General features: G+C 43.5%; 1 protein-coding gene across 2 annotated transcripts; it reads right to left on the bottom strand.

Annotated features, from left to right (window-relative positions):
* Nucleotides 1-14329: 14329 nt before the first annotated feature.
* Nucleotides 14330-44877, bottom strand: tango2 (transport and golgi organization 2 homolog). 2 transcript variants are annotated; one of them, XM_083783797.1, is made up of 9 exons: nucleotides 44758-44877; nucleotides 44041-44167; nucleotides 35841-35929; nucleotides 32465-32584; nucleotides 30787-30904; nucleotides 19843-19910; nucleotides 19260-19413; nucleotides 16003-16110; nucleotides 14330-15786 (listed from the first exon to the last, which is right to left on the bottom strand). In XM_083783797.1, exons 2-9 carry the CDS (start codon nucleotides 44094-44096, stop codon nucleotides 15666-15668), a joined length of 834 nt encoding a protein of 277 aa, XP_083639923.1. In that variant the 5' UTR covers nucleotides 44097-44167; nucleotides 44758-44877; the 3' UTR covers nucleotides 14330-15665. The 2 variants fall into 2 exon arrangements, with proteins under 2 accessions (XP_083639923.1, XP_083639924.1); XM_083783798.1 differs by having other exon boundaries at nucleotides 19260-19410.
* Between the last annotated feature and the right edge of the window lie 24246 nt (nucleotides 44878-69123).

Genomic DNA, 69123 nt, shown 5'->3' with positions numbered 1-69123 from the left:
CAATCAGCCAGCCCTCAAACCAAACCCTTCGACTTAGAAGAACGTGAAACTGCAATGGGAAAGTTGAAACCCGGAAAAGCAGCAGGGATTGATGGCATACTTGCAGAAATGATACAGCACCTGGGACCTATCGCAAGGACCTGGCTTGTGGGGATGCTGAACACATGCATAGCACAGAAAACCATCCCTTCTGTTTGGAAAAAGGCTGGAGTAGTTGCAATCCCTAAACCTGGCAAAGACCCATTATCCCCGAAGAGCTACCGACCCATTTCCCTCCTCTGCATCACGTCTTTCTTATACCTGTGGTGTGCGGGCTCCATCCAATACCTACACCAGTTGTGATGCAACAGAGTTTGCTGTAACCGTTGTGAATTATGGGTGGTGTGGTCTTTGCCAAGACGGTGGATTGTGGCCCATGCCTTCCTGCTGTTATTTGTCATTATGGTGTTCTCTATATCTTTTCGTCCTGGGCATGACGTTAAACTGTTCCGTTCGAGAGGACCGGCGACCCTCGAATGTAAACGGCCACGAAAGGAAACTGTGTGTGAGGTGTTCTCTATCATTTCATTCCAGGCTTCACTGTCTATCTCCTGTGTTTTCCATTCATCTTGAGCGTTACACAGTCGTCTGATGTGCGGGGGGAGGTGCCGGCTAGCGCATAAAGGCACGGACGGGACAGGTGTTGTCTTGACCCATCCCGTGATGATGCGACAGGTGTCATTTAGGGCTGTGTCGACCAATTTGGTGTGACGTGATCGGCTCCAGCTTGAGCAGGCATACTCTGCTGTAGAGAAAGACAGGGCCATGGCAGTTGCACGGATTGTTTGTGGGTCTGCGCCCCACTTGGGAGTTCACTAGTTTTCACAGGATGTTATTGTGGGTGTTGACCGTGGCTTTTGTGTTCTCCAGGTGTTTTTGAGTGGTGCAAACCACTCCTACAACCAGCTTGCAATGTCCTTGTACTTGTTTGTTTGTTTGTGTGTGTGTCTGTCTGTCTGTGTGAGCATGAGTATGTGACTTAATAATAGCAGTAGGGGGCGCCAGAAACAGTGAGAGGGGTAGTGACTCTAATGAGAGAGAGTGAGAGAGAGAGAGAGAGAGAGAGGGGGGGGGGGGGGGGAATTGCACCACTCAGTTCACACGTGTGTGATTTTTGAGTGGTGCAAACCACTCCTACAACCAGCTTGCAATGTCCTTGTACTTGTTTGTTTGTTTGTGTGTGTGTGTGTGTGTCTGTCTGTCTGTGTGAGCATGAGTATGTGACTTAATAATAGCAGTAGGGGGCGCCAGAAACAGTGAGAGGGGTAGTGACTCTAATGAGAGAGAGTGAGAGAGAGAGAGAGAGAGAGAGAGAGGGGGGGGGGGGGGAATTGCACCACTCAGTTCACACGTGTGTGATTTTTTTGAAGAAGAGTGTCCTGTCCAGTGTAACTCCAAGATACATGGGGTGGGTATGGTTGGAGAGTTTGTGACCATCCCAAGTGACGCTCAGTTCTTTTCTCGCGTCTCGGTTCCTCAGGTGGAAGCTGCATAGTTGGGTTTGTGTGTCTTTCTTTTTCTGTCTTTCTTTCTTAGGACGGAGATCAAGGTAGACGCCATAGGAAGGCTCAACACTAGCCGATGCCCCTAGAGATCCATCCCAAAGCTTCCCTCAGGGAGCACAGCAAGCCAGCTAGCCAGCAAGCCTGCCCAGTCAGCCAACGCAGCCAGTCAGCTCCGCCAGTCAGCCAGTGTAGAAAGTCAGGCTGCCAAGCCAGAGCATATCAGCCCTTGCAGTCAGCCATTGCAGCCATACCAGCCTTGCTCAGTCAGCTCAGCCAGGCCTCTCTTGAGGCCTGGCTCTCTGTCTGCCTGGCCCGGTCTGCCCTGCCCTGCCTTGCAGCAACAGAACCAGCCTTTCTGGAAAGCCAGCCAGCTCAGAATGCGAGCTGAGCAAGCCAGTGCAGCAGCAAGCCCAGACTAGGTTACCGCAGCCTTACTGTGCAGCCACAGCCACTCAGTCTAGACCAGCAGGAGCTGGCCAGGCTCCAACCCTTGCAGCGCAGCCTTAGGCCGGACAGTCCCCCTGCCTGCACTTTGTTGCCTTCCTGGCCTGTCTGCCTGCCTAGGCGCCTCGGTCTTCCTGTCTGTCTGCCTTGGCCTGCCAGTCTGAAACTGGTTTAGACTAACTGCGTGCTTGCCAGCTGTGCTGGCTTGCTGAGCTCGTATTCTGAGCTGGCTGGCTTGCCAGCGAGGCTGGTTCTGTTGCTGCAAGGCAGGGCGGGGCAGACCGGGCCAGGCAGACAGAGAGCCAGGCCTCGAGAGAGGCCTGGCTGAGCTGACTGAGCAAGGCTGGTATGGCTACAATGGTTGACTGCAAGGGCTGATGTGCGCTGGCTTGGCAGCCTGACTTTCTACACTGGCTGACTGGCGGAGCTGGCTGGCTGCGTTGGCTGACTGGGCGGGCTTGCTGGCTAGCTGGCTTGCTGGACTCCCTGAGGGAAGCTTTGGGATGGATCTCTAGGGGCATCGGCTTGTGTTGAGCCTTCCAACGGCGTCTACCTTGATCTTCGTCCTAAGAAAGAAAGACAGAAAAAGAAACACACACACAAACTCAACTATGCAGCTTCCACATGAGGAAGGCAGGCAGGCACGCAGGCAGGCACAAGCTGCCTGCGTGCTTGCTTCGCCCTCCAGTTGCTGCTCCAGTTATTTGTTTTCCCTCAAACCCATCCTCAATGTGTTGGGTGAGGTTGAGCTCTGTCCAGCACAGGACGGGACGGAAACCAGCTTGGTCTTTAGTCAGCTTGGTGTCTATGAGTGGTATGAGGCGTTGGAGTAGCAGCCTCTCTTGTAGGTGATGCAGAGGAGGGAAATGGGTCGGTAGCTCTTTGAGGATGATGGGTCTTTGCCAGGTTTGGGGATTGCAACCACTTTGGCTTTTCTCCAGACAGAAGGGATGGTTTTCTGTGCCATGCATGTGTTCAGCATCCCCACGAGCCAGGTCTTTGCGTTAGGTTCCAGGTGCTGTATAATTTCTGCCAGTATGTCATCAATCCCTGCTGCTTTTCCGGGTTTCAACTTTCCCATTGCAGTTTTGAGTTCTTCTAGGTCGAAGGGTTTGGTTTGAGGGCTGGCTGATTGTGGTTGGTCTGATACCACTGTGCGATGGTATTCTCCTGTGGGTCGTGGCGGTGTTGGTTACGACTGTTGGCCACCAGTTGTGATGCAACAGAGTTCGCTGTGACCGTTGTGAATTATGGGTGGCTCCCTGAGGTCCTTGATCGCCATTGGGTCCAACAGTGGTCATTGAAGCGTGCACACACATGCACACATGCACCTACACACACAGGGGCACATGCGTATGCACACCTGGACCTTTAAATGAACAACAACACAAAAACTAAGGCACTGGTGTCGGACTTCTGGTTTACCGGAACGGGGTTCAACTCCCTGCAGTGCCCTGCTCAATGTGTTGTATTTCATTCATTGGTCCATGGTCTCAGGTCATTGAGCGGCGCGCTATAGTGTGCGATTCTTCATCATTGTTGAGGATTTTTTAAAGGTGAAAATCAAGGAAAAGCAAAAGGCTATAGTCCATGGTCACGGACCGCATACTGGTCAAGGTCATTTATACTGGTGAAGATCATTTACTAGTCTTCTAAAGGTCATTTATACTGGTGAAGATCATTTACTAGTCTTCTAAAGGTCATTTATACTGGTCAAGGTCAATTACTAGTCTCATGAAGGTAATTTATACTGGTCACAGTCATATACTGGTCACGGTCATTTCTACTGGTGAAGGTCATTTATACTGGTCAAGGTCATTTGTACTTGTCAAGGTCATTTATACTGGTCAAGGTCATTTACTAGTCTTATTGAAGGTAATTTATACTGCTCAAGGTCATTGATATTGGTCAAGGTCATTAAGTGGCACGCTATAGTGCGCGATTCTTCATCATTGTTGAGGATTTGAAAAAAGGTTAAATTGCAGAAAAGCGAAAGGCTAAAGTCCATGGTCACGGAGGGCATACTATAGTATGTTGTTTTTCTTTTTTTTGGTGGTGTGCGGGCTCCATCCAATAACTACACCAGTTGTGATGCAATAGAGTTTGCTGTGACCGTTGTGAATTATGGGTGGTGTGGTCTTTGCCAAGACGGTGGATTGTGGCCCATGCCTTCCTGCTGTTATTTGTCATGTTGGTGTTCTCTATATCTATTCGTCCTGGGCATGACGTTAAACTGTTCCGTTCGAGAGGACCGGCGACCCTCGAATGTAAACAGGTGTTGGGACAGGGTCAGGTGTTGTCTTGATGCATCCTATGATGATGCCACAGGTGTCATTTAGGGCTGTGTCGACCAATTTGGTGTGGCGGGATAGGCTTGTAGGTGATGCAGAGGAGGGAAATGGGTCGGTAGCTCTTTGGGGATAATGGGTCTTTGCCAGGTTTAGGGATTGCAACCACTTTGGCCTTTTTCCAGACAGAAGGGATGGTTTTCTGTGCTATGCATGTGTTCAGCATCCCCACAAGCCAGGTCTTTCCGTTAGGTCCCAGGTGCTGTATCATTTCTGCTAGTAGGTCATCAATCCCTGCTGCTTTTCCGGGTTTCAACTTTCCCATTGCAGTTTCACGTTCTTCTAGGTCGAAGGGTTTGGTTTGAAGGCTGGCTGATTGTGGTTGGTCTGATACCACTGTGCGATGGTATTCTCCTGTGGGTTGGTGGCGGTCTTGGTCACAACTGGTGGCCAACAGTTGTAACCAACACCGCCACCGACCCACATAGTGTGAATTATGGGTGGTGTGGTCTTTGCCAAGACGGTGGATTGTGGCCCATGCCTTCCTGCTGTTATTTGTCATTTGTCATTATGGTGTTCTCTATATCTTTTCGTCCTGGGCATGACGTTAAACTGTTCCGTTTGAGAGGACCGGCGACCCTCGAATGTAAACAGCCACGAAAGGAAACTGTGTGTGTGAGGTGTTCTCTATCATTTCATTCCAGACTTCACTGTCTATCTCCTGTGTTTTCCATTCATCTTGAGCATTACACAGTCGTCTGATGTGCGGGGGGAGGTGCCGGCTAGCGCATAAAGGCACGGACGGGACAGGTGTTTTCTTGACCCATCCCGTGATGATGCGACAGGTGTCATTTAGGGCTGTGTCGACCAATTTGGTGTGACGTGATCGGCTCCAGCTTGAGCAGGAATACTCTGCTGTAGAGAAAGACAGGGCCATGGCAGTTGCACGGATTGTTTGTGGGTCTGCGCCCCACTTGGGAGTTCACTAGTTTTCACAGGATGTTATTGTGGGTGTTGACCGTGGCTTTTGTGTTCTCCTGGTGTTTTTTTGAAGAAGAGTGTCCTGTCCAGTGTAACTCCAAGATACATGGGATGGGTATGGTTGGAGAGTTTGTGACCATCCCAAGTGACGCTCAGTTCTTTTCTCGCGTCTCGGTTCCTCAGGTGGAAGCTGCATAGTTGGGTTTGTGTGTCTTTCTTTTTCTGTCTTTCTTTCTTAGGACGGAGATCAAGGTAGACGCCATAGGAAGGCTCAACACTAGCCGATGCCCCTAGAGATCCATCCCAAAGCTTCCCTCAGGGATCACAGCAAGCCAGCTAGCCAGCAAGCCTGCCCAGTCAGCCAACGCAGCCAGTCAGCTCCGCCAGTCAGCCAGTGTAGAAAGTCAGGCTGCCAAGCCAGAGCATATCAGCCCTTGCAGTCAGCCATTGCAGCCATACCAGCCTTGCTCAGTCAGCTCAGCCAGGCCTCTCTTGAGGCCTGGCTCTCTGTCTGCCTGGCCCGGTCTGCCCTGCCCTGCCTTGCAGCAACAGAACCAGCCTTTCTGGAAAGCCAGCCAGCTCAGAATGCGAGCTGAGCAAGCCAGTGCAGCAGCAAGCCCAGACTAGGTTACCGCAGCCTTACTGTGCAGCCACAGCCACTCAGTCTAGACCAGCAGGAGCTGGCCAGGCTCCAACCCTTGCAGCGCAGCCTTAGGCCGGACAGTCCCCCTGCCTGCACTTTGTTGCCTTCCTGGCCTGTCTGCCTGCCTAGGCGCCTCGGTCTTCCTGTCTGTCTGCCTTGGCCTGCCAGTCTGAAACTGGTTTAGACTAACTGCGTGCTTGCCAGCTGCGCTGGCTTGCTGAGCTCGTATTCTGAGCTGGCTGGCTTGCCAGCAAGGCTGGTTCTGTTGCTGCAAGGCAGGGCGGGGCAGACCGGGCCAGGCAGACAGAGAGCCAGGCCTCGAGAGAGGCCTGGCTGAGCTGACTGAGCAAGGCTGGTATGGCTACAATGGTTGACTGCAAGGGCTGATGTGCGCTGGCTTGGCAGCCTGACTTTCTACACTGGCTGACTGGCGGAGCTGGCTGGCTGCGTTGGCTGACTGGGCGGGCTTGCTGGCTAGCTGGCTTGCTGGACTCCCTGAGGGAAGCTTTGGGATGGATCTCTAGGGGCATCGGCTTGTGTTGAGCCTTCCAACGGCGTCTACCTTGATCTTCGTCCTAAGAAAGAAAGACAGAAAAAGAAACACACACACAAACTCAACTATGCAGCTTCCACATGAGGAAAGCAGGCAGGCACGCAGACAGGCACAAGCTGCCTGCGTGCTTGCTTCGCCCTCCAGTTGCTGCTCCAGTTATTTGTTTTCCCTCAAACCCATCCTCAATGTGTTGGGTGAGGTTGAGCTCTGTCCAGCACAGGACGGGACGGAAACCAGCTTGGTCTTTAGTCAGCTTGGTGTCTATGAGTGGTATGAGGCGTTGGAGTAGCAGCCTCTCTTGTAGGTGATGCAGAGGAGGGAAATGGGTCGGTAGCTCTTTGAGGATGATGGGTCTTTGGGGATTGCAACCACTTTGGCTTTTCTCCAGACAGAAGGGATGGTTTTCTGTGACATGCATGTGTTCAGCATCCCCACGAGCCAGGTCTTTGCGTTAGGTTCCAGGTGCTGTATAATTTCTGCCAGTATGTCATCAATCCCTGCTGCTTTTCCGGGTTTCAACTTTCCCATTGCAGTTTTGAGTTCTTCTAGGTCGAAGGGTTTGGTTTGAGGGCTGGCTGATTGTGGTTGGTCTGATACCACTGTGCGATGGTATTCTCCTGTGGGTCGTGGCGGTGTTGGTTACGACTGTTGGCCACCAGTTGTGATGCAACAGAGTTCGCTGTGACCATTGTGAATTATGGGTGGCTCCCTGAGGTCCTTGATCGCCATTGGGTCCAACAGTGGTCATTGAAGCGTGCACACACATGCACACATGCACCTACACACACAGGGGCACATGCGTATGCACACCTGGACCTTTAAATGAACAACAACACAAAAACTAAGGCACTGGTGTCGGACTTCTGGTTTACCGGAACGGGGTTCAACTCCCTGCAGTGCCCTGCTCAATGTGTTGTATTTCATTCATTGGTCCATGGTCTCAGGTCATTGAGCGGCACGCTATAGTGTGCGATTCTTCATCATTGTTGAGGATTTTTTAAAGGTGAAAATCAAGGAAAAGCAAAAGGCTATAGTCCATGGTCACGGACCGCATACTGGTCAAGGTCATTTATACTGGTGAAGATCATTTACTAGTCTTCTAAAGGTCATTTATACTGGTGAAGATCATTTACTAGTCTTCTAAAGGTCATTTATACTGGTCAAGGTCATTTACTAGTCTCATGAAGGTAATTTATACTGGTCAGTCATATACTGGTCACGGTCATTTATACTGGTCAAGGTCATTTGTACTTGTCAAGGTCATTTATACTGGTCAAGGTCATTTACTAGTCTTATTGAAGGTCATTTATACTGCTCAAGGTTATTGATCAATATCAATGACCTTGATGACCCCAAGGTCATTAAGTGGCATGCTATAGTGCGCGATTCTTCATCATTGTTCACGATTTGAAAAAAGGTTAAATCGCGGAAAAGCGAAAGGCTATAGTCCATAGTCTCGGAGGGCATACAAAAATGTGTGGTGCTATACAGGCCGTTCTGGAAAATTTGGGACAGAGGTTCATCGTTGGCATCCAGGGAGTGTGTGTGCAAAATTTGGCATCGACCGGGTTAATGGTGCTGGAGATTAGCTGTTAACAAACTGACGGACACACACACACACACACTCACTCAGAGTGCAAAACATACTCTATCCCCATGGCTTTGGCCTGGTGCCATACCGTTATTAATTATTGCCTACAATGTCAATTGTGAAATTACTTTACCGTTGCAATGCAAAATTTACATTTCAACGAATGGACCTCGTAAAACAAAACAAAAACCAAGGCACTGGTTGTGGTACTTCTGGTTTACCGGAATGGGGTTCAACTCCCTGCAGTGCTCTGCTCAATTTGTTGTATTTACATGGTTCATTTTTATTTTCTGCTCATTGTGTTGCCTTTTCATAGATGATAACCCCCAGGTTCTTTAATGTGTTTGCACTCCCTACAGTTAGGTTACCAAGTCTATTTATTTATTATTTCTGTTCACTAGAACTAGAACCAATTACCAAAGTAGGCTTTCTAATGACACAACTCGCCTTTGTTTTTATGTGTAGCAAAAACGTTCTTTTTATTTACGCCAAAGAGTAGAGGCTGGTCTGCATTCATGCGAGCGGGGAAGTTTAGAGTAACATAGCTCTAAATGAAACGCATTAGAGCTATGGACCAGAGCTAGTAGTCATAGCACTTCATGGTATATGCATAGTTTATATAGTTTCATTATAGATATATTAAACAGAGAGGACTGGAGTCAATTGGGTTATATTATGTTTAACACTAATTTGAAGCTGTCAAAATCTGACAGACTTCTGGCGGCCATGGCCACGCCCACCTTTTGGTAACGCCCACTTTCGGCCAAGCCCACAAAAAGGACCCCCCATGTCATTTGCCAGGCAGGCTCCACTCTCAGACAGATATTTGGCTCCGTCTTATGAGCTAATTTAGAACTTCCTGTCTGAGAGCTAGCTAATTTAAGACATCCGGTTGCCTTCAGAATAAAATAAGGTTATTTAATTCGTTAATTAAATAATTGTCAATGCCCCAAGGCACAGCACTTTTTTGAGCGTTGACCTCAGTAGAAGGTCTGCTGCCGTGAATTTTACACCTCTCCCACTTAGCGGAGAGTGGGGTGTGGTACAGGACATCTCCCCGAACGCGTGGGTATACTGCATCTACAAGTAGTACAAGATAAATTGAAACCATTGACACCTACTTCGATGGTTCAGTTGTCATCTATGCCGGGGAATTTAGCAGCTCTCATTCAAGCGTTTTTTCAAAATCCAGGTCACACATTTGATTGCAAAACAATCTGTGGTGTCACTCAACAACTAGTGAATAGCATCTTACTTGGCCTTAGGAATGCACAATGACCCATTAGATTTTATACACAAACTAGTAGTTTGGTTGAGTATGTGTGGTGTCCACACAGTTGTTCAAGCAAAACATACAGACATCTGTACATTCTGTGCCTGGACAGTTGAAAGCAATTAACAGAACAATAACGGAGGACAATTTGGAAGATGATGATGATGATGTGGTTTTATGCAATGAAAGTCTAAATGACAATATGTGTGAAGCTATACCATTACCAATTCTAACATTTCTACAACAGACATCTGCTATCAAAAAATGTCACACACGGCTTGAAGAAGCAGCAGCGCAGGACTCAACATTTAGACGGAAACTTGAGAAATTCAATCTAGCCAACACATCAGTGTCATTAGTGTCTCAGAAATGTTCTAGGACAGAAGTATGCACCATATTAAATAGATTTGTAGAATACACACTTCGGTCTCCTTTCCTTGGAGATGACCTGCTTTGCCTGAAAAGTCTTAGTCTGTATAGTTGTACTCAATGTGGTGACAAGGCCTTACCATCTACAAAGAACATGTCACAATTCATAGTGCAGCCACTTGACGTGTCACAAAAAGGCATCTTAGACACTATTGCACAAATATTACCTGCTCAATCTGAACAATGTGAAACATGTCAGCAGGAAAAGAGCTTATCAACATATGAAGTAATTAACAGCCCACAGACCTTACTTCTCCTGTTAAGAGCTGGCACAAAAATTCCAAAAACGTTCAATTTATCCTGTCTGTACCACCAAAATGAGTATGCTTTGACCAGTATGTGTGTATTTTTCGACAGGCCACCATATGCGTCATTGTACATCCTTAAAGATCATAAATGGCATATCTGGACAAATGAATCGAATGACACAGCAGGCTATACCTTTGAGCTGATGCAAAGAACATCCGCTCGACAGCACACAAAGACAGTAGTCACAAGTAGTTTCTATGTCGTGTCATACGAGAAAATAAACAGTCGAGAAATAATCAAGTTTCGTCAGGACAAACAAATGCATAAATGCACAGACAGATGCAATCAACGCACACAAGTGACACCCATTCCAAAGCTAGAGGTAACTCCTTGACCTGACTTAGCTTGCGTAGAGAAAGTGATTTCATGTCAATGCCCCAAGGCACAGCACTTTTTTGAGCGTTGACCCCAGTAGAAGGTCTGCTGCTGTGAATTTTACACCTCTCTCTCTTAGCGGAGAGTGGGGTGTGGTAGACTAGAGGACATCTCCCCGAACACGTGGGTATGTCCAGATAGTTGCCTCGCGGAGGCCTCTTTGTCCAGTGTCCATTCTGGGTCCGGAAACGGTACTTTTTGTCAGCATTGACCCCAGTAGAAGGTCTGCTGCTGTGAATTTTACACCTCTCCTGCTTAGCGGAGAGTGTGGTGTGGTAGAGGACATCTCCCCGAACGCGTGGGTATGTCCAGATAGTTGCCTCGCGGAGGCCTCTTTGTCCAGTGTCCATTCTGGGTCCGGAAACGGTACTTTTTTCAGCGTTGACCACAGTAGAAGGTCTGCTGCTGTGAATTTTACACCTCTCCCGCTTAGCGGAGAGTGGGGTGTGGTACAGGACATCTCCCCGAACGCGTGGGTATGTCCAGATAGTTGCCTCGCGGAGCCGTCTTTTGTCCAGTGTCCATTCTGGGTCCGGAAACGGTACTTTTTGTCAGCCTTGACCCCAGTAGAAGGTCTGCTGCTGTGAATTTTACACCTCTCCCGCTTAGCGGAGAGTGTGGTGTGGTAGAGGACATCTCCCCGAACGTGTGGGTATGTCCAGATAGTTGCCTCGCGGAGGCCTCTTTGTCCAGTGTCCATTCTGGGTCCGGAAACGGTACTTTTTGTCAGCATTGACCCCAGTAGAAGGTCTGCTGCTGTGAATTTTACACCTCTCCCGCTTAGCGGAGAGTGGGGTGTGGTACAGGACATCTCCCCGAACGCGTGGGTATGTCCAGATAGTTGCCTCGCGGAGCCGTCTTTTGTCCAGTGTCCATTCTGGGTCCGGAAACGGTACTTTTTGTCAGCCTTGACCCCAGTAGAAGGTCTGCTGCTGTGAATTTTACACCTCTCCCGCTTAGCGGAGAGTGTGGTGTGGTAGAGGACATCTCCCCGAACGTGTGGGTATGTCCAGATAGTTGCCTCGCGGAGGCCTCTTTGTCCAGTGTCCATTCTGGGTCCGGAAACGGTACTTTTTGTCAGCATTGACCCCAGTAGAAGGTCTGCTGCTGTGAATTTTACACCTCTCCCGCTTAGCGGAGAGTGTGGTGTGGTAGAGGACATCTCCCCGAACGTGTGGGTATGTCCAGATAGTTGCCTCGCGGAGGCCTCTTTGTCCAGTGTCCATTCTGGGTCCGGAAACGGTACTTTTTTCAGCGTTGACCACAGTAGAAGGTCTGCTGCTGTGAATTTTACACCTCTCCCGCTTAGCGGAGAGTGGGGTGTGGTACAGGACATCTCCCCGAACGCGTGGGTATGTCCAGATAGTTGCCTCGCGGAGCCGTCTTTTGTCCAGTGTCCATTCTGGGTCCGGAAACGGTACTTTTTGTCAGCCTTGACCCCAGTAGAAGGTCTGCTACTGTGAATTTTACACCTCTCCCGCTTAGCGGAGAGTGGGGTGTGGTATAGGACATCTCCCCGAACGCGTGGGTATGTCCAGATAGTTGCCTTGCGGAGCCGTCTTTTGTCCAGTGTCCACTTTATAAAGTCCATGCACTCCAGTGAATAGCATTTATCCATTTAGATAACTTTATTATTATTATTATAAGGATTTAATTACTTATTCTTACACAGAAACATAATGTGTGTCTTATAGCATCATATAGCATCATTTAAATGCTTAATTTGTAGTTTTAATGTGCAAATTAAACTTTTTTTCAATACTCTAGAGGGTACTCTTATTTTGAAGAGATCGTCCACCGGAAGTCTTAAATTAGCTCACTAGATTAGCTCACTAGACGCTGCCATCCACCCTCGCCATACTAGGAAAAGATATCGCACTGGCAAAATATTTTGTTTACAGAATAAATAAAGTCAAGAACTCAAGATGTGATGGCTGGCTTACTGCTTTACAGATAGATATGATTCAAGTCTACCAACTGACAAAGAACGTGCATGTATTTATTAACCATCAATGTTCTAGCTGAGCACTATATAATAATTTTTACAATCAATATGCCTCGATATAGACAGTTTCACTTTTCACTTTGTCCAGTGTCCATTCTGGGTCCGGAAACGGTACTTTTTGTCAGCCTTGACCCCAGTAGAAGGTCTGCTGCTGTGAATTTTACACCTCTCCCGCTTAGCGGAGAGTGTGGTGTGGTAGAGGACATCTCCCCGAACGTGTGGGTATGTCCAGATAGTTGCCTCGCGGAGGCCTCTTTGTCCAGTGTCCATTCTGGGTCCGGAAACGGTACTTTTTGTCAGCATTGACCCCAGTAGAAGGTCTGCTGCTGTGAATTTTACACCTCTCCCGCTTAGCGGAGAGTGGGGTGTGGTACAGGACATCTCCCCGAACGCGTGGGTATGTCCAGATAGTTGCCTCGCGGAGCCGTCTTTTGTCCAGTGTCCATTCTGGGTCCGGAAACGGTACTTTTTGTCAGCCTTGACCCCAGTAGAAGGTCTGCTGCTGTGAATTTTACACCTCTCCCGCTTAGCGGAGAGTGTGGTGTGGTAGAGGACATCTCCCCGAACGTGTGGGTATGTCCAGATAGTTGCCTCGCGGAGGCCTCTTTGTCCAGTGTCCATTCTGGGTCCGGAAACGGTACTTTTTGTCAGCATTGACCCCAGTAGAAGGTCTGCTGCTGTGAATTTTACACCTCTCCCGCTTAGCGGAGAGTGTGGTGTGGTAGAGGACATCTCCCCGAATGTGTGGGTATGTCCAGATAGTTGCCTCGCGGAGGCCTCTTTGTCCAGTGTCCATTCTGGGTCCAGAAACGGTACTTTTTTCAGCGTTGACCACAGTAGAAGGTCTGCTGCTGTGAATTTTACACCTCTCCCGCTTAGCGGAGAGTGGGGTGTGGTACAGGACATCTCCCCGAACGCGTGGGTATGTCCAGATAGTTGCCTCGCGGAGCCGTCTTTTGTCCAGTGTCCATTCTGGGTCCGGAAACGGTACTTTTTGTCAGCCTTGACCCCAGTAGAAGGTCTGCTACTGTGAATTTTACACCTCTCCCGCTTAGCGGAGAGTGGGGTGTGGTATAGGACATCTCCCCGAACGCGTGGGTATGTCCAGATAGTTGCCTTGCGGAGCCGTCTTTTGTCCAGTGTCCACTTTATAAAGTCCATGCACTCCAGTGAATAGCATTTATCCATTTAGATAACTTTATTATTATTATTATAAGGATTTAATTACTTATTCTTACACAGAAACATAATGTGTGTCTTATAGCATCATATAGCATCATTTAAATGCTTAATTTGTAGTTTTAATGTGCAAATTAAACTTTTTTTCAATACTCTAGAGGGTACTCTTATTTTGAAGAGATCGTCCACTGGAAGTCTTAAATTAGCTCACTAGATTAGCTCACTAGACGCTGCCATCCACCCTCGCCATACTAGGAAAAGATATCGCACTGGCAAAATATTTTGTTTACAGAATAAATAAAGTCAAGAACTCAAGATGTGATGGCTGGCTTACTGCTTTACAGATAGATATGATTCAAGTCTACCAACTGACAAAGAACGTGCATGTATTTATTAACCATCAATGTTCTAGCTGAGCACTATATAATTATTTTTACAATCAATATGCCTCGATATAGACAGTTTCTAGTAGTGGATAAGGTCACATTTTCTAATATCCACAGCCTGTTAAAGCTGCTATAAGCAATAATATGTCAAAAGTTTAATTACCTTTTTTTGGTTTTTCCTAGAAGCTTTGTCGATATGCCCGTCTACTTCCTGATTGGTTAGTCATTGCGACCAACCAACGACAAAGCTTCTAGGAACATCTTTGAATGCAGATTGCGGCCCCTAGATGTGTCACAGAGACTTAACATTTTTTGGGAGGTTCTACCCATTGCTGGCAGTTTGAATACCAAAAAAAGAAGAAGAAAGTAATTAAAAATGTGACATTATTGCTTATAGCAGCTTTAAGAAGAGAAACAACGTAGTGGTAAAATCAATTTCTTCAGTTAGGCTTATTTAATACTTTATTTATTTATTAATAAAACGGCACAGAGGCTAAGCAAAAACACTTCAACAGGAAGTTGGCGGTCATGGACATTTCTCTCCTCCAGGTGATTTACTCTAATAAAGAGATTTGATGCAAGACATTAGCTGCCACCCAACCAAATCCCAGTGCAGCGATACAATCTTTTCATAAGTGAACAGTGATGAAAATTCTATCTTGAGAAGAGGTCAGAGATATAGTGCCAGAAACAACTTGAGTCCAACACTTGAGTGCTCTGTTGTCTTCTTCAGCAAACCAGCGCTGAGAGATTACTACTGTGCAGTGTGTAGGGCTAGGGAGTGATTGATTGCAATCCAAGAGAATTAAATACAAAAAGGAACTGTAAAACATTACAGCTGATGTTAACACAGTAGTCATATTGCAATTTATTTTCTTCTTCTTTTTTTCTTAGATCAAATACAATCATTGGTTATTGGATTACTTCCAAAAAAGTTCAAACGTAAAATAGTACTTTGAGATTGTAGACAAATCTAGGAAAACCAGAAGATAATGGTCGTTTATTATAATAGCAAAGAAATAATGTAACTGCATACATAACATAACAGTGTTAATATTTGCATTGGATTACATTACCAATTTCAACTTGAAGCGGGTATTCTGTAATGCAACATTACATTTTGAAAGTAATCTTGAGGAAGATTACTTTCAAAATATAATCTGTACCTGATTTCATGCCACATTTTCTGTCTTTTCTCTGTTAGATCAGTTGTTCTTTGGCAATCTTTTTAATTAGCACAATACAAAGTTTCCTCCTTCCAAATCAAGAATAGTCAATCTATTCACTCACTTCTTATTAGCTTAGCTAAAATAAATCAAGATAAATAATTTGATCATGTCAAAAATGGCCATACGTATACGTACCCGCTATATGTCTATGTACCCCTCCCCCAACCACCACAAACAGCCAGTCACTAGAAAAAGTGCAATTAATCCATTCCCTTCCCTTCATTTCATGGTCTCACGCCTCCCACGGTTCCAATGTGGGATGAGTCTCTTTTATTTATGTGGCTATGATGCCGTGTGCTCATTTGAGGGATCAGATTGAGGAATGGGAGGCCAGGAGCGATCGCAAAAAGGCACGTGGAGAGAATGGGTGTTCTCCTCAATAAGACACATGCTCCCAAAGGAGCAGCAGGAGAAGGAAAGGGGGGGCGTCTCGTTGTCACTCCTGTAGTTGGAACTGGAAGGAGTTGGAACTCCACTGGGTGGTGTCACAGTTAAGCATGGTACGCTCTGTGAAGGTCACATTCCCTGCCGCATCAATCAAGATGATGGTGTTGGTCCTTCAAGAAGGCAGGGAGACACAAAAAAATTATAAATATTTATGGGATTGGTGAATACCCGGATTGCAGCAATCAGATTACAACATAAACCCTAGCATCCCTATTTTGGGCTATTTGTTTTCCAAAGGGAATAAAATAAAATAATTCTCCCCAAACTAGCGAACACTCATAATGTGAGCTTGTAGAAACTTGCTTGTATAGGTGGAGGACACTGACCTTGTGCCATAATGAGGAGAACGAACACACACAGCTGAAAGGGCCTGGAGCATGGACTTGCTATAGCCTCCTTGACCCTGGCTTTCCTGAACAGGGTCTGGGGTGTTCCTGTTTACACACACACACACACACACACACACACACACACACACACACACACACACACACACACACAAAAGGTTTGCCCTGAACAAGCCGGTTCAATCCCTGCCTGCCTGGCATCATAATCATGTGTCCTTAAACAAGACACAGAACCCCAAGAGTATGCAGGGCACCAACCTGCACAGTTGCCAATAATAAGCTATAAGTCACTGGTCCTCAACATGGGGTCCAAAGATATCCAGGGATCCTTGAGGGACTAGTCCGTGGTCTAGTCAACTCTAGTGCACTGGTTCCCAAACACTGGGTCGGAGACACATTTTTATGGGTACCTTAAACTTAAAGGACCACTTCACCACTGAACCGATGTTCATATAATTGGTCCTCACCAATTGGTCCTCAGTGACATCATCGATGGGGAATCCAAGCTAATAGAAACAGCAGGCTTTCTATTCCTGAAAAGTGGCAGGCTTTCTATTCCTGAAAAGTTGAAATGTAAAAATGGAAGCCATCGTTCTCACGATATAAAAAAATAATATATATATATATATATATATATATATATATATATATATATATATATATATACCGTAGTTGTTTTCTACCTTGTTGATGTCACTGGTGGACGGGTTTCTGAACTGCCCACAGCCCTCCTATGAGACGACACGGACTGAGTAGAACAAAAATGGTGGTATTTTATCATGAACATTAGTGAGGAACAATTATATGAAGATAGGTTGAAAAGTGGTGAAGTGGTCCTTTAATTATCTATTCGATCGATCTACAAGCTCACAGCGCGATGCGCTGTGAGCTTGTAGATCTGCTATTTCCACTAGTTTGGGTCCCGGAGAGACAACACATTTCTCTTTTGGGTCACAGGCTAAAAAGTCTGAACCACTGGTCCAGTGCAGGGATTCTCAACCAGGGGGGTCTGTGAACCACTGGTCCAGTGAACCACTGCTCTGTGAACCACTGGTCCAGTGCAGAGGTTCTCAACCTGGGGGTCTGTGAATCACTGGTCCAGTGAACCACTGCTCTGTGAACCACTGGTCCAGTGCAGAGGTTCTCAACCTGGGGGGTCTGTGAACCACTGGTCCAGTGCAGGGGTTCTCAACCTGGGGGGTCTGTGAACCACTGGTCCAGTGCAGGGGTTCTCAACCTGGGGGGTCTGTGAACCACTGGTCCAGTGCAGGGGTTCTCAACCTGGGGGGTCTGTGAACCACTGGTCCAGTGCAGGGGTTCTCAACCTGGGGGGTCTGTGAACCACTGGTCCAGTGCAGAGGTTCTCAACCTGGGGGGTCTGTGAACCACTGGTCCAGTGAACCACTGCTCTGTGAACCACTGGTCCAGTGCAGAGGTTCTCAACCTGGGGGGTCTGTGAACCACTGATCCAGTGCAGGGGTTCTCAACCTGGGGGGTCTGTGAACCACTGGTCCAGTGCAGGGGTTCTCAACCTGGGGGGTCTGTGAACCACTGGTCCAGTGCAGGGGTTCTCAACCTGGGGGGTCTGTGAACCACTGGTCCAGTGCAGGGGTTCTCAACCTGGGGGGTCTGTTAACCACTGGTCCAGTGCAGGGGTTCTCAACCTGGGGGGTCTGTTAACCACTGGTCTAGTGCAGGGGGTCTGTGAACCACTGGTCCAGTGCAGGGGTTCTCAACCGGGGGGGGGGGGGGGGGGGGTCTGTGAACCACTGGCCCAGTGCAGAGGTTTTCAACCTGGGGGGTCTGTGAACACAGGCGGAAATATCGACGGCCCAGCCCCCCAAGGGGCCCATGAAGGAAAAAAGAAGAGAAAAGTCAAGACGATGGTGAAAAGAAAGGCTCCGTCGCAGGCAGAATAACACCAAGGATTCGTCAGTGATGTCACTGACTGACTGGTCTATAGAGCACCGAAGTCTGACGTCACTTTCAGTAGAGGGCGTCAGTCCCCAGGTTCATGTATTTTTTTACTTGCATTGAAATCGCCATAGGAGGATTTTTAGATTGCTTCATATAACAACTGTGTTTGAAAAATGAACATGTCATCCCGGCCGCTTCACTCATATGGATATGAAGAATCAACTGACTGAGAGAAAACGCTAATGTTACTGCTACTGAATTAGTTACATTTCCGCTAGAAGCAGACTGTATCATATATGAGTGACTGACTGTTGCAAACGATACAGAGACACCTCCCTGACAATAACGCCGAGACAGCTTGTTTATTTTTGGACCACAACGCTTATAGTAGACGATATTAAGATCACCCCATGTTATTCTCCATAGAGAAATTATTTCCGCGAACCAGGGGAATCGAAGGGATGAGCGAGTTACGTCAGGACTTCGGTGCTCTATAAACAGCTTCAAATCTGTAGTACTACTTCCGTGCTAGAATGAATAAGGATAGTGCACGGAGGCGCGGCCTAGGCTCCTGCGGGAGGTTTGCACATGCTCAGTGTAAACAGGAACTGCGATGATGGAGTGTTCCAGCAGAGGTGCTAGATATAATCCTTCTTATTCATTCTAGCTTCCGTGTTGCATAACAGTGACATCACTGTCCACTCCTTGGTATCTCTACCACAGCCTTGTTTCAATGAGTGTTCATGCAGCTGCCTGTCAGCAGCACAACATAGCTCAGCTGTAGCCTATTTTGTCACGTTCTGTCGCGCTAATGAAACACTAGATGAGATTATTATGTCATCCATGTCAACATTCAAGTACAACTATCAGAAGATGTAACCCAGGTAAAGTAAGTCACTCTGCAAGTTTAACTAAAGTTTTTTCCATCTGTCCAAAGTCATTTCTGAAAGCCTGCAGGCTGCAGCCCTGCACTTATATACAGACATTACAGATGCATACAAATTGATTTAAACATACATACAGATTGATTTAAACATACATACAGATTGATTGAAAGTGAAACATACAAATTAATTTAAACATACATACAGATTGATTGATTGAAAAAAAAAACGCTTGGGTACAGTTCAAGGAAGGTACAGTCAACTGTGTTTGGTACAATGAACCAAGACGCACCGTGTACAACTTGCAAAACTTTGAGAACCTCTTGTCTAGTGCATATCAAACTGGGTGTCCTTGGAATGGGAACATTTGACAATCACTGATATTACAACTAGCAGGACACGAGGCTGAAAAGAAGTCATTGCTGCGTCACTCACTGCTGCTCGTCGTTGAGAACGGAGAGCAGCTCATGTACAAGGCCGTCGCAGGACAGTGACTGGTTACCCACCACGCTGGTAAACAGACGCTTGCCACGCTGGAGCTTCCTCCATGGCGTCTCGAGCAGAGAGTTGCTTAAACCATAGATTCCTGCTGGAAAGGACACAATCAAAACAATGATAGCACACACACACACACACACACACACACACACACACACACACACACACACGATAGTACGATACACATTCATGTGTGAGATTTAATGCACCATTTCTCAACATGGAGGTTGAGTAGTCCAAATGGACACTTACGAGTCTGTAACTCAGAGAGTGTACACTCAGTTAAATAAGCACTGAGGATTTTACAGTGTATAGTAGACTGGGGTCCCAGAGATTAAAAAAAACGGTATCAAAGGGGTGTCTGGGGGGCGTTGCGTACGGTGAGTCAGATATGTTATACACTGTATCTGCTAAAGGCTACAACAGCACGGTAACAATCGGATAACATCAGTAGACCTAGAAGGAGAGACACAGCGTGAAATGATCAGTTTCTACGGTAACCATATTATAAAATACAGACCTGGTTTTAGATGAAGGGGTTTGGGGCTGCCTCTGTTGCCATAGTAACACATAATGTCTTCTTTGGCTCTGCATGGGAGACAGTGAGATGGAATACTATTTTAGAGACCAATTAAACAGCACATGTCTAATCACCAAGACCCTTCTAAGGCTCATCAAGTTTTTATAATGTTAAAAGGAAAATAAATTACCCAAATTACAGCAGCAACAAATCTTCAAGGGCAGTTTTTCTTCCAGGCATTATGCCAAATAGGGGCCATTGTCATTAGCAGTAACATTTAATTTCAAAAGCCCAGCACATACTGTACTTTTTTTCTTTAACAACTGATCAATTCTACTGGAAGACTCCAGTAAGCAGTCATGAATAAAACCGTTACACTTGTTACAAGTGTGAAAGAAAAATGTTGATGGCCAAAAAGTGTAATGACCAATTACAGCATGTTGTGAATCTCACAATGCAGAGTTCAATTTACAAAGGAAGAGTATTACAAACACCTTGCAATGCCTGAGACCATATACTTGCTTTGTTGAGTCTCAGAGTGCAGAGGAAATGTAGGCTCTCTGACATCAAGGGCAACCACTGCTGTTGTGGACTGAATAATACTACATCCTAAGATAAATCTTTGTACTGGGTCTCGAATTAAATGTGATAATTAATTTCACAACAGTCAATCCAGTATTGTCGGGATTACCGTAAATCAGAGACATTTGCCTGTCCGGGCTTCCACATTTATGCCTTTCGTGTGCGGAGTTTTGTGGGTTCAGGTACCAGTGTATTGAAATGGAGGTGAAGCAATCCCCCACCCCCCCTCACCCCAACAAACACCGGTTTAGCCTGGGCACCCCATTGGGTGTTGCCTGCCCTACACAATGTTTGTGCATTTGTTGCCATCCCTGATCTGAGTATTATCTCTGTTCTGTTTGCTCTGCTGCCCAGTTGTCAGTAGACTGGTGTGTACTATAACAATACACAACTATTCACTTCACTGCATAAGACCACTTGCATCATGTCCGTCGTCAGACACAGTACAAACACAGTAGAATAATGGATGAGCTACCAAAAAATACCTTTTCCAAAGCCAAGTTCTTATTAGGGCAGATTCTATGGTCCCGGACCGGATCACCCAACCGTTCCCGGGACAACATGGAGGTAATCTCGGGACCGATTGAAGTGTACTCGGACACGGGTCGCTGCCCTTAGTTTTACGGTGATACGTCTGGGTCATCTGTGTGTTTGCATGATTGTTCGGCTTATCTAGTGAAAATGTGTTTCCTGCAGCTAAACTAATGTTCCCATGTTGACATAGGAGCATTCTTAATTCTTTCATACAACAAACCCTAGTGACCCTCGTGTTTTTCCAGGCTCTTAGCCAAACTAATATTTTCTTCTATTCTTATAAGCGTGAACACAGCAGCGTATGCCAACACCACTTCACCCCCCCAGTCCGCACGTGCTGCATGGAAACCAGATGGAACTTAACTAAAGCCAAATAGTTTGTCAAGACTCTTTATCTGGGCGGTGGATTGTGCCATTGCTGCCAATTCTTTTTATGAAAATACGATTTAGATCTCAGAACGCACAACCTCAACTCCCCAAACCATCCGAGCCGCATTTACAGAGGGACAGGCCCAGCAAGGACATCTCATTTCTACACAGGTGTTCTACAGGTTAATTTGGAGGCCGAGATGATACAACAGTGGGAGGCAGAGAGCCCACTGGGCAGAAGGAGACTGAGGAAGGAAGAGTTGGAACAGGGTATGTTTCTATAGCACGTCAGTATGGCTGGAATATGTCGTACTGAACTGTGGTCTGTGCTGACGCTGCAATAATCTAGTTTCATGGACATCAGTTGTGCCAACGCTTCCATTGTGGTCAATTAAACATACAACAATCAAACATCTGGACAAAACAACAGAAACTACACAAAAATATAGAAAATCTAAATATATAGACTACAGTAGATATTCACGATATTAACAGAAAAGGAGGTGGGAGCCTCCTGGAGGATGTCCCTCACAAGGAGTGAGCCGTTATAGAGTGTCGCAGTCCCGCCCCCTTTCATAAACGACGCCAGGCCCAGGAAATAATTCCCAATGCATTTTTCCCATAGACATTTCAAAAAGTAATTATTTAAAGACCTTTTAAGCATCGTACAAGCCCCGTAAGGGAGTGGTTGCACCACTCAAAAACAAGAAAATAAGTGTTGTAACCCGCCGTTTTCTTCTTCTTTCTAATCATTTGTTCGGCCCGAAGAATTTTGTTTGTTGTCATGATTTCTCACAACTCGAGTTGGCTTTGTACGAGGCTTAAAAGGTCTTTAAATAAATGCTTTTTGAAATGAACGGGTTTCATTTCCTGGGCCCTGGTAGGGGGCGGGAGTGCGACGCTCTATAACACTGGGGAAAGGCTATCAACGGTAGAAATTAAGCCAAGTTTAATTTGAATATTCGATGTGGAGCCATGATTTTGGAATGGGATGAGCTGCTTTTCCACTATAAGGACTCCGTCCTTATAGTTCGTCTCTCCTGATTTTGATGTCCCTGTTGCTTTCATTTGCCTACAGATCAATACAATGTTTATTAAAAGTATTCTCTGTGACAAACATAAAGACAGGCTTCCTAATTGCCACATGTCTCCATCTTATCACACACGCTCCATGTTTAATTATGCATTATCCGAGCGCTGCTTGCTGTTTTGCATTTGCATGATGTGTCCATACATACGTATGCAATGTAGCAGAGCATTTAAATTCCATCATGTGGTACAAAAACAACCTGTGTAAGTGATCGGTAAGCAGCGATAAAATGGGACCAAGCAAGTCACCCAGTGGTATTGCAGCTGTTCGTACCACAAACGCTGTTATCGCTGCATGCAGCTATATTAAATCTGAGGGGTGGAGCTTAATGGTCAAAGTGACAGATGTGCTCCCCGTGAGTCAAGGAACATGTGGAAACAATTGTCATGGCTTTTGGTGTAAGACTGGTTTCAGCGCTATTTGGCATGAATGTATTAGCGGCAGAAGAAGAATTATTGTCTCATAAAAGCTTAACGTTTTCACTTAAAAACAAAAACGAGACAACAGTTTTGGAGTGGTGCAACCACTCCCTTACGGAGCCATGCGTGTGGCTGGCTGGGTCTGAGCACTGTGCATGGTTGTTTTTCACCACCTGTGCGCAACCTACAGTACAGTACAGTACAGTACAGGGTACCCCCACATGGTAACTGTCATTTCTCTACAGTTTCGGACGCAGGGCGGCTCACCGGAACCGGAACCGGCCCGGTACCCTGGGTGTGTTCCTGTGTGTCTGGAACGCACCCCTCCTGGGGACCCGCACACGTTGTTGCACCACTCACTTCACACAGGTGTGATTTTAGATATTGGTCTAAAGTTCACATGTCGCAAGTTTCGTGAATTTTGATCAAAGATCGCGGGAGGAGATCGATTTGAACCGTTTTTCATATAATTCTAAATGGTGGGAGAACTAAAAGGTCAGAGCAGGTCTAGAAAGTTGTTCGGCATGAGTAGACGCATTATGTGCATCGAAGTTTTATTGCCGACAGTCAAACGGTTCATGAGCTATGCGTGTTCAAAGTTTGCATTTTCAATTGAGTGCTATAGCGCCACCCTTTAGCCAATTGTCGCGGCCTCACCGTTTGGCATAGTCCTCTAACATATTACCAAGTTTTGTGAAAACCGACTGCACGGTTCAGCCATAACTTCAATAAAAAGAAAAAAAGAAAATACAATAGGAAGTCCCTTCAGGCTTGGTCCCTTAAATATAGTCCCACAGCAATGATTGTGAAGCCAAAATCAATCAGGTACATACTGTATTTTAAGACATCTGGATTTACTCACAGGCACACTGAAATGTTATTGTATGTACTAGTTGACTGTAGGAGTCCAATTTACAGAACTTTATCAACACATAAATCATACATAATGTTTTGATTACAGCCAGAGTAACACAGACATTAGGAAACAACACATATTCAAAGCCATTCCTCATGAAACCCTTAAGAGATCATTCAGTCATGATACCAGCCCTGGAATGTGCAAATCTGAGCCACCACTATTTTCCCCATTTCCTACAAAAAACAAGCTTCTGCCAAGAGCTCCAATTCACAGTTACAGGCCACAAACCATTTGAAATTGTTTTTAGGGCCCAGGCCGTAGCGTAACGGTCTGGGCACCGGACTGGTGATCCAGTCGCGGTGTGCCGCGGGTTCGACTCCCGGACCCGACACGGCCTTTACCGCATGTCATCCCCCCATCTCTCTCCCGTTTCCTGTCAGCCTACTTTCTGTCCCTTAAAAAAATCAATAAAAGGCGTAAGCCGCAAAAAAATATCTTAAAAAAAAAAAAAAAAATGTTTTTAGAAAACACATGTACATACTGCTTGACTCAAAGAAATGTGCTGCATGGGACTTTTGTCAGCCAAATACATCAGATGAGCTGTTCACTAACGATACACACTGAGCAGTTCTTTTTCTTTTATGATCATGCTGTTCTTACGTTCCTACCGGCCTAGGAAACTAGTATGTATAAACCAAAGGAGAAACACTTGATTGGAGCTTCTGATTAATAGTAGTAATAGTAAGTAGGACTTTTTCTTTGCAATTATTCTATCATTACCTTTTTGATTGAAAAAAAATAACACAAAAATGTTTTAAGATTTTTCATAATTGACTAAATATGTTAGTCACTGTATTACAGTAGCATTGTATACTTTGTCGTACAATTTTGTCACACAAAAATAGCTTATTTACAACATGTCGAATACATAATTGTATTGTGTATTGGCTATTTGTCATTTTAGATGTTTGATGATACAGTATATAGATTAAATCAGTTAGTTCGATTAACTGTTGCACCCCTAGAGATAAGTAGTTTTACTAGGAGCTTCCAGGCGTGTACATCTACAGTCATTATGTGTTTAACTATATATAACATATTTTTTTACTGAAATAGGCATTCATGCATAAATGCAATCTTGAATAGATCAAGCTGATAATATCTGAGATAAAGTTCAAATGGCTTTAGCTGCACCAAGGCAAGGCTGTATGAATAAAGCAAATGACTGCATTGCTCATACTGTATGTAAAGACTCAAACATGCTTATACATTATTAATCAAGGCAATATTACTCTAATAAGCAGCAACATTCAGACAGAGCATTGCATAAATTACAGCAGAGCAGACTCTTATGGCTTTCCATTCTCTGCATTCCAATGAAGTAGACTGTACACATTAAACTAGTTAAATGAAGTAGACTGTACACATTAAACTAGGGATGCACCCAAAAAGGGAAATTCTTGGCAGAAACCGAATACCGAATATAGGAAAAAGTTGGCCGAAAACTGAATAGCCGAATATGATTAATATTATATATTTTTTTTCATACCATTTCATAGCTACCCGATTATGGCAAAAGACATAAATTATGGCAAAACTTAACTTAAATAATAATCACTATTATGGGTCCATAAAACATTTATTCAGCCCCTTTGAATGCATTAATTGCATACACGATTCGGTGATATATTTTTAGCCTATTCAGGGCTGAATCCGAATAGGCCGAAAATGCATTTTTAGCCATTTTCGGACGAATATTCTCTGCGGCCGAATATTGGTGCATCACTACACCCTTAGGCGATCAATCACTCCAAAATACGTTAAGTAATTGGATTCTGGGCGAGGGCATTAACGCCGAGGAAGGAAGAGAAGCTGCAGAGGAAAGTTTTGGAGTTCCGCGCTCTAAGGTCCCGCGGCGCAGCAAAAAAAAAATATATATATATATTTGAGTAAAACATGAGTTTTAGTGAGTAGCGAGTATTAGTAATGATCCATCCGTGTCCATCCGTTATGGATTTCCAATCAAACGAGACCATAAGCGAGACCATTTTCACCCAGATCGTACAGCTTAAGTATAGAGTATTAGTATTAGTATTAGTATAGAGCACATTCATACGAAGAATAAGCACATACATTATGTGTGCATCTAGATCTTATAATTACCCTCGAGTCATTTGGGCAGTGGGTTTTCCTAGAGGTAGAGACATTTCACTAGAGGTTTGAAGGTTTGACCCTCCATGTGGAGTCAGAGTCCACTCTCCCAGGAGTGTTCCTGCAGAGTGCGGTCAGTAATGGGTGGCTGGTATTACAAGTAGTATGCGGAACATGACCTCTGCAAAAAAGGCCCATAAGCAATGAAGTGGATCTCAAAACTATGTGTGCTGCACTCGAGGTGACCCTGCACTCTGAATAACCTTTCTGATTAAATACATGTGTAGGAGGCTGTGTGTGCATGTGTATGAGAGCTATAGATAAAATGATTACATTCCTTTTGCAATAAGTTAGTAATCATCATTAAGGTTATGTTCTATTTTCAGTAACTTGTCATAGATAGTAGATACTGATATAGAAACGGCTCATAATGCCAAAACTCCAATAGTAAACTATGTATACTCTGTAGTATAGACTATAGAGTATACTGTGCATACTGCCTTCTTGCATATTCCCATTTGCTAAAGATACCATACCTGCCTTAAAGGGATATTTTACATTAAAAGAAATACCCACGCAGTTTTTAAGTTGCTCAATTCGGTATTTAGATATTTCATATAAATTTTATCAGACACGCTCCCATCCATCCATCCATCCATCTTCAACCGTTTATTCGTAGTCGGGTCGCAGTTGCAACAGCTCTACCAGAGAGCTCCAGACTTCGCTCTCCGGGGCAACATTAGTGACTTCCTCCTGGGGGATCCCGAGGCGTTCCAAGGCCAGTGAGTCGATGCAATCCCTCCATCTGTGCCGTGGTCTGCCCCGGGGTCTCGTTCTAGTGGGACGTGCATCGAGGGATCCCGAGAGGCATCCTAACCAGATGCCCGAACCACATAAGCTGGCTCCTTTCCATGCGAATAAGCAGCGACTCTACTCAGAGTCCCTCTCGTGTAACTGAACTTCACTCGTGTGACCGAACTTCTCACACGCCACGCCCACTTCCTATCCAAATGGGGTGCACACGCTTATCCGACACACCAAAAGTCTGATGTGCGAAAATCACCCGTTGCTCCCGACATGCATTGGTCCGACATGCGTTGCATCCCGTGTGTGGTTAGGGTTAGGTTAGGGTGTCGGACTAATGACTGTCGGACTGTTAGTATGTCAGAACTTATGCCTGTACCCATACAAATCCATTGTAACTTAAAACTCAAATTTTAACCATGATAAACTCAGCAACAAAAGTTCATGAACTTAACTTTGGTCCATTATGTCTCCACTTTAATAATACCAATTGGTATTGTATTTTATATCATTTTAATCGTTGATCTTTACAACAAGGTATTGTAAGGATCGGGCGTTCGTGGAATGAGTTTGTGTGGGTAGTGCCTCCAAAACATTTGCCAAAAAAAGTGGTAGCTATTTGCTATGAGTTGCTTAGTGGATTGGATGATTGCACTCTCCCACAGTAATAAGGGGGGAAAGGGAGGGAAAACACATATTGGCCATTTTTACACTTTATTAACTTTACACTCAGTGTTAGGAAACTCTCACAGACAACAGTTTGGTATGGTATGGGGCAGTATCTCTCTCACAGACAACAGCTTGGTATGGTATGGGGCAGTATCTCTCTCACAGGCAAGACAACGTTGTAATCATTGAAGGCAATATCAATGCAGTGAGATATCGGGATGAGATTCTGGAGTCAGTGGCGATCCCATATCTTCAGAATCTGACACCAATCCAGGGGCGCAATAACCGCAGGGACGCAGGGGACGAATCCCCTGCCAGCGTCACATTGGTCCCCCCCAGATGAGGGGGCTGGGGGGTGCTGGGGGGTCCCCCCCTGTATCCCCCCTGGCTCCAAAGTTATCTTAGGAGTAATACTTTTGAAATCCTGCGTTCATAAACGCGATATATTTTGAAGCATATATTTGATCCACCCCTGTTTAAATCCCAAAATGGTTTGGCCCGTTCTACTGTTTTCGGAAGTTGGGAGTTGTTACACCGCCATCAGTGACCCAATGTGCTTTGCACTCTGTAATTATTCTAATAATACAGGAACAGGATTCAATAGGTCACCGCTTTTGGTGTCACGCACCACTTTTGGTAAGACGATCAGTAGATGAATGGGTTTACTTTATCCTTTTCATGTCAAGGACCCCCAAATGGACACGTATTAGCCCGCGGACCCCCCCATTTGAAGAGAAGAGAAGGACCCCCATAAGAGAAGATTTATACAGCTCGGACGGACCCTATTTTAATGCCATTTCTAGCTGTGGGACTCCAATTGATTAAGTTAATTAAAAAAACTGAGAGCGTCCACATGACATGCCACAAACTATCATGTAGTTGTAGTTTGTACCCCCTGGAACTCGCTCAATGACCTCTGGGGGTCCCCGGACCCCACTTTGGGAATTATATTATTACACCATTTTGGGATTTATGGGGTTAAGGAGGAGATCGACGCCGCTATTAAGCACAACTGTCAACACCAGGTAAGGCGCTGCAGGTTTTCTTTCCTCTCGAGTTGCATGTAGTGCATGAGTTGCACTACATGTTGATGTTAAAACATCATCTCCTGAAAACTTCCCAGGTGTTGTACATTTTATATAGGATAGGCTAACTTACAGATCAGATGGTCAGTGAGTTTTGACCTGTTCGAGGCGCTGCTGATAATGTGGTTAAACTTTTACGTTTTGAGACAAATGGGGAGGAGGAGGAATCACAGCCAGGTAATTCATATTAATAATAACTGTGCCAAAACGCAGTTTTGTATGTACATTGAGTCACTGGAACAACCTCTCTGTAGTCCGACCCCAAACCCTAACCCTAACCATAACCCCACGTTTTTGTGGTTAGACCCCCCCATCCCCTAGGGTGGTGGGGGGGACGGATTTTTCAGCGGCGCCGCAAAGCGGTGACCAGCATGGTGCCAAGCTGTTGCAGCTGCTTTTGGATCTTCCACCCGCTACAGAGTTCCCCACACTGAGTGTAAAAATGTATAAAGTGTAAAAATTGCCAATATATTCCCCCCCCCCCCCCCCCCCCTTATTACTGTGGGAGAGTGCAATCATCCAATCCACTAAGCAACTCAAAGCAAGGGTTGAATACCAAGCACTTGCCATTTTGGCAAATCTTTTGGAGGCGCTACCCACACGTTTAGCTGTGTTACTCATTCCACGTACGTCCAATCTTTACAATCTATACCTCATTGTAAAGGTGACTAATCATGGGTGTGGACTTCGTTAACATTAAGGAAGTATTTAAACAGGTACATGGGTATCTTGGTGGTGTAGCAGCTGACGAGCACGTATCGGTGCTCGTTCATCGCGCTGTTGAATGCGTGTCACTCGTTACCGGTTGTAGTTTATTCTCATTTGTGAGTTTGGCAATAGGCTCTTGATGCTACAGACCATGCTAATGACTTATATGCTAACAACAACAACGTCTATCACTGGAACTTGGATAGTGTTGTACTTGTGTTTACACACGCACACACACAGACAATAGTGGTTCTCAAAGTGGGATCCGGGGAATCAGAGTTTACAAATTGAACGAAATGGACCCCAACAGGTCCATTTGTACTCTCTCAGAGTTAAGTTGACATTGATTTTACGATATAAATAAAAAATTATAAATTGAGGTCCCTTATATAAATTGCATTAAATGGGGGTCAGTAGCCTAATGCATGTCAAACTGGGTGTCCTTGAAATTTAAATTATGAGAATCACTGCTAGAGCACTATATGGGCTAATAACAATTTGGGGTCCTTGCTCCTTGACATGAAAAAGTTTGAGGCCAACTGACTGGACACACACAGACTCGAGCACTATTTCATGTTATATTGTTGTTTTTATTCATTTAAAAAAATCACTTCACACCTGTGAGGTGAGGGGCACTCTTAACATACGTCATCATACATCATCTCATTCTGGCCAATCACAATTTGCGTCCTTAGTGGAAATAGGTGGACTCAAAAGAAACATATTGGTTCATCTTACATTTTGGTGGGTGCTCCTAAAACAATTCTGGTGCTCCTACATTTTAGGTAAAAAAGCTAATTGCAAGCCCTATATAAAAAATACAAAAATGCATTTTGTCATATGCTTGCAGTTCTGCTAAATTATTATTTGTTGTATCTGATGATTGTATCTGCTGACAAAGCACCCTGCATGTCAAAGGTATGATATAGCCTACTATACTGTATTTGCTTAGGTCAAAGCTGTGTTATATGTACCGTTACTCACAAGTACCGGTTTGTATTTTTTGTGTCTATATATTTGTATTATTATTATTATTATTATTATTGTTTATCGGTATCGGTCTTGAGAAGCAAGAAGTTATCGATATCAGTATCGGTTTCAAGAAATCTATCATGCATCCCTAATACATACATAAATACATACAGCAAGGTTTATTAACTAGTCTACCTACACAGTAAGAGTGTGTACTGTAGGTAGACGGAAGAGAGACTTGAATGGCGTGTGTGTTATTACACTTGAATAACAATGACTGACATGAGAGGTTGACTAAAATAGATTAAATTGTTTAAGGATTAATTTTATACATTAATCAATAACCCTCATTTATTTTATAATAATTGCTGTGATTTTGGTTTATGCTAGGATTTCTTTCACTTGTATTTTGTGAATGTGAAACAATCAGAATAACTTTTTGCACGAGCATGCTCGTGCAAAAGTTCCGACACTATTATTTGTCCGACAGTTCCGACACCATTATTGGTCCGACAGTCATTAGACCGACAACCTACCTCAAACCCTAACCTAACTATAACCGCAAGCAAGCGGTAGTCCGACTGTTGTTCCTAATGCTCCGTCGGAAATACCATCGGATCCCTATTCCAGTCATGAATAGTGGAGGAAGAGACTGAAGCTATTAATCCGCGTCTCAAGGACTTCACCACACCTTTAACTTACTTGAACTCTGCCGTGATGAGGTTGAAGCCATTGTACAGGTGGCCTTCTGCTGACACCTTTCTCAGGTAGGAGTGGCTGTCCACGTCCCTGTCCGCTAAGTAGTTGGACACCAGAAATCCTAAAAGACAAATAAATTGCAATATTGTATTATCCATGGCCTCTGTTTCGGAGTTCACGTCAAATCCTGCTACTACCTTCTCTGCTTTCAATCTGCCGCCTAATCAGTCTCGATTTAGAAAATAGCAAGGAGAGAAAACTAACCAGGCTTAAAACAACAACGAGACATTGAAAGATGTGGCCTTGAAACCATGAGGGAAAGCAAACAATTAGAAAGCTGCTCTAACACAAAGACGCGAGTCCCTAAGGTAAGGAAACATCTGCGGTGGACATCTGGGGAGCTACTGAGAGGATGTGCCAAAATGAGGCCACACACCTTCACTCGTAAAAATTATCAGGGCAGCCCATTTACACCAATTGATCATAACACTTGATTTTCTACATTTAATTAGTTTTTTACTGTATTGTCCTCCTCTACACCAGTGGTTCTCAATCTGTGGGTCGGGACCCCCAGGGTTTTTTTGGAGATCCGCAGAACGGCGCAGATGACATTAAAGTGGCCTAAAGTGACCCAAAAAACTACATTTAAATTACTGCATTAAACGTAATCAAGAAACTATTGGCCAAATTGTCAAATAATATAGAAATTGTGAAAATAGATTATCTACAAGCTCACAATGCCTTGCGTGTTTGTCTGTGGAACAGAGTACAAGTAAGACGCGCAAACGCGGGAAGCGAACGCAGCTCGTAAATTGCAATAACAACAATTAGAATAAATTACGTATTTTTTTTTCTTTTTAGTTATTAATTTTTTTAAGTGTTCTACTGTGTGTGTGTGTGGTTGTGTGTGTGTGTGTGTGTGTGTGTGTGTGTGTGCGTGCGTGCGTGTGTGCTACAGCTGCGCCCTCTGGTGGCGGGCGGGTGGTGTCACAGCGGGACAGACAGACAGACATGATCTGCAGGGTTTCATAGTTAGTGCTCACTGCGTTCGCAAAAACTAAATGTAATGCCTCAAATCCTACAATTACAATTGCTTATCAGGGTGGGGGCCCCTAGTTCAAATATGATTATTTTGGGGGGTCACGGTCTGAAAAGGTTGAGAACCACTGCTCTACACTGTAGAGGTGGCAGTGCCTCAAGAAGAGGCGGTCGACTGGATATTGGAAGGTTCAGGTTTGGTCCTTCCCAGCATTGTGTTGAAATGGCCATGGGCAACCAATAGAAGCCCCAACTGCCCCCTGGGCACTGTTCAGTAAGTGGCCACTGTATTGATTAATTCAGGATTAAGGTGACAGGTAAATAGTAAATACAAAGGGCTATATCATGCACCACCCCTTAACCCTTATCCCTAAACTAATTAGCAATTTTTTACCATAAAAAAAACCTTTTAAAATAGTTCAAATAGCCGATCTACAATATCACAATGTCTCGTTGTAGATCGGCTAGTTGAACAATTTTAAAATGTTTTTCAAAATAGTAAAAAATGGCAAATACTTTCAGGGATAAGGGTGGCGCAAGATGGAGCCCATACATAATGTATAAAAACAGTGATGCATAGTTTAACATTAAGCTCTTTCAGACATACAGTAGTGATGATTCTTGGGGTAACTTGTCCCCTCACCTCGCCCTTGTGCCTCAGGGTTGGCCCGTCCTTCTAGGTAGTTGGTGATGGCGGCCAACTTGCCCCTCTTGGTGATTCCTAGCCATGAGCCTCCTTCTTTGCCGTATTCCTGGTCAAGTCCTAGAAATGCAGAATTATTAAAAAAATCAGCGCCGGGATTTCTTTCAAAATAGAAGCTTGGGGTGCCGGGAAGATATGGCCACTTTTACTCTGTAAGCCCCCCCCCCGGACAAAAACCGGGAGACATAATTTTGCTTGCTTACCTCGCTAAGATTACGATATAAATCGCTGATGATCGCTCGCTTCATATTTTGAACGAGAGGCATGTTGAAGTCAGAAATGAAGAGCTTAGTATATTCATCTGGTCAAAACCACGGAGTTTGATTGATTGAAATATTTATTAACAGTTTGCAGAATTACAGTACATTTCAAGCACAAACTCAATACGAAGACTGTTAACTGTGAGTGGACGACCCAATTAAGCATTACACTTGTTTACAAGAGGGTCCACCATGTTCAATTCATCAAAACATTTAGAGACGTACAAATAGACACTTCTATATAGTTAAAGAACAGAACAGGAATTCATCATAAAGGAAGCAAAAAGGGAAAAGAAACATATACAGTGAGGGGGAAAAGGGGGGGGGGTGGGGGAAATAATTTAGTCCCTTGTTTGTGCCGAATCTGGGTTGTACTGTACATGGTTTGTTGCACTCCCTCTGGTGTTGTGGGTGTGGACTTCGTTTACATAAAGGAAGTATTTAGACAGGTGTATCGAATCTTGTGGTCCAGACCCATTGCAAGATTCTGTACTCTGTCGTCGACCCTACGCCATTCCAGCCTGTCAAAGTGGGCAGGGGTGAGGTGGGTTCGGGGGGTTCGGAATCTAAGGGCCCCTTAGATTACGTGCGCCGAGCCTTTGTGAACGGTAAACACACCTTGTCCAAGGGCACTTCAGCGGTGGTAATTTTAACGTGCCGGTCCGGGGATACGAACTAGCGACCTTCCGATATCAAGACCGCTCCGCAAACCGTTCGGCCACCGCTGCCCCCATCAATGAAAATGCACTAGTTATGATGTTCCCACAGTCTGTCGTACAGTCTAAATGGGTTAAATACGGCTTATACTGTATACGTTACGGACTTGAAGAGCGAAGCACATAGTGATTAAGCTGAGACAGGATTTAACCATCTCAGTAATCGATACGATTTAATACGATTTAATTTAGTAGATTGTGTATAATGTATGCATGTATAATTTAGCTAAAATCTGGTTTGAAAATAAACTACACTCATATTTTAGGATTAGCTTTTTTTGTTGAATCATAGAGAAGGGTCCATGTCAAGCTTCATCAACTTTGAACAAGGGTGGTCTACCGGTCTTACAGCCTCCACACATCCAGGGCGACGTCACCGTGCCGTTGACAAATGTTGGAAAGCAACGAAAATCAGTTGCAGTGTGTGCAGTCAGTGTGTACATGGTTATGACAGGTCATCAGTTGTAGTGACTGAGCTTGCAGGCTGAGCCAGCTCAGTCTGTTGTTGCCCGTTGATAGAAGCGGGGTGGCAGGGATGAGGGCAGAGAGGGGCTGTTTCACAAATTGTTATTTAAGCATGTGGCCATGCTCATACTTGTTGTTATAAGTGAATATCAAGCTCTAATTTTAGCACTACACAAGCCAACTGTCTGTGCAGTGTATAGAGAGCTGTATTCAGCAGGTTTGTCACACCTTCCACCTGACAGAACTCCTTACTTCAGCCAACTTACAGTTTGTAAATTGTAGTAGTCCGCTATTAGCAATGGGGCAACTCCGAGTCACTCTGTGAGCTATAGCTATACTTCCCCTCTCCTTATGCGGTATCCTTAAGACCTCACATCATCACTAGCACTGCTGCCCTCGTCTCTGAGATAAGCCATGGCTATTTATTTCTGTCACACCACATAAAAGCAGCCATCAATTAAAGGCTGTGGTCTTGACCCCTGGCAGAGGAGACGGGTGAGCAAGCCGAGGCCATCTCTTGTGTTTCCTCCTTCAGCAGGAAAAGGGGGTGATTGATTTCTAAAGGCCTATTCATAGTCTGGATTTTCGGTGGTGAGGTGACCACCACTCCGGTGGTGAGCTGACCACCGGAGCTGAAATAACGTTGAGCGGTGGTGAGTAAAAACAGAGCGAAGGGCTGGGGCGGTGGCGGTGGTTTGCTCTTCACCGCGGTGCGTGACGTCATGTTGTAGTTCGGTGGTCACCTAACCACCGCAAATCCAGACTATGTATGAGCCTTAAGGTGTAGCCATGTTACGTATCGGACTGCTGTGCATCAGTCAATTAAACTAGGGTAGTTTACTGTGCGGTGGGGAAAAGGAGAATGGACAGTCTGAAAGCAAATGGAGCAGATAATTTACGGAACATCAAAACCAGTAAAAAGCAACAAGTGTAAAGCTGCAGTCCGTGTACCCCATGGCGATGATTTGATTGGCTAAGCAATGTGTGTACCCCATAGCGATGATTTGATTGGCTGAGCACGGAATTTGATGTATGATGACCTATGATGGTAAGAGCGCCCCTCGCTTCACACAAGTGTGATTTTTATTCTAGAGTACGGTAATTCAATATAGTGTAACATCTAGTGAGTCTGGTGAGTCGTGGGCGTGTGCATGAAACGAGCACGCGTGCAACAAATTCATGGGACCACGCTCACGTAAATACGCTTGTGTTGTCCCATCCGTGACTTCTCTGCACAACAACGCAGGTCTCATAAAAATGAACTATAGGCGTGTTATATCACTTCACGTTTGAAAGGCCCTTAATACTGCCTGTCTGAAGCTCATAAAAGCAATACAGTATATCCCCTGGTCAAGCAGACTTGGAAGAGCGTTGAAAGTTTGGGAGTTAAGATGTGATATTTATGCAATGATGTACAATACCATATCATCAATTGTTTTAAAATGTGGTTGTATTTTAAGTTTTGAACTGTTTTTCTTGTAAAATGTTTTCATATTATGTAATGTATTTTATGTGTGAACCCCAGGAAGAGTAGCTGCTACTAAGGTAGTAGTTAATGGGGATCCAAATAAACAACAATGAACTCATATTAAATACAAGGGTCAAACTGTCCAAACAATATTCAGTCTCGCATGATAATCTTCTCAAAATCAGGTTTAGTGTACACACCTTTGTGTGATTGAAATGCTGATACTAGCCTAGCGCTAGTTTGATGGAACCCATTGTGAATGATACACCGTCAACATACTCACTCTCTTACCCACTCAGTATCACTTTACTTTTTTCTTACTAGTCTGTGCAAATAAACTTCAATATGCTTTCAGTGTGTGGTTTATTTAAACAAAATAGGTCAAGATAACGCAAACAACTACTCACCGCTGAGGATCTCCGTGTTATTGGCCCAGAAGTCTGCAGCTTTGGATGGCCTGTTGTAGAACTCATCTCTGTTCGCAGCCAATATAAGCCTGATAAAGAGACAACAGAAAGGTGTGTGGGTGGGTGCAGGTAATTCCCTCGACATGATCAATGCTGGTATTTGGAGAGGGCAGTCAATGTTTCTTCTATGCTAGGAGATCCTAGGAGATTAGTTTTCTTACTGCATCTATAAAGTCAGGATACACATAACATACATTCATACAACAAATTTCACATCTGAATTGAGCTAATCAATCATCCTTATTCCAACTCTCCCACACTCATTTACAAGTCAATCCCAAACTATGCTAGTACCGCAATAAAACACAAGGGGGAGCAGGTGCACTTGATCCCACATCCTCCCTGTTGGGCCAGTATCCTCCCTATAGGATCTGGACAGCTGATCGTGGTCGACATGGTGGTAATGAGTTTGGCAGTCGGCCCAAGATTGATAGATTGTTGACACCAATGGTGGTGTTTTGGGGCTCTGCTGTTGCTGCTTTGTGTCGCACGTCTTGATTCCTTCCAAGTTTCATAGGGTACTTGGATGCTGCCAGGCAGCATCAAGCAGAGTGTTTTTCAATATAATAGCGTCAAACAGGAAGCAAACACTGGGAGAAGGAGGGAGCACTCTTTGAAGATGGCCGAAGAGAAGTGGTTCAGAGTGGAGACGTGGTGACGGAACAGGGAATTTGGAGAAAAAAAGTATAGAGCAACTTTCTACAACCCCAGCATTAACTCCCGACATATGCTGTCGCCCTCTCAGTTTTTCCCTCCGTCTGTCTGTCTGTCCACTCTCTTAACACATTATGAGCTGAGGTCGATTCTACAATTGCCTTCTAAATTAGTAGTTATCACACTTCAGCATTTCTCACAAATGTAAATAATAATAATAAAAAAGTGTACAGAGCTTGTATAATTTTTGAATAGCCAAAGCAAACATCAAACCCGTCTGAAGTACAAGACCTCATCCCTGGCCTTTGTGTGTGTGTGTGTGTGTGTGTGTGTGTGTGTGTGTGTGTGTGTGTGTGTGTGTGTGTGTGTGTGTGTGTGTGTGTGTGTGTGTGTGTTAGACACTTGGTGGTGAACAAACGCTATAACGCTATTTTTGTGTTCAGACAGACCCAAGGACCCAGCCAGACCCAGACCCAGGGACACACATAGCTGTCTATAGAGCGGCGCAGTCCCTCCCCCTTTCAGAACAACGAACGGCCCAGGAAATGAAAACGCAATGCATTTCCCCATAGGCAGTTTTTATTTAATTTATTTTAAGACCTTTTAAGCGTCGTACGAAGCCAACTCTTGTCGTGACAAATCATGACAACACACACAATATTTTGGACCAAACAAATAATTACAAAGAAGAAAAAACAAAAAAAGTGTTGTAACCTGCCGTTTTTTTCTACTTTCTAATTCTTTGTTTGGCCCGAAATATTGTGTGTGTTGTCATGATTTGTCACGACAAGAGTTGGCTTCGTACGACGCTTAAAAGGTCTTTAAATAAATTAAATAAAAACTGCCTATGGGGAAATGCATTGCGTTTTCATTTCCTGGGCCGTTCGTTGTTCTGAAAGGGGGAGGGACTGCGCCGCTCTATAGGAGTGGTTGCACCACTCAAAAATGACACAGATGCTTTCCTGGTTTTAATGGGTTAACAAATCGACTGCAATAGAAATAGTCGTGTGACACTGCAGATCACTAAAAACTATTCTCTTCCCCTGAATATTTACTATAGCCAATTACAACCACAGCTAAATTATCTGGGATGCCACCAGTGTGATCTGATTTACACGTTAATCACCTTACATAAGGATCTTTCAGTCTGACCCACCCAACACTGTGTTAAAACCATGAGCATCACAGGATCCAGTCATTACACAGTGCCACACACCGGGCGCCCTCCCGTTGTGGGGCTGTCCCTAATACGGTGTTTGATGTTAATCTCCAGAGGCTTTTACTAGCTTGGCACTACTGTCAGTTATTTCATGAAGCAACAGTGCAATATTTATTATTAGTGCTTTCCCCATTACCTCTGTCACTGTGTATATGAATTACACTGTTAAAACTAGTAGTGTCACATTTTAGCCCGGTTCTGCTCTATTCAGTTGTGCGTGCATGCGTGTGTGCATGTGTGCGTGGACTGTAAAATTATTGGCCGAATAGGATGGCTCAACATCGGCAGCATATCGGCAGAACCATTCCGTACCGTACCATTCTGTACCGTACCATTCGCCGTGGAAGAAATAGAAGTGTGCCTCCCATATTAGAACCAAACACTTCTAGAAGGAATTCATGTGCATCCAGCTGCCAACAGTTAATTTGAAGAACTGTGTTTCATCACTAGTGACACTATGTACTATGAATGCTGGCAGGGAGTGTATAGGTATAGAGAGACTGAATGAGCCAGTGAAGAAGAAAAAGTATTACTTCCAATTCCAAAAACAATGTATATGATACAGGTATGTATATTTAGCTTGATCTATTATCTCTTCTTCCCTTTTCTGAAAACTACAAATGAAAATGTCAAGTGTGAAAATAAACTTGGCCAATGTATGTATTATGTAATGCTGTGCTAGTGCCAGAAAGATACTGTTTTGGTATCTTTATGCCACATAGCCTTATGTTTAATGTTTTAATCTCATGCAATCTCACAATATTTTAGAGCTTCTCAATTATATTTTATCATCCAAAAAGCAATCAATAGAATAATCGCAAAGAAGATAATCGATGATTGTAACCCTATGAACGACCTTGTCATCCAACTTTCTTTTTTACTTTCACAACTTAGTACGGAGGGAACAGAACATCAGAATAGTGATGAGGTCGATGCTGGTCAAGTACAAGTTCCACCACTCCATCCGTTTCAAGCAGTGAGCAGATATCTTTTATCTCAATAGAGCGAATACAGAGACCACCGGTTACCCAAGCAAGCCAAATTAATCTTTCAAAGGCTGCAGGAGCCTAAAAATAAGACAATTACAATCAAAAGAAATTCACAACCTTTGTAGTCAACTCAACTGCTGTACAATTGTGCAAATTCCCAAGAGGTCAAGGATTATTCCAGATCTTATTTTCTTTAATCAGGAATTAAAATGGTACCCCTATTATCAGCCTAGCCATTTGCATTAGCCACACAGACACACAATTAGACACACAGAACATGAGTGAGTTTGCATTTCCATAACAAAATTGCCCAAATATGTTGTTTACCACACTCAAGGTCAAATGTTGTGATGTTATGGATTAAAATGGTCCACCAATGTCTTTATTCAGGCCAGGGCATGTGGTGGGGTGCAGGTTGGAAAAGATTATTTTATTTCCCCTAAGCTTAGCTATGATGTCCCCACTTAATAATCTCAAAGAGATAGATGGTGGGCCATAGGCCATTATCGTGACTTTCATAGGTCCCTACTTGGGAACTGCATTCTTTTTTCACAGTAGACAGATAAAATCGTACCGTAACAAATGTTTCCAGCTTTGATTTGTGCACATTAATGAAAGAGCAATCCAAATTTTCATTTTAAGCAGGTACATTTTCCATTTACTTATAATGGGAAAATGCAAAAACTCACATTAAAGTATTTTTTTCTCTGAAACTGTAAGGGCTAAAGTTAAGTCAAGTAAACACTTGGAGGGGAGGTTCATAATAATTACAAAACGTAATTACAATAGAATTACATCAGCTGGCCTCATGGTGGCGCTATAACAGCCCACATCACGTTTCGCCCTATAACTCTTGAACCATAGGTCGTAAAATAAAAATCTCTTTTCCCTGGAGTTTCCCTAGGCCACTACCTCACAACTACGTTATTCAAATATGATCATCTGGCCATCATTGTTAGTGCAGGCACCCTCACATCCAAATGTGAATTTTCACCATGCTGTCTCATTGGCAGGGCTGATGGACAGCTCACAACTTATTGTCAATGACAGACAGTTGCTTGCCATCACCCCTTGACACATTAACAAATGACAGTCCATGTGTGTCCCTATATAAACCCCCACCCAGTTCACAACCCTCATACTCCACAGCCCTCACTTACAGTAGTCAACAGCTCCAGCCTGCCATGCGTTATTGACAAATGTACACCTTGCTTCTGTATGTAATTTCTTTGCCATGTCTTGATTATTCCGAGCTACATTATCTGATTTACAATATCTAACTTGGTTACACTGTTTAATAGCTTGTTATTCTCTTCTGGTTTTTAGCCTTTACAGTTTCGGAGAAAACAATACTTGAATTGAATGTGAGGTTTTGCATTTTCACATTATAAGTCAATGGGAAAATTTGCCTGCTTAAAATGGAAGTTTGGATTGCTCCATTTCATTAATGTGCACAAATCAAAGCTGGAAACATTTGTTACAGTATTTATGAGGATTGTATTGTATAATAGGTTGGGAAGAACCAAACATTTATTTTTAGTTACCCGTAACTACTCGTATAGTCTAAACGGTATACATATAATTATTTTGTGTACTTACCCACTTTAAACTGGTCAGTTGAGTCTGTGGTTCAGACTACTATGTACCGTATGTCTTTCTACTTTCCTGGACTATAGTACCATATGTCACGCTAGTACCTTCATGCACTACAGCACTTTAGGTTACAGCATCCAACAATGTACAGAATGTTTGGTGACTGATAGAACATTATATAACATAAGGATGTCCCGCAAGAGATTTGAGTAAAGCCATTGTCATTCTAAATGCGATGCTGAGCTATCGCTGTTATTCACGATGCTTTGTCACTTAGAACTCTAACCTAATCGAATTATTTTTCAATGAATCCCAGTGGTTTACACTATTGGTTCCCAACCTTTTTATACTGTATAAGGTACCACCTAAGAAATTGCTCTGACAAAACTCAATCAAATCACTAATCAGCACAACTGCTAATGTGATTAATCCGTTCTCAAATCTTCTATTAACAGCTAGGTGTGCTGTCATGCCCATTTCAGCACGGCTGGAGAGCCCATTTCAACCAATTGCTTGGTCAGAAGAACTACCCGACTGTAGTAATATAAATATTTCATTCCACTTTTGTCGACTCCTATGTGTACCAGTGAGGGGGGCTCAAGTAGTGGTTGGGAACCTATGGTTTACACCAGTCAAATTTGTGTTAATATATTTAATACACTGCAGTGATAGGCTATTAAATTGTCCAGTATAGTTGAAAATCCAACTGGCTACTACTGAAATAGACCAGCATTTGGCTGATGTCTAGAAATTAATTCAAAGTTAATTCCAAATGTGACTGAGTCACACCCAAAGGACTGTGGATTTGACTAGATCCCCCCTTTTTAAGTCTCTTGTCCTTTTGGATGTTAACATTTATTGCAGCACAAGGGAACTGTTCTGTGAGGGACAGAGGTCAGATTTAACATCTTTGCAAGTTTGCAACAGTGTAAGGGTATAGCAGTTGTGTTCACCTCTCTGGGGCATCAGGTCCGACTGAGTCAGTGTGCAAAATACCCCCTTGATCTCCTTTTGCTGGCCCAGGCTAGCAAAATGGAACAACATATTTGTAGATGGACTAAGGCCAGGTAGAACACTCATTCCCAAGCCCTGGGGGGATTATAATAAGCCGAGGTTGACATCACACCCTAAGTCACATTGACAGCTCTTAGTCCACAGGTCTGCACTGCTGCCTGTCCACTGAAAGAAAGTGGCATTCACTGCGAGGAAGGTCACATGCAATGCTTTAAAAATGGGTGAAGAATTCTTTCCACTATAGTTTGTTCAGCATTGATGTGGTGAATGAGTGAATACAATAACAATAGAAGTCTTTGGGGATATTCACCCAGTCTGATAGCAATCAAATGATCTGCCCTTGACCAAAGCTAAAGCTCAGTACCACAATATAAAATGATCTATAACTCCTGAATCCTGAACAGGCCTAATGTAATGTAACTATAGCAGGAAAATAATCACCGGTCTAATAACAGAATTAGTATGTGTGATGTGAATTATCCTGTAATGCCTGTTTGACAGGAAACAAGCCTGTTTCCTGTCAACGTGTTCTTGAGCAATACCTGGAACCCGCTGAATGATTAAATGCAACAATAGTCTAATAACGGCGTGACCTTCCTGTCCAATCTTTAGCTATGGATACAAAGTGTGCATACCATAGCCATTGAGATAGAAAGGGTTGCATCATCTCCGTTCACTCCGTCTGACCAATTATTTTAGGACAATGGCAGATCATGTAAATCATTTATTGCCAGAACAAGAACAAGAATGTGTAATTGGGCAAGCAATAGCTCCATACACTATGTATTTCCAAACAATGAATCCTCATAATGAGTGTTGATGAAGCACAAGCTGGATCCCTCTTGTGTTGTGTGAATATCACCTAGTGTGGTGACAGTCTACCCCTCGATGGAAATGGCTATTTTCATAAATACTTAAACAGTGCTTAAAAATAATGACCAATGACCAGTGGTACTCAAGACAAGTTCTCAACTCCAGTACTTGAGTAAAAGTGAAGATATTCCTGGTCAAATATTACTCGACTAGTTGCGAGTCAAGTTGCTCAGTCAAATTTGTAATTGAGTTAAAGTACTGGAGTACTTGCTGTTAAAAATACTTAAGTATTCAAAAGTACAAATTACATTTTTTTTTTAACACCTATTGTGCACAGGACGTCCCCACACGTCTTCACCCATAGAAGGCCCAAGACGTTGGTCAGACTAGTCATTGGTCTGACAAATGACAATCCACCTCATCTCCTAACGTAACCATAACCGCAAGCATGGGAGCAGACGCATGTCGGACTAATGCCCTGTCTGAATTACATGCAGTCCCCCTGAGGTCCTTTTTAATGGTATAAAACCGGATCGCTAAAATCCATTTTTTGACAGCAGCGTTGCTAGGTAACGCCTTGCTCAGAGATTCCAGACATGTTTTGCACATGCACGCAGCCATTCACTTCCTTGTTTATGGGCCGACAAAACTTGCTATTATCTCTGAATCTACGCCACTCTCCATGGTTTTGATCATAACGCCGATGTTCTGTCCTGATTCTTTATTTTTTTAAAGATATTTTTGGGGCTTTTTGCCTTTGTCAGATTAACAGTAGTTTGACAGTAAAGGGGGAGAGATTGGGGGGACGTGCAGCAAAGGACGTCGGGATCGGGACTCGGTGCCTGGACCGCTCGGCCGGACCAGGCCTGTCCTGATTTCTGACTTAACTAAGCATCTCGTTTGGAATATTAATGAGAGACCTCTCAGTGCCTGCTATCCCCCAAGAATACACAAGGCAGAGAGAGCCTCCTGTGGGGGTGCCCTGGGAGTGGCGGTCGTTGGGGTGTGGTCAGCACTGTTTTGCTGCACCTGGCCGGCAGGTCACTTCCTTCCCTGCTGGCCAGGTGTGGCCCTCCCCACGGTGCTGGTTGCACCTCAGTGGTGGCTGCGCCAGGGCGCACCTCCGTGGATTAATCTGTAGCTGGAAGCCTGGAGGAGAGGGGCAGTGACTTGGCCAATCACTGCTGACCCGCCAACTGGAGTGTAGTGGTTGAGGGTTGAAACAATCTAAGAAGGTTGGAGACCAACTGATGACCTCTCTTCCAGGCCAAGGCTTCATCCATTCAAAATTGATTATATTTGCATCTCCGATGTATTTACAAACTTAGAAAGAGAGATCAGACTTATTAGCACGAGGTAGTAATGGAACATTATATTGCCGGGTCTCTTCCTAGAGTTGTAGTGGAGTCAAAAGCACATTATTTGTGGAGTGAACATCATATGAAAGTGAAACTAATACTAAAGTACAGATATTCAAAAGATGTACTCTGCCAATGTTATTCAAGGTTTTGTTGATTTTCCCAGGTCCCATGGCCTGAACTCTGACTGAGTAATGTACTAGATTGTTGGGTATCCGGAATGCTAGTCTTAAAACACACTCGCCCTCGTTTTCGACCTCTCAGTGGTGCTGTTCTTTTATTTTTGTATCCGTTTTACTGAGAATACGGTTAGAAGTAAGTAAGTAAGTGAGGTAGTCATATACGGCGTATATGACTAACTTATTTCTATGCCCAGGGCGAGTGGGGCGACATTGTTTTGAGGAGAGTTTGTTGGTATTCGATTGTTGGGTGGAACTCCAGTTAAATTGCTTTCCAACATAACACACGTGAGGTTAGGATAAAGGGGTTGATCATGTTACCTGTAGGCATTTTTGGATGCCGGCCGAGGGTCAAACTTGAAGAAGATGATACACATGGGGGTTTTGAAGGGATTGAAGACAGGGTCTCACTCAGTCCACTTTCAAAGGATGGTCATTCTGAAAATGTCTGAAGGAAAATTAATATAACATATCAGTTAGTTTCATATCATATACAGTTGTTACGTTAATACTCATCAAGGTTGTCTGCCGTTGCTATTATTATCCCATCCTATCCAGCGTTATCATTCAGACCCACGCAGGGAAGACAGCTACTTACTTAAATACGTATATGAAAGTAAAAGTCAGACTCGATAAAATACAATAGTATCAGTATTGATCCAAGCCAAGGCTAGATAGACAATTACAATAAGCTGGTTTCAATGCTAACGTTACTATGCAACTGAAATAGAACTGCGTTAGTTATATCACTGCAGATGACATAACGTTATAGTTCAATAACAAAACCATGCCATCTGAATCCGATATGCTATCCATCACACTGGCCATTTGGCTGTTGTAAGAACAGAGCTATAGCTAGCAAGCAATCTCTAACCTCAGCTAACAAATGCCACAACACCACTGGCTCTGGCAAATAATACTAGCTTAGCTTTTGCAACACTTTATGTCGCAAATCACTTTTGGTAAATTGTCTTTAGTCATTTCAGTTTGCGGGTGGTCTTGCACATTTATGTCAACCGACTGTCAAAGAGTACTCACTGTCTCCCACTTGCTGTTATCTAAATCGCGACTAAATGTGTTGTAGACTTTAGATCACTCAGTCCCCTCGGGATTGGGTTGGCTCGATTTGAAACTTCGGTCGTCCACACCCGTTTGTTGCCCTCAATGGTTGAAGCCAGTTCGGTCGAGTCCGGTATGTTTTCCGCCCACTCGGACACTGTACAAGGTAATGTCGAATGCACCTCCCCAGTGTTCCAACGCTCACGTTGATTGGCTAGCATGTGGTACGCTGCCGGAAGAAGTCTCCCTCGACTGATCTACAAGATAACAACACGTCGCGTCGCACTCATAGCTACGCGTCGATAACTTGTAGATCTGTTCTTTTTTTTGGCAAGCGACACCCTTCAGTGAAAACTGAAAACAAGTAAACAGATGAAAAAAGACAACTCATATTTACCATAGTGACGAGTAATAAGGATATTTACACCTATACCTGAAACATGACTGTCAGAATCGAGCGTCATGTGTACGAGCGTCATGTGAATTAGCCCCATATGTCCCCTCTCCCTACGCTCATTCTGTAGCTCCGAGATGAGGTCACACACTGGGCCCCTCCCACCGCGTTTCAGAAACGGCGCCAGTTTCCGCTATGTAAGTTTCTTACCCTGACGCCACGATTAATCCAAACGTGAAGGGGACGTGGAGGCTTTACACTAATTCAACCATAACAACGCCCAAGAAAATCCAACTAGAGATTTGAACCGAGCCTTTACGTCCCGTATTTTGTCAGTCGCTTCCATGTTTATCAAGGAAGTGTGCGTGTGCGCGTGCATGTCGAGTGAACTGAAGTCAGTTGGACATTTCGACCAGGGGAGGCGCCGGGGAGGCGCTAAAGCTTTTCAACTTCCTTGATAAACATGGAAGCGACTGACAAAATACGGGACGTAAAGGCTCGGTTCAAATCTCTAGTTGGATTTTCTTGGGCGTTGTTATGGTTGAATTAGTGTAAACCCTTCACGTCCCCTTCACGTTTGGATTAATCGTGGCGTCAGGGTAAGAAATTTACATAGCGGAAACTTGCGCCGTTTCTGAAACGCGGTGGGAGGGGCCCAGTGCATGTGTGACCTCATCTCGGAGCTACAGAATGAGTGTAGGGAGAGGGAACATATGGGGCTACATGTGAATGAACCATGGCTAATTTACACCTAACTATTAATGACTTATGACTCACTCGATCTCTACTTCTCTGTAAACTCGTTGATTGATTGATTCATGTGTTTATTTATTTATTCGTGGAAATAGATAATGGTGCAATGTTTTTGTTGTTTGTTTTTCTGTTTTTGTGGTGGTGACCAACCAATGACGAGAAGAATCATTCGGTCAACTAAAACGATATAATCTGTAATACCACAACTGAAGCAATTAACGGTTCAACCTTGACAGCTGCGCAATTAAGTGATGAAGGGCGGAGACATCACGGTCTGACAGTTGAGTTTAGCCTACAGCGCCACCGACTACTAATTGTGTGGATGAGAGGATAAATGTCTCCCCAGTCCTTTTTGTCACAATCAGCACAGCAGCAGCACTACTCACTAATTAATTTAAAGAGAAAGAAAATAAAAGAAAATAATAAATTGCCACTGCCGCTTGTTTAAATACTAGCCTACTGTTCTTGTTTTGTTTTGTGGAGGGGGGCAAACAACAAATAGCGTTGTCGAGGATGTATAGCCTATACTGTAGGCTGCTACTGTAGTACTGTAACTGTAAGGCTACAGTCCGTAACTTGGCCACTGCGTGCGTGCGTGCGTGCACTACCGCTAGAACCGGTGTTTGGACTAACGTATGAAGTCGCATCGTTTGACATTTGGAATTAGGATGATGATGAATTAACGTAGCCTACATATCGGAATAGGTGGGTGACGTGGGTCGTTCGTTGCATTATCAGACGGACCACGGACGAGAATACATGTTGTAGGCTACAAATCCATCGGGTGATTATCCGAGTCCGACATCGCCAAGTTTAGGCTGCACTGCGTGCGAGGAGCGCGTGCTGCACGACTATAACGGCACTATAAGTAAAGATAAGCAGGTAAGGTACCATAATATTTTGTTTCCTTGATGAATAATCCCATGAAGAAACTGATGATGAGTTATAGCTTATTTAATGTTGGATTGATATTGAGATAATGTGGGCATTTTGATTTACGACGGCCCTGTGTTTTAGCGTGTTGTATAGGCTATTCTTTATTCGTGGTTTTTGCTAAACAAAAACAGTCGTTTCAACAGATGCTGTTAATGTGTGTGCGTCTGTGCGACAGGGGGAATAATAGCCTAGCGACTTCATTGTAAACGTCGGCTTTAATTACAACAAAATAAACATTCTGCGAAATGTTTGTTACCGTCAGTGCGCACAGACAGACAGACAGACAGACGGACGGACGACCTGCCAATCATCTGAGCCTACTATTTCATTGTATTTCCCCTCCTGCTTGGAGTGAGTAACCATGGAGAGAGGGTCTCCCTTTTCGTTCTGACTTGCAATTACCTGGAATGGAGCAGGGGGCAGTTGCGAGTTGCTAGAATGATTTGTGGCACTGGTGGTGCCGTGGTGGGTAAGCTGTCTCTACTCTCACATATTGCCATAGGCTACCTGACTTTCATTCCCTGTTGCCTTTGTTTTAATCATCAGCACAGATTGTCTCAGTGAGTGAATATAGAGTTGATGCAATGCTGTGCGTATACAGCTCCAGCTGTGCGCCTGTATACGAGAAAGAAAAGATGCATGTAGATTAGAATAAACAGTAGTAGGCCTAGTAAGTCCGTTAAAAGGTCATGCCTTGACAAGCTGCTACAGCATCTGCCCAGATGGCACTTTTCTGGATTCAAATGTTACAATGTTAGAATTTTCATTTACTCAGTGTTCAGTCAGAACACATTAATTCTTACTCTGCACTTCTGCAGACCCCTCTCTTTCTTTCATTCTCTCTTCGGTCTTTCTCATCGAACCCACTGCGACTCAAGACTTGGCATATAGCTGTAAAAGAATACACTCATTAGCCAGCTCACCTTTTCAGTTTACTATTGATCCCTAAAGGCAAATTCCCTCCTCACTCATCATTCTCCATGCAGGGGTTAGAGTGCAGGTTCAGTCACAGAAGACACCCTTTGGAGCTTCTTGATTCAAATAGCTGAGCTCTTATTAAAAGACATTTCAGCAGCAGGGAACATGAACCTGAGTCCTGCAGTGAGAGAGCAGTTTGTCTACATGCCTGCCCTATACCATGGCTCGCAACCTTTGGGACCCACATGATTTCCCCAGATGACAGTTAAGTGACAAGTTAAGAGCCTTGGTGTCACCTTTGACAATAACCTCAAATTTGACAAGCACATTAGTTCTGTGGTCAAGGCTAGCTTTTTTCAATTTAGGCTTAAATTATGACAGGCAATTCCTGCTGTCAAAATATGACCCCCCCCCAGTCAAAAAACACTTTGCTTGAAATAGACACTCATGCTTTCCAAGGTGTGATTTGGGAAGCAAATTATGACAGGCAATTCCTGCTGTCAAAATATGACCCCCCAGTCAAAAAACACTTTGTTTGAAATAGACACTCATGCTTTCCAAGGTGTGATTTGGGCTGGGAGGAGGAGTAGGACTAAGGCCCTATAAAAGTCCATTCAGAGTGTTTCATACCGATTTCTTGGATTTACCCTCCGTGCGGGCCTTTCGCTAGATCTGTTCTTCAATCGCGCAAATATTTATTATTTTTGTTTCCATTTGTTCTAGAGATGATGTGGAAAATAAGTGCATGGAATTTCTTTTTTTTTCCTTCTTTTTTTGCCAGTGATTCATATACACATTATCATATACACATTATCAACAGAATGGTGCAGCTATGGCCGCGCCCAGGGCATCCCTCTGTGGATTCCTCTATACAACCCATTGCAGCACAGAAGTGACTGTGTAGAATTTGCACAGTAAAAACCTACAAATTGACATAAATAAAAATATAGTGCATTTGGTTCCATTAAAGGTATATTCAGTGATTTCACTCAAAAAACCTTAGGTTTCGTTTTTGGCTGTGGGACCCAGCCTTTCGTCCAATCAGGATAGATCGTCAAAAACGAAACCTAAGGTTTTTTGACCCCCAGGGGTTAACTGGGGACAGGGAGGAACTCCTTATATGGCCAGAACACTCTATAGTAGGGAGGATTATCACAACAAAACAAAAAATAAGTTATATTTGAATTAAGTGAAATCACTGAATATACCTTTAACTAACACAAGATGTTATAGTGTACCAGGCTGAATTTGCTGTTTGGGAGTTGTTGGTTGGTGTCTGGACTTTCTGATTGGTGTCATGTTTGTTGAGAAGTGGTTAAATTGTAATCTCATCATAATGATAATTAGACACTGCCATAAAGGCGTGTTGACTGTCACAGAGGAAGGCCATCCAAGAATGTATTTGTTGCTCATCATCGCCGAGCAACAAATTATAACTGATTACATCTGGTTATTAGTTTTTCTCTGTCATTTCAGGATATGAGATATTGGTTCTCAGTGACCCAGACTGCTGCTAGTTTAGTATTAGAAATAACTTTTTCCCATTGTCCAGTTCTAGTCAATAGGCCTATCTCACAGCCCTTTCCCCGCCCCCTTTTCTGAGCTAATGGTGTTGATGTGACGTCACTCCATAGACATTGCGTAGGGCTGTATTTTGCGTGTCTTAAGTACCAGGTCTTATTACTTAACTTAAGACCTGGAGGCGTGATCAATGCCATTTGGCTATTCTGAGTGGCCAAAGAGCAAGTCAAGTAATAAGACCTGGTACTTAAGACACGCAAAATACAGCCCTACATGTTAAAATACCTACATTCAGAAGCCATTAAACAATGCTTTTTCTGAAGGTAAACTTTATTCTATTTGTTTTAGCCGTCTTACCATCTTGTTTTCTTCATAATAATATTTTCCTTTTACATTTTAACATTTGGAAACGGCCTTAAATGGTGCAGAGAAAGCAGGTAGGGATGTAGCTCTGGTCCATGAGTAAGGCTATGGACCAGACACGTCATGTCAACACCACTAGGTCTGGAAAGGGGGCGGGGAATGGCTGTGAAATAGGCCTATTGGTCCCATATGAGACTATAGGCTAAACTCAACTGTCAGACCTTGAATTCCAAGGACCAAACCTTATGCCTTAATTGGGCTAATTAGGATGAGCCTCTCCATTAAAATATGCCTTGAGTATGTTAAGAAAAGGCTATTGATGATCAATATTATTTAGGAATGATCATGTTTTTTTGCCGATAATTATATCGGATCTGTAACAATCGTTATCGGCAGTTACTCAAAAACAAATGATCGGGATCGGAGCAAAAAAACGTAGAACATGCTAATGCCATATCACATGTTCATGCCAAAATAGTACAATATGTTATATTTAGTAAGTGTGACCCAAGTGCACAGCAAGAGAGGAGGCGTTGTTCAGGTTTAGTTCAGGTTTATTCACAAAGGTTTGTATGGAAGGGAGTGGGGTAGTAGTGGATCAGTGGCTCTCCAGGTTGGCCTAGCTCAGCATGGGATTCCAAACACTGAGGAGGAGAAGGAGAGGAGGCGTCAGTCTTCAGGTAAACAACAAAGGCAGGAGCTGCAACCGTGTAAAGCTGCACGGCTGGGCAATAGCTATGTAAGGCTAAAACAATAACTAGCACTATAACTCAGTTTAACAACACATAAAGGTTTGATCTGTACTTTACCATACATGTAGACATGTGAAGCTCTGGCGTGGAATGAAGGGCAGACTGGGTTCTTGTAGAGGCAGTGCTTGATTGCAGAATGGAAGACAGGTGCAGAGGATTGGTGCAGGAGAGCAGGTGTGTTGAGTAGAGCCATGGAGTAGTCAGTGAGGGGGGAGTGGCTAAGTAGTGCTTGCATGTGAAGGTGAGGAGGAGTGAGCCGTAACACAATATCCCAAATCACAGACCATATTATCATGATATGGAAATAATATTGATACTAGGGATGTCCCGATCACGTTTCTTGGCTCCCGATCCGATAACGATAATTTATAAATGACCGATCCCCCTTTCCGATCGGGACAACCTTAATATTAATTATTATTCATCACATAAGACCACCACAGTAATGAGAAAAATGCAAATTAAGGACTGTCAGGTATGCACCATTGGTCCTCTTAATCAGGTTGTTACAGTACAAAATGGCAATCAGCACATCACCTATAAGAGCCCCACTCATAAGGTCAAGCCTGATTTATACCACTGTCGCTTGCAGAAATAACCTGCCTTACATACTTGCGTTGCGTGTCAGTGCTGCGCACCGAATATTAAAGATCTATAGATCTGTTGTTTTCGGTGCACAGCACTGACGCGCAATGATGCAACTATAAATTATGCTTGAGCATACCCGTTTCCTTCCAACCACTTCATTGTAAGACAAGTAGACTAAGGAGCTAACTTATACTTGCGTCACTCATATGCAACTGAAAAACATATATATATATTCTTTTTAAGTGAGTTATTTTTGTTAAGCAACAAAGTGTAAAAGTAGCCCCAAGGCATTAGTGTTATTGTGAGAGCATATAGTGTGGACGATCAAAGGAGGAGCAATGAGTGTTCTGTGAGTTCTCAGTTGTATATGATAACCTCGGCATAATGAGCATATCCTTGAACAATATTGGAATAGATTTGGCACAGTGGTCCAGGGGTGTCACTGGCTTTTTTTTGTCATGAAAGCTCATGAAATATAAGCGTCATCAAAGTAACGACCTAGTCGTCACTGGTTTTTTGATTGATTGGAGTTTTTACTTTTTAGTTACTTTGTGGACTATCCATGATAAAGCATTGATTACACTTATTTACAACAGGGTCCACCATTTTCAATTCATCAGAACATTTAGAGACCTACAGGAAATCATCATATAAAGAAAGTAACAAAGGGAGAAAACATGTACAGTATGATGAGAAAGGGGTGGAGGGCAGTTAATTTACAGGGGCCAGTTTCAAATTGAAGCCGTCCATATAGGTGCTCTTTGAGAGCAGTTTTGAAAGAGTCAAGGGATTCACATGTCTTAATGGCTGTTGGTGGGGCGTTCCACATTTTAGTGGCATAGGAGCACTCATGCCTGAGGAAGGTCGAAAGACCGAAACGTTGCATTTGACATGAAATAAAAAGCTCCCTCCCTCTCTGCATGTCTGCAGTCTGCTGCTTTGTCGCCGATGCACCTGTTGTCATAATAGTAAGTTGAGTGTGCGGAGGTCTTCCCTTCAAAAAGTGGCATAGGAGCGAAATTAATTTAATTCCTTGTTTGTGCCGAATCTGGGTTGCACGTGGTTTGTTGAACTCCCTCTGGTGTTGTGAGTGTGGACTTAAGTCTTCGTTGACATTAAGGAAGTATTTAGACAGGTATACATGGGTATCTTGGTGGTGTATAGCTAATCTTGTAGACCAGACCCATTGCAAGACCGTGTAGCACTGATTTATGCCAAAAGAAAATCAAAAACCTTATGTTAGGAGTTATGAGGTTTCCTCCTGACAGCAGCGATTAAAAAAAAAAAAGCAGAACTAGATGATGATCCAGTCTTCTCCATGTATGGCTAAGGTTTGATGAGGTCAGTGTCATGATCTTCATATATGGAGACGGCCATATATGGTGTGACACGAGGTGTGACACAAGGTGTGACTATACGGGTTAACATAGCTGACACTCATGGCCTTTGATGTGCTTCAAGAAAACATTAAATTATGTCTCTGAACCAGTGTAGCCGGTGACGGGTGGCCTGTCTGTCAGGTCAAGACAACCCATGTCTGTACTCAATATTACTTTGCAATGCGAGTAATTGACATGTTTCCACTGGTGCATGGTGTGCTGGATTGTGGGTAAATCTATCCTGTGGCTGTTGTGATCAGAGTGACTGACTCTGGCTGTGATGGTGACTGGGCTGGGGGAAGCCAGGCCGGAGCCAGAGTGAATAGCTCTTTATGGATCAGACACCTGCAGAGCTCTGCTCCCCACCACCTCTGTTGTCGTTCCGATTGATATTCACCTCCAACCCACCCCAGGCCCTGCCTGCATGCCTCACGAGTCTGGCAGGGATCAGTTGACTTGACACCTGCTCTGCGTCATCTACTGCCATGCAAACTAGATAACTCACATCTTTGTCTGGGTTGAAAAATGCAATAAAACATGTCAATTAAAAAAATATCAAAAACAAGAAAAGGTGCCCCTCAGGGCACAGGTCTCCACCAGTATAGGAGCATCTTTGGAAAAATGTCAAGTGGCATTTCTTCCTCAGCCTAGTGGGAATATGCGTGCACCGTTAGTTTCACCTCAATCGGACGCTGTGTTAATGATTTGCGGCATTTTGTACAAAACGGGCTACTCCTGGAAACTTTGGAAGGCAATCTTAGCAAATCAGGATTGAATATGAGAAATCAAACAGACCCGTCTTGATGACATGACTATAGAAATCATGTGTACCGATTTGCGTGTGATTTAATTTGGCTAAAATGTGAAGAAGTAATATAAAACTAGTGGGAATGTGTGTGCATAGTTTCACTGCAATCGGATGCTTCATTCATGATTTGCGGCATTTTGTTCTAAGTGGGCCAGTCGTACAAACTTTAGATGTCAATCGTAGCCAATCAGGATGGTATATTAAAAATCTAACAGATCTGTGTTGACTGTAGAGATAGTGTACAGAAATGTGTTTTGCCTAAATCTGCCTCATCGTGGCGCAATAACCGACAAATGGGAAAAATGCAGGGCAAAGGTTTTATATTGGCCTTTAGGGAGTGCACCTACAAAGTTGTACACAGATCGGTGCAGTTATAGGTAAGAACATGAATTGACCTGTTATAGCACCACCATGAGGCTGATGTGAATTATTTTAAGTGGCATTTCTTCCTCTGCCTAGTGGGAATGTGCATGCATAATTGCATGGAAATTGCACGCTGTGTTCAAGATTTGAGGTATTTTGTTCAAAATGGATCCCATCCTGCAAACTTTGGAAGCCAATGGGGATGGAATATAGGAAAGCGGGCAGATCCGTGTTGATCACATTACTATGGAGATAGTGTATACCGAATTGCGTGATGTATGGTTAAAATGTGTATGAGTAATCTATAGAAATGTGTTATGCCAAAATCGACCTCATGGTGGTGCTATAACAGGCCGCTGTGGAAAAATTTGGGACAGAGTTTTGTTGTTGGCATCCACGGAGTATGTGTGCAGTTTGACATCTACCGGGCCAACTGTGGCGGAGATTAGATGTACACAGACGGAGTCTGACGGGCACACACACACACACACACACATGGACGGAGCGCAAAACATACTCTCCCCATGCCTTCGGCTGGTGGAGACAAAGAAACTTATTTTTGATACATTGAAAAAGTAATTGATATAATAGGCTACTCACTAAGGAAATAATCTATTTGCAGCCTTAAATGTTGGTGAAGATCATGTGAACTCTACATTGACAGGGCTAGACTGAGACTGAACCCTGAACATTATTACTGTGTGGCCACAATGCTGACTTTGATTGATTGATTGAAATATTTATTAACAGTTTGCAGAATCACAGTACATTTCAAGCACAAACTCTATACAAAGACTGTTAACTGTGAGTGGACGACCCAATTAAGCATTACACTTGTTTACAACAGGGTCCACCTTGTTCAATTCATCAAAACATTTAGAGACGTACAAATAGACACTTCTATATAGTTAAAGAACAGAACAGGAATTCATCATAAAGGAAGCAAAAAGGGAAAAGAAACATATACAGTGAGGGGAAAAGGGCGGTGGGGGGGGGGATTCAGATTTTACAGGGGCCAGTTTCGAATTGCAGCCGTCCGTAGGTGCCCTTTCAGAGCGGTTTTGAAGGAGTCAAGGGATTCATATGTCTTAATGACTGTTGGTAGGGCGTTCCACATTTTGGTGGCATAGGAGCGAAAAGAATTTAGTCCCTTGTTTGTGCCGAATCTGGGTTGTACATGGTTTGTTGCACTCCCTCTGGTGTTGTGGGTGTGGACTTCGTTTACATTAAGGAAGTATCTAGACAGGTACATGGGTATTTGGTGGTGTATCGAATCATGTGGACCAGACAAATTGCAAGATGCTGTACTCTGGCGTCGACCCTAAGCCATCCCAGCCTGTCAAAGTGGGCAGGGGTGAGGTGGGTTCGGGGGGTGAAGCCAAGTAGGAGCCTGACCAGTTTGTTTTGGGAGGTCTGGAGCCTTGTTTTAAGGGCCTTTGAGGTGCTGTGGTACCAAGAGGTGGATGCATAGTCAAAGAAACCTTGTACGAGGACTCCTGTTAAGGTCTTCAAGGTGTTTTTGTTGACCAGTGAGGAGATCCTGTAAAGGAATCTTGTTCTTTGATTTACTTTTTTGATTACGTTGGTGGCCATTTTATCACCGGAAAGATTGGCCTCCAGGATGGAACCTAGGTAGGTAATTTCATCTTTTCGTGTGATAATATTGTCACCCACTCTAACCAAGAAGCCATCTGCCTTGCTGAGACCACTGAACCACTGCCAGTTTCCACCCTGAATTAGTTACCCTCTGATTCTCACTTAAATCATTCCTCAGTCACATCTTCTGTATCCAATGCCATACAGACATAAAATGTCTTCAGGGTCCAAATTAGTTTCTAATCAGATTTTGGCAGCATTCATTCTCCAGCCAGTTGCTGGGAGACCTGGGCGTATTGTTCTTAGAAAGATTTGATCTGTACAGATGAAGCCATTTGTAGAAACTAGAAACGTTCTTGTTTTACTTTAATGAATGCTTGGTGCACTTGCAGCACTTCTGCTGCACTTCAGCTCACTACTTTGATGATAACCCATGCTCTTATATGGAACCTGGTGGCGGGTACATATACATTATATTGTGCTGACTAACTCCTAATCATCATCTCTCTTTTTACACCGCTACCATCTTCGTTTCGTTTCCAAAGAGCAAGGTTCTGGCATTAATATACAGTGCTTTTATTGAATCCCTGTCTGTAAGATACTCCCCAAAGCATAGCAGTGCCATCAGTTCTTCATTTATTCCATTTGTCCTTGCTTATATATCTGGAAGAAAATAGCTTGAAAACACCCACAGACTTTTTATTTAAAATAATATAAAATATATTTTCTTTAGTTTCTTTTTTTTAGCATGCTTTTCCTCATAATAATAACCTCATAATGGATTGGATACCTCTACAAAAGTCAAAGATGTGTACATTCATACATATATGAACAAACCTTTAGGTATTAAACAGTTCATTTTATTGTCAACAGAGTATGGATGTGCTGGTCCCCATGCCTATACAATGACACGCATGCATGCACGTGTCTACACACACACACACACACACACACACACACACACACACTGTACTGAAGAACACTTTACTTTAAAGATCGGTATAATGCATTATATTCACATTCATAATGCATTATAAAAGTGCTTTTAAAGGTATATTCAGTGATTTCACATAATTCAAATATCACTTATTTTTTTGTTTTGTTGTGATAATCCTCCCTACTATAGAGTGTGCTGACCATATAAGGAGTTCCTCCCTGTCCCCAGTTAACCCCTGGGGGGTCAAAAAACCGTAGGTTTCGTTTTTGACTCTCTATCCTGATTGGACGAAAGGCTGGGTCCCAAGCCAAAAACGAAACCTAAGGTTTTTTGAGCGAAATCACTGAATATACCTTTAAGGCAATATAACACTTGTTATAACTGTAATCGTGTGTGTCAACTTATGTCTTATAATGTGTATAACATATTATAAATGCTGGTCATGAATAATGTATAAGCTCAGTGTAACAACACATTATAACCACCATGGTTATTCATAAATATAAACATTTTAAAACAAATGTTATCATTTTAAGTGCATTATTTGTAATGCATTATAGACCTGACCTTAAAGCAAAGTGTTACCGGTATTTACTGTATGTGCTGTCCCACAGAGTTTATAATGCATTATGACCAGCACTTATAAATTATATTAATAGAAGTTGTTATGCATACATTTAAACATTTGTAGTGTTATAATAGTGCCTTATAACCCAACCTTAATATAAAGTGTTACCCAGACGGTCAGACTGTGCATCTGACTGTCCGTCTGTTCTATAGCCTCACCCCAGTATGGGTCACTGTGTCACATGCAGATTAGTGCTGGCCGCTAACCTGTGACCTATCCCTAGACCATGTCTGATAAGAGCTGCTTACTACTGTCCAGGCGGATAGTGTAAATACAGGGATTTGAAAACCTGTGGGACATGAATACAACTCTCTTTCCTGAGTATGACATAAGAACAAAATGTCTGCCATGTATATACTGTATGGTCAACACACAAAGCTCAGACACTAAAAGCATGTATAATTAATTATAGCACATTGATATCTCCAGGCTGCCAGAAGTCATATCTACAGTGGAAGTAATCCCTTGTAGTCTCTTCATTGTGGCAAATTATGTACACTAAAACAAAACTATATTGCCCCTAGACCATTCCTACCTTCAAATTACCTACAGTATAACCTGCATTTTATGAACTATATTTGTATTGCTCTTGGGGGATGGAACCAAACCAGCATCTATATACAGTATATTGACATATCTTTATGTCTCTATTATTTCACAGGGCTATGGGAGTACATCTACATACAGTATATTGACATATCTTTATGTCTATTATTTCACAAGGCTATGGGATACATCTATACATACAGTATATTGACATATCTACATGTCTCTATTATTTCACAGGGCTATGGGAGTACATATACATACAGTATATTGACATCTCTATATGTCTCTTATTTCACAGGGCTATGGGAGTTTTTCCTCATGCACTAAAATAGAGCTTTGTGCCTTTTTCATTGGTTTGTTTTTATTTATTGTCCAGTCTTTATTTGCTAAACCAAAGGCAATCCAAAGAGATGAAAAGAAAGTAACAATCAAGTTATAGGCTATTAGTTTGGGGCAATATTAATTTAGTTCAGTAACATAATGGCAATGTAATCACATTAGCATTAGGTCACTATTGATTCTGTTCCATGCTATAGAGCATCGCAGTCCTGCAGGAAATGAATCTCAATGCATTTGTCCCATAGACATTTCAAAAAGTATTTATTTAAAGACCTTTTAAGCGTCGTACGAAGCCAACTCTTGTCGTGACAAATCATGACAACACGCATACCAAACAAATAATTGCAAAGAAGAAAAAAAAAAAAGTGTTAAAACCTGACGTTTTTTTCTACTTTCTAATTCTTCGTTTGGCCCGAAGAATTGTGTTTGTTGTCATGATTTGTCACGACAAGAGTTGTCTTTGTCCGCGGCGTAAATAAATAAATAAATACTTTCTGAAAAGTCTATGAGGAAAATGAACGGGGATTTATTTTCCGGGTATCTCGAGGGGGCGGGACTGAGACGCTCTATTGCCTCGATAATGGTAAATTAAGAATTCTACTCAACTATGATTAGGTTTCTGTGAGAAAGTTGATACATAATACAGCAGCCATTCTCATCTGTACATCATGGCATTTCTCCTATTTGTCAGCAGCATGTGGTGCTTGAGAGTGTGAAATGAGGTTTGGCACATCATTAGATGGTTCAAGGAGAAAGAAGGCACCCTAACAGTAACTGTAATTTGTTTTGTTTTTTTATGGAGAAAGGTCAGAGGGAGCTTAGGGATGTTTTCCTTTTACTTGCCTCACCTTGTTGTATCCCTGCACTCTGTAGGAGTGTGAGATGGTCGGTGGGAAATGCCTGTCCTATTGAACTTTACTGCTGAGTGGCAGCCCATTCCTGTGGCGAACAGCTTGATTGCTGATCCACTGAAAAGGACATATTCATGATGAGAAAAAAAGCCTAGGTCAAAATCTTGCACAGTATATGGCTGTACAGGAATGGAAAATATTATGTTATTAAATGTTAACAAATTGACTGCCACCTGGTGCCAACGAGCCAACGCTAGACTGCCGACCCGGAACTACTTCGTTTTAGTGTGTTGCACACTGATACACGTCCGGCTTGATGCTAATTAATTTGCGTGAATGCTAGCGAGCTAAAATTAAGCCATCCTTGCACTAGAACGCGCCAATGTTCCAATCGGTATCACCAGAAAATCAGCAAAGACCTCCGAACATTGCATGTTTTATCAAAACCATGGAGAGCTCCGTAGATTTAAGTTATTCAGCTTTTTAGTCCGGCTGTATACAAGAAGTGAACGGCACTGCGGATGCACGAACCCGTGCACTTGCAGCACGAGGATCACTAAAGGAGGACACCAAAAGAAAATCAGCGATCCGCTTTGATATCAATAATAAAGCGTATCTGACGCAATGTTCAGCGATCCGGTTTGATATCAATAATAAAGCGTATCTGACGTAATGTTCCGCCAATAGCGGTTGCCGGTTTGATTCTAATTGGCGGAACGTTCCGTCATGAGCAGTTCATTTGTTAAAATATTGTTATCCTCAACCATTTTCTATGTATTCGACAAAGTGTCTGAAATGCTGGAGGAAATGCTGGAGGAACAACAAATATAGAAACGGCAACATTTGGCCACTCAGTTTCCGACCAATCAGATGGTTGAATGACAGGTTAGCAACCACATAGCAACTGTTTTCTCATGGGAATTCCAAATTTTGACCTTGAGGTATTATTCAAACAGAGAGTGGAAGCAAACATTTTAATATTTATAACCATTGTGGTTTGTGATTAAAAAGTGTATCCAAGCCAAAGGTCCTTGAACGACCAAAAGAAAAAGAATGTGTCCGCCAAAGTTTCACATCAAACTATTACGTTGGTGATGCCTCCTTCATACAGGTTCATGCTTTTATTTGCTGTGTAAAATTGACCTCGTTTTGAATAATAATTATAATAATAATAGTAATAATAATTATAATAATGAATTATGTTGCTTTTTTGTCATGTAATATGATACAAACCTTTAATTCATGTGATGTAATCTGGTGTTTGCCATGTTTTCCATCAGGTATTTTAGTAGTATCTGATTGAAGGTCAAAATCACAGATAGACTCATCGTTGGACAGCGAGCGACTCATATTAAAGGGATTGTGACATTAAAAAAAAAGGTTTTGGAATTGTTCTTATTTTTTTTAGGTTTTCTAATCTCAATTGCACCCAAAAAACATGAACTTTTAACATTCAGTAGATTTTCTGTGATCTGGGGTTTTCTGGCTCAAACAGGTGCTCTGATTTGCCGGCAGTTTGTGATCCTGCAAATCCCATATATGTCAATGGGATTTGCCAGCAGATGTCACTGTTTTCACTGTTTTGCCTGTTTTCATTGTAGCTCAAAAGGCTTCCAAAGCCCAAAGAAAACTTCAGACCACAGAAAATCCACTGAATGTTCAAAGTTCAGGTTTTTTGGGTGTAATTGAGGTCATAAAACCTAAAATAAAAAATAAAAATAAATGAAAATTAATGTCATAAAACCTTTAATGGTCGCTGTCCTATTGTATTACACAGGACAGGACAGTTGAGAGACTGGAAGCAAGATAGGAAAGGGCTGACTTGATGGATCATGAACCAGATTTATGAGATAGTTGTTCTGTTTGGTTTAGTAAACATAGAACTGGCTGAGCCACAAGTTCACCTTTCATTATTCTAAAATTGCCTTTATTCCCCCAGTGTGTGGATGTTATTTCCAAAATGAAGAAGTGGTTCTGAAAGGCATTATTAGCATACCCAGGAAGCCCAAGGCTACATTTGTGGGGCCGCATTGCGTTCCCTCTGTGCTCATCGGAGAGGCCTCCACTGTCACAATTGGATTAACGGGGATTAGAATAGGCCTACTGTGTTTTTTAATACATTTCAGTAAAAGTATTGAGTATGTTTTAAGAAACACTTGAGCACTTGCACAGTGGTGGAACATTAGAAAAGAGATTGCAATTTGTTGACCTCTACAAGAAGATCTTCTCTAGAAGAGGTTCAAGTACCAATCAATATTATTATTATCGGTGAATAATCTTTACTCATCCTTAGAATAACAGTTCACTGCCAATGCTCAAACCAGCACATAGCCTACATGTTTTCACAAAAACAAAAAGCATTGTACCCATTCTTTTGATAAATGGACGAAGCCCTGTGTGATAAGTATTACTTTAACTCCTGCACATATATCCTGGGGTCCAACACAGTGTTTAGTATAGTGGCCAAGCCAAGTGACAGCTGATTTATGTGGGGTCATGCGAGATGGCCTCATGAAGAAGCTTGTCAAATAAAAGCAGGAAAATGTTTTTCTCCCTTACTTAAGCGGTTGGCAGCAAATATAAAGGGACACTGTCAGAACATGAATGTGGCAGAGGAGTTGCCAGCGTATTCATCAATGCTCAGCTTTATGTGTGGTAGAGTTTTTGATGTGTCTTTGGGTGGGGGTGGGGAATAGGGGTTCTTGGGCTGCAAAGGTCCGCTGTGGAGAGTGAAAGCGAGAGGCTTTGACCAGCTGTGCCTGAATAATTGTGGATGCAAGTTGTCTTCCTGCCTGCCTGCCCTCCTGCGTATACCAGAATACTCATCCATGGTTTAGAGAAGAAAAGTACTGAAGCGTGGCATATTATGTCGTCTGGAGACGGGTCTGTCGATTGTCACCAGTGATTCAATTTAACAGCTTAATGGGGAAGCTCTCTCATTTTGGGGGGGAGGGAGTTGCTTATTATTCAATTACAATTACATTTACGTCTTCTGATATTGTAGCTCCCTCTGCCTATTCTGTATATGAAGTGTACCTTTGTCATGTGACAAGGCTCTGTGTATCCGGGCAACCCGGTGGAAATCAGGGTCTGTGTGTGCTGTCCAAGTGTTAGTGTTGTGATGAAATCAACTGTGTCTGCTGCAGAGCTATGCAGCACAGAGGGCAGTGCTGCAGTGTCTAGAAGAATGCTTAAGCCATGAAACCAGATATGCTGCACCAACACACATACAGGCATGGAGATGCACATATATAAGACATATATTATGCATATACATATTTAGGCACAACACAGGGAACATCTGAAATGGGGGCTAGGGATATATTAATGAACACACATTTGTAAATACAGCATATAAAATATAGCCTACATACTGGATGACTCGAGCTCACTTTTCAGCACCTGGAATCACATAATCTAAAATGAATGCTTGATAATTCTGAAACAGGAAGAGCTTGGCTAAGCTTTTCTTTGCCCTACTTTGACAGTTGTATAAAAATAATTTGTCCAATTTGCCTGTCCTCTACAGCAGCGGTTCCCAAAGTGGGGTCCGCGGACCCCTAGGGGTACGCGACGCATAGCCAGGGGGTACCCCAAGCCCCCTCAAAAAAAAAAAAAAAAAAAAAAAAAATAGTTTTTTTTTTTTTTTTTTTTTTTTTGAGGGGGCTAGTGAATCATGGTGTGTGTGTGATATGAATTGTCCAGTACCTCCCCAGTGCCTCCCCAAGTGCCACCCCAGTGTCTGCCCTGCAGTGTCTGCCCAGTGTCTGCCCAGTGCCTCCCCAGTGTCCGCCATGGTGCCTCCCCAGTGTCTGCCCAGTGGCTCCCCAGTGCCTCCCCAGTGTCCCCTCAGTGCTGCCCCAGTGCCTCCCCAGTGTCCCCCTGAGTGCCTTCCCAGTGTCTCCCCAGTGCCTCCCCAATGTCTCCCCAGTGGCTGCAGTTTCTCCCCAGTGCCTCCCCAGTGCCTTCCCAGTGCCTCCCCAGTGTCCCCTCAGTGCTTCCCCAGTGCCTCCCCAGTGTCCCCCTGAGTGCCTCCCCAGTGCCTCCCCAGTGTCCCCCTGAGTGCCTGCCCAGTGTCTCCCCAGTGTCTCCCCAGTGTCCCCTCAGTGCCTTCCCAGTGCCTCCCCAGTGTCCCCTCAGTGCCTTCCCAGTGCCTCCCCAGTGTCCCCCTGAGTGCCTCCCCAGTGTCTCCCCAGTGTCCCCTCAGTGCCTTCCCAGTGCCTCCCCAGTGTCCCCTCAGACCCTTCCCAGTGCCTCCCCAGTGTCCCCCTGAGTGCCTCCCCAGTGCCCAGCCGAGTGCCTCCCCAGTGCCTCCCCAGTGTCCCCCTGAGTGCCTCCCCATGCTCCCCAGTGTCTCCCCAGTATCTCCCCAGTGCCTCCCCAGTGTCCCCTCAGTGCCTCCCCAGTGTCCCCCTGAGTGCCTCCCCAGTGTCCCCCTGAGTGCCTCCCCAGTGTCTCCCTGAGTGCCTCCCCAGTGTCTCCCCAGTGCCTCCCCAGTGCCTCCCTGAGTGCCTCCCCAGTGTCCCCCTGAGTGCCTCCCCAGTGCCCCCCTGAGTGCCTCCCGAGTGCCTCCCCAGTGTCTCCCCAGTGCCTCCCCAGTGCCTGCCCAGTGTCCCCCAGTGTCCCCCCAGTGTCTCCAATAGCAATACAAGAGCAATAATACAAATTAATTAATTATTGAATCAAATTAATTAATTCATCAAAATGTTCGACGCAAGAAGGCCCCCCTGCGGCCTGCGCCCAGCACCATGCCAAAGCTTTTTCCTGCAGGAAACACTGCGTGTGGTTGTAAATATATTGTTATCTGTGTTGCGAGGATGAGGGGGTACCTGGAAAAATATCTACCCCAAAAGGGGTACCTGGTCCAAAAAAGTTTGGGAACCCCTGCTCTACAGTGCCCTGGTATGTGCTCTATCTTGTTTCCCATTATTATACCTGCTAGATATACACTAGGCATCTCCTTTTCTGTGTCAGTATATTTCAGCAAATTAAATAAGATCTAGTCCGGCATCATCCAGACCCCCTAGATGCATACCTTCATTTCAACTGACTTTAGCTGTCAGCATACACACTAAGAAGTAAGTATTACTGTTACTTCCTCCTCTGTCTGCTCTTCAGCGTCTTCACAAAGTTCACATACACCTCTTTTTCTCTAATTCACATGCTCTGAAATGTAAGGACATGCAGGGCTGCCCTCTCACTCACTCTCTACTCTCTGCTCTCTTTTTGTTCTCTTTTTTTCCTTTTTTTGTTCTTCAAAAAACATGCAGGCAGGTTTTTTATAAAAATCCTACTGTGTATGCTTGCCAGTTGCGCTGAAAGCATTGATCTGGTGTGAAAAGACACAGGCGAATGCAGGGGCTGTGGGTAGGGTAGGGTAGGGCGATGGGTGTTCTCAGCACTCAGTAGCTCGGAGCGTTGAGTCATGAAAGGCCCAGCAGGAGGGATAGATCAATGGATTGGGTGGTGAGGGTGAATGGAGAGAGTGGATCACTGAGGATGATAAGGAATGGATTCAATGGAAGGGAAGAGAGACTAGAAAACTCGTGCTGGTTCTGGACAACGGCTACCCGAAGGACTCGACACCGGGCAATGCACTCCCTGTGGGGGTGTGGAACGCATGTGTCAAATTGAAGTTAGTAGGGCGAACGGATCTAGAGTTACATGGATTACAGACGTACGTACATACACTACACACGTACGTACGTACGTACGTACGTACGTACGTACGTACGACACAGAGACTTGGTGCATTTATAGATAAATGTGAAAGATTCTTTTCCAAAATCACCTCTATCTCTCCATTACTCCCCTTTAAATCTTGGTTATTCATATTGGGTAAATAAACATGTTAAGTAAATTATAATTTATAGTAGGCTAAATTATACTATACAAATAATGCAGTTGGCTCCCCCCCATGTGATCTGCATTGACAAATCTGACATTGACGAAGACTAAACGAAGACTAAAACTAAAGACATTTTCTTTGTATTAGGATGTTATTTTAGGTGTGTGTGTGTGTGTGTGTGTGTGTGTGTGTGTGTGTGTGTGTGTGTGTGTGTGTGTGTGTGTGTGTGTGTGTGTGTGTGTGTGTGTGTGTGTGTGACCCCCACACGGTAACTCTGTCATTTCTCGACCGTTTCGGACGCAGGGCGGTAAGCCGGAAACCGCCGCACCCTGGGCGCGTTCCAAAAGTTCCGGGGACCATTGTCAAGTCAAGAATTATATTGGATCAATAAATGGTGTTTTATTGCAAGCAGTGATCTAGGCGTTTTAGAAAATATCTGAATTCTATAAAATATCTTTTGGATAGTGCCAGTTTACTGTTTACTCACTCTTTAAACTATAATAATAACAAATATAGCGTATCACTGTACAATCCCCCCTCCCACTAATGTTTCATCACTGAGTGACTACAAACAGATGGTGGAACTATGAATGGAGTGTGGCACATCAATCACACAGGGAGAAATGGAGGGGAGAGAGAGAGAGAGATAGAGAAAAACAGACAGAAGGAGAGATAGCATAAAATGCGTTTAGAGACAGGGATGGGTGGTACTGGTAGGAGCAGGGGAGAAGAATTGATTAAAATAGAGAGGGAGCGATACAGTTGGAGATGGAGATCGGTGTACAGTGAATGAGGTAGAGAATTGCACAGAGACTGACATACAGGGAGAGATGGAGAGAGACAATGATGGATATAATTGTGGACAGAGACACCAAAGTGGCTTCATGAATGGGTTGTGTGTAGGGGGCGACGTCATTTGTTAAGAAACCTTTCAGTGTTCTCTTAATTTATTTCCCCCTTGTACTGTAGACCTACTGGTTGGTTCATTATGGGGGCTCTGATTAATTGAAAATGGTGGACCCTGATGTAAACAAGTCTCAGTGCTTTATCATGGTGTCGTCCACAAAGTAACAGTTTTTGTAATGACTTGTGCTTTCATTTGAAATGTACCCATTCTACATACTGTACATACTGTATGGCTCTAGAATGACTGGCGTGTGTGTGTGTGTGTGTGTGTGTGTGTGTGTGTGTGTGTGTGTGTGTGTGTGTGTGTGTGTGTGTGTGTGTGTGTGTGTGTGTGTGTGTGTGTGTGTGTGTGTGTGTGTGTGTGTGTGTGTGTGTGTGTGGTTTGTTTGCTTTTGTAATGTCCCTACAACATTTTTGGAGAAAATAAATATATATATATTTCTTAAAAAATAGCTAAAACAGCAGATTTGCATTGGTAGTTTAAAGAGCCATAACATCCAAGTGTCATGTCTTGTTTAATTTTGACTCATTGGGTTCAGTAAAGTTTCAACACAAAAAAGAAAATGTCCTCATTTGTCATTTTACCTTATGGGGAAAAATCTTAACTGAAATCTTCACCCATTACCGTTGGGAAACCTTGCCAAGTAATAAAGAGAATAAATAAAATAGATTAAATTAAGGTGAGAAATCACAATTTTTCCTGCAAATCCACAGCTCCACTGCAATAATAGCACATATGCTGAGATATCGCAAACATATACTTATTTCCCCTTTAGCTATTAAAATCCCCAGATGTTCTTACTGGAGCTGTTTAATATGCAGAAAGGATCTGAACATAATTAAAGTCCATGACAAGTGATGCGACCCCAATTATCTCATTTTGGTTGCAATGGCAGGGCAGACAGTCAAATTGCTCTACTGTGTGTTTTGGACTCAGCTGATGTAAGGTCTTTTAGAACTTTGCAGAAGATTTCCAAACAGAACATTGATCACCAGAGTTAGGGTCAGTAATTAAAAGAGAAAGTTTAAGCATTGTGTGTTCATTGGTGTGGTGTAGTGTAGTGTAGTGTAGTGTAGTGTTGTGTGTGTGGTCAAGTTTATGGACATCACTATTTTTGGACAAAAGAAATAAGTGTGAGTGTGAGAACTACTGTCATTTGGCATCAGGTCTTAATGGGTTAACCACTTGACCCCTACAGTAGCTTCCCTATTCTGATGGGAAGATACGAAAATTGCCTTGCCCTGCAAGGCGTTGTGAGCTTGTAGATCGGCTATTTTCGGCAAAGAGTTTTTTTTTATAGGGGAGGAGAAAAGAGAAGACCAAGAATTTAGTGGTTAAATGTTTGAGATTCACATTGGAAAAGAGAAGGGAACACTCATGCTCCAAAAGTTTTATTATTGACGACGTTTCGAGCCAAGGCTCTTCATCTGGCCTTGGCTCAAAACGTCGTCAATATTAAACGTTTTGGAGCATATGACTGTGCGGGTTCCCTTCTCTTTTCCTATGTCACTATGTCACAAGTGATGTGCGTATTTTACTATAGTTTCTGTGAGAGATACATATTAACATGAGTGCGTGCGTGCGTGGCGTGCATGCTTGCGTGCGTGCTTGAGTGTGTGCGTGTGTACGAAATTGTATATAACACATTTTATAACAGATTTACTATAGATAGGACTCCTGATGAAAATACAGGCTCATATAAATGAGCCGAGTAGCTTGGCGAGGATCCAAAGGGCATTGTTTGATCCCCAGTTTACTGTACAAAATGTTAATGCAATGAAACTGTATACATATTGGAACAAGCAATTGCCTATTTCACTTTCACTCTAACCTATTTGAATTAGAGTCATGTATTCTTTAGTTAAAATGGACAACTAGAATGTAAATTGTCAAACTTTGACATAGGCCTATGCCTGTTTTGTTAAAGATGGAGTGCCACCATTTTTTTCCACCCTAAAACATGATCATCAGGTATTATTACAATATAAAGGGGAAGAATTTTCTCCAAAAAGTGTACAGTATTTGTTAAAACCAGTTAATTAAGTATGCCTGGTTTGCTTGGTGGGTGGTGATGGGTGGTGATCCACCTGAACTGAAGCCGCACCCACAGCTGTAGTTGTATGATAAAGGGGGAGGGGTTAGGGGAGGGGCTGATAGTGTGATGTCACTATATTACTGTTTATTTCATTGGCCCGTTTGACTGTCAAGGGTTCAGCCTCCAGGAAGAATAAATACAAAGTTAATACACCATTGCACATAAAAACAACTCCAGGGTGTCTAATGAAGTACTGTCACCTCATAGACACATGAAAAACTGGAAAAATACAAAAATTGTGGCACTCCATCTTTAAAGATTTTCAACCGAAATGCCATTGTTCTGAAGTGAGGAGATCAATAATAGTGTTGGAGGGGAAAAAAAGAGAAACTGAATGTTGTTGATATTGTGAAACAACGTGTTGATGTACATGAATGAATGGATTAAACATTTTTGCCTGATAAACTCTGATATTGGAACCTTGAAAAGCTCTTGTGATCCAGATTGCATCTATCTTGACATAGTAAGTTTTTCTTCTCTGTTTTTGCAAGAGGTTATTGTTGGAGCAATACAATCTCTTAAATGGCATTGCACCCAAACTCAACCTGATCTCTAAATAACAAGTAAACCTTAGATTGTTTTGCCTGTGAATAATTCTTGCAACTATAAGAATGGTCAGAGCTCAAACAATTTCCTGTCCTCAAGTAACATCAACATTCTAATGTGTTGTTTTATTTTGCTGTGTCTGCACTGAGCTGCTCGAAAATGGAGTAAAAGCAATTTTCTGCTTGCACCAAAGGGATTGAGAATGCACATATCTCGGTCACGGTCACCTTAAAACTGACATCTTACAGCAATAAGTGCCAATCTCCATGTATACTTCTTCATTTTAGGCCTCCTATTGGATTTGAAATCTTTATCCAGCTGTTAGCAATGTGATATGGACATTTCAAGCAGTTTCATTTTTATCCAGAGCCAAAGCAATGCCCCAAGAGATTCTGGTTCATTGTGGCAATTGCTAAAAGTCATAGAGAGGCGGCTGAATGTTGGAGAGCTCATTGCACAAGAGATGGCCTGCGTCGTGCTTCTACCAAGAGACCTAATTCTCTGCATGAGGGAGATTGAACAGGTCTTTGGTAATCTTGCAGGCAACCGTTTCCATATTTGTGGTGGTGAAAAGAAAGACATTTGTTTTCCTCATTTTCCTCGTCATGAACACCACTCTATTTTAATCTTTTCTTATGCGTCTCGGCCTATGGCATCTGCCCTCTATCTCCATCTGAACCAGCTGCAGAGGACAGGGAAATGTGCATTAAACAAACCTCTGTACCCCCACATACCCTATGACTCCCCAGAGCAGCAGTCCCCAAACTTTTTGGGCTGTGCACCCCCTGTTACCTCCTGACCTAGCTGACCCCCCAACACTCGGTCTCGTTGTATTTGGCCGAACATGATATATTTTTGAGTGGTGCAACCACTCCTACAACCAGCAATGTCCGTGTCTACCTATGTGTGAGCACGAGTATATGACTTATTAGTACCAGTAGGGGGCGCCAGAAACAGAGAGAGGGATAGTCGCTGCTCTGTTGCCTGCTAATGAGAGAGAGAGAGAGGTGGGGGGGGGGGGGGGGGAATTGCAACACTCACTCAGTTAGTTCACACAGGTGTGATTTTTATATGATTTTGGAAAATAATCACCATAAACCATAAAACGTTTCATGTCATGCACCCCCTAGAGGGCGTTCCACGCACCACAGTTTGGGAACCACTGCCCCAGAGGAATCCCCCATGCCCCTCACTCCCTTGAGCTCCTCCTATAGTTGTCTCTCTGCCAACGATGAAACGGCCTGTTATAGCGCCACCATGTGAGGCAGCTTTTC

The sequence above is a fragment of the Protomyctophum parallelum genome, assembly GCF_964188405.1.
Source record: "Protomyctophum parallelum genome assembly, chromosome: 15".
Lineage (NCBI taxonomy): Eukaryota > Metazoa > Chordata > Actinopteri > Myctophiformes > Myctophidae > Protomyctophum > Protomyctophum parallelum.
The sequence above is the reverse complement of the archived record's forward strand: the minus strand, read 5'-3'. Positions and strand labels throughout refer to the sequence as shown.

What these genes read in the sequence shown, in the direction of transcription:
- tango2 (XM_083783797.1), bottom strand. Translation starts at nt 44,096, where the DNA reads ATGTGTATCATCTTCTTCAAGTTTGACCCTCGGCCGGCATCCAAAAAT. An exon ending in GCATCCAAAAATGCCTACAG is followed by an intron (nt 35,930 to 44,040) that starts GTAACATGATCA and finishes TCTCTTTATCAG; the next exon opens with GCTTATATTGGCTGCGAACA. An exon ending in GTTCTCAACGACGAGCAGCA is followed by an intron (nt 16,111 to 19,259) that starts GTGAGTGACGCA and finishes GTGTGTAAACAG; the next exon opens with GAACACCCCAGACCCTGTTC.